The 72,089-nt window shown below is 42.7% G+C and overlaps 2 protein-coding genes and 1 pseudogene across 2 annotated transcripts; 1 reads left to right on the forward strand and 2 right to left on the reverse strand.

The window, feature by feature from the left end:
* Positions 1-21,769: 21,769 nt before the first annotated feature.
* Positions 21,770-22,835, reverse strand: LOC147452168 (uncharacterized; annotated as a pseudogene).
* A 1,347-nt stretch (positions 22,836-24,182) lies between these two features.
* LOC147452169 (protein LEAD-SENSITIVE 1-like) lies at positions 24,183-35,201 on the forward strand. The gene is made up of 3 exons (XM_086517960.1): positions 24,183-24,410; positions 34,156-34,798; positions 35,012-35,201. The coding sequence occupies exons 1-3, from the start codon at positions 24,317-24,319 to the stop codon at positions 35,142-35,144; spliced, it is 870 nt and encodes a 289-aa protein (XP_086374086.1). The 5' UTR covers positions 24,183-24,316; the 3' UTR covers positions 35,145-35,201.
* A 4,796-nt stretch (positions 35,202-39,997) lies between these two features.
* On the reverse strand, positions 39,998-46,116 carry LOC147452170 (rhamnogalacturonan I rhamnosyltransferase 1-like). The gene is made up of 8 exons (XM_086517962.1): positions 44,807-46,116; positions 44,549-44,616; positions 44,373-44,461; positions 42,070-42,235; positions 41,680-41,969; positions 41,330-41,534; positions 40,750-40,907; positions 39,998-40,659 (listed from the first exon to the last, which is right to left on the reverse strand). The coding sequence occupies exons 1-8, from the start codon at positions 45,216-45,218 to the stop codon at positions 40,440-40,442; spliced, it is 1,608 nt and encodes a 535-aa protein (XP_086374088.1). The 5' UTR covers positions 45,219-46,116; the 3' UTR covers positions 39,998-40,439.
* Between the last annotated feature and the right edge of the window lie 25,973 nt (positions 46,117-72,089).

Genomic DNA, 72,089 nt, shown 5'->3' on the forward strand with positions numbered 1-72,089 from the left:
ATATCAACTGGTAAGGCCAAATGGCAAGCTTCTTAGGAACATGGTGAATGGTGTGCGGCTCAAACTATATTTCGAGACGAGTCTAGTGCCTGAAGTGCAGCAAATTATAGTCAAGGGGGGTGGGCAACCCACCTAAAGCATGCGGTGTGCGAGAGAAAGAAGACGAAACTTTGTACATAGCCTGTACATACAGTTGTGGTTTTGTGAGTGCTTTTAATCATCAGTTTGGTGTGCCAGTTTTAAAGTTTGTACATATGCTTTTTGTCGAACATAAATTTTCGACGAGGAGGCTAGACAATGATGGTGTAGCTAAAGTTGGTCGAAGCTAAGAGGTGGTCTATGCTAGGCCAAGACAGCAATCGAGTGCAGTGCAGAAGGCTAGGGCAGATGCCAAGGCCCTTGGCAGCCAAAGGGTAGCGGGAATGCATGCTTAAAGCGGTTTTCTAGGCCAAAAGTGCAGCGTAGTAGTCCAGATGGGATGGCAGGTGAAAATGTCCAAAATGCCAAGTCAAAGCTCTAGAATGTAGAGTTCAGCGTGCTCTAGAAGCCGGTCCAGACGGCTCGTCAAACGGAGCCCTGGTGCTCAAGATATTGCAGCTTAAAGAAAGAGTGTGTAGCAGATCCCCGACGGACAGGGCAGTTGGGGACAGGTGGCCCGAGCTGATGTCAGTATACACATGTGTAGTGCTCGAGTTGTGGAGCATGCCTGTCTTCTCAGAATGCGAATTGGAGCTCTGGATAGCAAGATATGGTGAGTTGAAGATTTTCCGGGGGTCAGGTCTGAGCCCACTTGGCCGCATTGGAAGATGTGCCATCTGGCGTTCTTTGAGCCTCGCCAAGGTTCTCGGTGGGAGTGTTCACCATGTGGAGCTAGTCGAAATCAACTGCACATCAATCGGATGCTTAGTCGGCAAGTTATGGGCAGTGAACAGTTGCAGATGGTTTTTTTCCGTTTTGAAGGCTTTAGTTCGAGGGCGCCAAGGGATCTAAATGCAGAGAAGGCAAGGGTAGTCGGGGCCGGGAATGTGGAGCTTTAGAGAGTTTTTCCTGCTCGGTGATCGGGCCCGGGAGCAATGAATGGGGTCCTGCTTAAGTGGGTCACAAAAGGAACCATTGTTATGTAAAAGCTTCAATCCCCAAGGGGCAGCAGTCGAAGGAGCCAGCGCCACGTGGCATGGCAGTGGTCCCACATGCGAGGAGGAAGCCGAATATTGGGTCCTATAAGGGCTGGGGCGAGTAAGCCTCATTGGTATCACAAGGTGAAGGGGGAGCGTGAGCTCCTTGAGCTCGTAGCTATGGCGAGCGCGCTGGCGGCGTTGTTGTGGCCGAACACGGCGCTGCGTGGGCGGATTTTGGCGAAGCGGGGCGGCGCAGGTGGCGCGCCCGTGTTGAGGCAGTTGACGGTGATGTGGCAAGGGAGCCAGAGTTCCCGCGGCGGCCGAAATTTTGAGGAGGAGGAGGAGGAGGGCAATAGCGATGTCGCTATTGCCTCCCCCCCTCGTGTAAGGGGAAGGTCCCACATCAGAGTAGGCGAGCCAGAGGGAGAGAGAGATAAAGCTCGAGGGCAGCCAGACGGACAAAGCAAGGAGCAACGTAGGCCGGATAAGTTAAGTTGGGTACAAATCAAAGGTGGACAAAGTGCAAGGCCAAATAGCCGGACAAAGAAGGGCAAAGGGCATGGGCGTCCGGGCCAAGCAAATGCAAAGGTAAGAGGGACCAGATAAAGGGGAGAATCAAAGCTGAGCAAGGACAAAGTGGAAGCCAAGGTCAAAAGAGGAGTCGGATGGAGGAAAGGGAGAGTCAAAGTCAAAAATGGAGCAGTGTAAGGTTGAGGCCAATAGGGGTAAAAATGAAGAGATAAAAAACAAAAAAATAATAATTTAAAAAAAGCCTAGGGGGCAATAGCGACATCGCTAATGCCCCCCTCCCAAGTGCAAAGAGTGAAGAAGAGAAAGATAGAGCAAAGCGGTGCCCTCTTTCCCAAAAGATACCAATTCAAGGTGCCAGGTGGACCTATTAAATTGTAAATTCCCAAATTAAAGTCCCCCCCTATAAAAGTAAAAAATGAATCAAATTGAGGGCTTTTTTCTTGGCCTTTTGAGGTGCCGTTTGAAGCCTGCAAAGTGGAGCTCTCTAGCAAGCTAGCCCCTTTGTAACTTTTGCTTGAAAATGGCCATGGTGATGGCATTGCAAGCCGGTGTATGTGTTTTCTGAAGTGCAATCGAGCCACAGTTGCCTCCCGTGTCGTTCCCCTTCCCCCCTTCTCTTTCTCCTGATTTCATGTCCCTCCTCGGTGCCGGCTGTGTGGAAGTGTGTGCCCCCCCCCGGATCGATCGTGTTTTGAGTGAGAGAGTGAGATTGAGTGGTGGTGTGCGTGTGTAAGGGTGGAGACAGGCAGTGATAGTAGGTGTATCTTGTGTGGTGGTTTGTAGAGGGTGTGAGAAGTGGCAATTGAGCAGGCGGTGGTCTGCTATAGTTAAGTGTTTCTTTGAAGGTGTTTTCTGAGAGGATAGGGGTGTTGTGAATACCCTAAGCTATAGAGAGGCCCTTTTGTTTGTGCTGGGCGTGTTCCCACATTCCCCCTCTCCAATGCCATCGGGTTTTTGGAACGCATCGATCTCTCATGGTTTTGATAAGGATAATTGCAGGTGCAAGCAATCTGATTATAGCCGACAGAGAAGTGAAGTTGATTTTTGAACACGGTTTGGTAGATTTACAAGACACCACTGGCTCATAAGGCATGCAGCAAACTGCTCAATGATGGTGTTCAAATGCATGCAAGGCATGAGCGACAAATCAGGTAGAGTCTTTGATAAGGAAATCTAGATTATAGAAATATGCACAGCATTTTGCCCAGTATTTCAATACCAATAGAGTCTTCAGGTTCAAGAAAGGCATGTGGCATGCAAGTACATGCAAGGAATGTGGCATGTAAGGCAATGATGCTTTCCATGACCAACTAGTTGCTTTTGTTTTATGAAGCCGCAATGCTGCATTCAACGAATTTCTAAGGGTAATTGACAACGAGTACATGTACGCCTTGTTCATAAAGTTAAGATAGTTATTGCTTGTCAAAATTTTATGCTATCAATATGGTGTCCTACTCGACACGGTCGGGCAATGGCAAGCACAATTTTCTTTAAACTCTATCTCAACTGTGAGTCTGAACACAAGGAACATATGGGTGTATCGCCAATGAAGGATCATAAGATTGGAGCACGACTATGTACGACCAAGGTACATAGACCATGTTTTTCCTTTTGGAGTATGACTTTGTATGAGACTATCTACGAGCAAGGCTTGTGTAGACAACTGTTGTCTTAATGCTCTCAAAACATGTGAAGCTTGTGCCTCCAACCTAGTGTAGAAGAATGGACAAGCCATTCAATGCTATGGAAAAGCAAGGTTTTCAGGAGCATGACTATATACCTATGTATACGCATTGGGTGCATAGTCAGTCCAAAGCACTTACAACGCGAGAATGTGGGAAAAATACATACATGAAGCATATTGAAAGCACATTGGCATCCGCAACTACGCTACAACCTTTGGTGCCACGAACAGTTGAAACAGAACTTTCATGAGGAGCGGTTTTCTAGGTGCACATGCTCCCTCATAATTTATCTTTTCTGTATATTTATGCAAAGAAAAGGCTTCAATCTCGGGCATATGTCCATCATTGCTTGTCTTTGTCATTTATGCCATTAATTAGTGTCAAACTAGTACCTAGAAAATGTTGTTAGGGTTCAAGCAAACTGGTCTATTCTTCTCCCTCCACTGTGCACGCACCACAAACTCCACAACTAACTGCCCATTGATTGCACTACCCTACCTTATTCTTTTATATACAAAGAATAAGAAGATAGAGCTTGGTGCTCTATTAGATGTGATGGTAATGTAGTTAAGTTAAGGACTTTTCTTTGATTTGCACGAGGATAAGATTTTCTCTGGGTTATTTGTGTTACAAATGATGATTTCTTCTAGCTATAGCAAACATGCATGGCTTAGCTGGCAAGAAACTTGTTCATGAGATAACATGACTCTTTCGTATTCAATTTGGTGATTGATTATCATGTTCGCATGATTTTGTGCTAATTTTTCCTCACTTTATAAGGAAAATGGCCTCAAGGCAAATAATCTCTTGTTTCCATTATAGATCTATGAAATTGCAAACATATGTTCATTATTGTGTTATGCTTGCCAAGCATATGTCTTATGTATATGCAAGGCATATTTGGGGAAAACCTCATACGACTAATTTCTTTGGGATCTTGCTTTTCTTTTTTGCTTTAAATGGTATGATATGATTGTCTTAATGATCCAATTGTGAATAAGATTCCACCTTGAGAGGCATCATTGTTTACTCTATAAAATTGGTTGTGTCTATAAGAAGTGTATAGCTTATGTATGACCAAGCTTTTGAATGCCAATTCACTCATTAAGTGTTGATGGTCTATTACGGGTCCACTCTAGATATTATATACTCTTTAGTGGTCAACTCTCTTAAGATGATCACATGCCTACAAGGTCGAGATCATTCTTTGGCACATGTTGTCAGTCACATAGTGTACAACATGGTTTAGGAGCTCACAGAGTTTAGCTTAGCCAATGTGGAGTAAATTTTATGGTTTTCCCTCTCACTCCTATCACTGAGTGTTTCACATTACCTCCACGCACAAGTACTTCTCGTACTTGATGAATGTCACATTTAGTAGCATCACGATATGAGACATATTCCACATGTAGAGAATATGAGTCTCTAGTACTAATATTGGCGTCTTTTTCATCATTATGTGTCACAGAAAGGTCCTTATGTGATTGTCCAATTTGTTTATTAGACCATTTAAATCATGAGGTGTCAAGAACAATTTCAATGGCTAGAAATTGTTAAATATCTAGTGAGACTTGTTAATGTAACAAGTACTGCAAACAACATTCATGGATGGTTGTTTAAGATTTTTAGGTTGCAATCTTTCATATACAAACATGAAGAAGAAATGTTTGCCATCATTAACTTTGCCATGAGCCTACTAATTAAAGAGTCTTGCTTGGTGGGCCTTGCTATAGAATTTTTTTAATGTTGTTTGATATTGATGTATTGTTGCAAGTCAAAGATAATATGTTTACATATAGTAGATTGTAGTGTTGAGAAATCCAAAAAGTAATTGGAGTATTAACTTGGTAATTGAGTAGGTGCCTCATCCAAGTGTGCGAGACAAAAAAAAGTTTTTTTTTCAAGCTACAAGAAAACTATGCAACTTGTTAAGCTTTTTGTCATACAATGAGGAAATGACACAAACTATAGGATATATAGCGCACATCATACAAAAGTATGGTGCAGAGTCGGCATTGTCTCCCCAAAAATTATAAGGAACGAAAATCATGCCCTGCCCCCAAGTCTAGTTGTGTTGTCCAAGCAAACATATCCATATGAAGATTTGGATCCAAATAACAAACCTTTACAACTTGTTGACATAAAGTTTTTTCAACGCTCTCATTGTCAACTTGCAAATCTTGTCATGATAGCTTTGAGAGTTGGCCAAATGTAGGTGCTATAATGCATCCTTCTTCCCCTCCATCTTGTCATACGGAGAGAGTCATACGCCATGAATCTCTTGAGCAAGATATTTATCTCCTATTTCTAACATGGAATATTCCCAAGGACGATTGAAATCCTTTGAGATGGAATCAAACACGGTCCTTTGCTCTTGCTCTTGCTCTTGCAATTCTCTCCTCTCTTTGGCTAAAGTAAATTTTGTCAAAGTTGCAACCCTCTCAAGTAAACCATTTAGATTTCTTACGATTTTCATAGATGAAACATCAATGGAATATTATTTTTTTCCCTCTTAAGAGATTGGTTCATCCTCATTAAGCTAAATTTCAAGCTCCTTTTTTGCATCCTTTTCTTGATACAAGATTCCACATCCATCACCATCATAATTGGGGTAATGCTTGACATCCAACACCCTTGACACTATTAGTTGCTTAGCTTCCCATCTTCTAGGTGAACTCATTCTCTTTAGTGGTGGCCTGGAAGAGCCATTTTTATCCTCCTTTGTGATGGTAATCCTAGAAAGCCCTTTGCAACCTATAGAAGACTGATTCATACTAGAGAAATTATATTCCTTGTCCAAAGATATTTTTTTCCAGCAGTAGAAGATCTTGCCCTTTCTTTTGGTCCACATATCTCATGGAAAGGCTAATTGTGTTCCCCATCATGGAAACAACCTTAACCCATATCGCTTGATCTATATTCACAACACCTTTTGCACCAAAATCATACGTTGTTAGTTTGTGACACATGCACAATCCCTTCCTTTTCGATCACGAAAACACGCAAGGTGCACAAAGTAGCCATGATCCATGACACGTGAATTGCTATCTTTGTAAATATTGGATAACTCAAGCTCTTATGATTGATGCCCTTTTGAAGGGCTAGGATATCTATAATCTTGATCACTGTCATCGTATCCTTTGTATTGATTTTTGTGATCATCATGCTCTCTGTGAGTCCTTTGACACGATTGTCATGGTCAGTTCATCTTTCATACCTTGGTTATGTCTATCGGCAGTTCATGCTATGCATTGGACAAAGCTATACTTCTCATCAATATTTTCAATGCTGAGTTTTCAATCGTGTAATTTTTTTGAGCCATGAAACCTTAGCATAGTTAACCCAGGCAATCAAAAAATCATGGAGCACTTGCATCATCCACCTAATTGATGGCTACAAGTACACCAAGTGGAGGGAGTCCTCTAGTCTCATTTCAAGAAAATCTCTTAGGCCAACCAACTAAAGACTGACTCTCCATTTGGGGCTGCCATTTCCAATCACACATCTATTTTCTTGATTGCAAATCAAATTGAAATTGGTGTTGAATTGTGATTTTTCATTGTGACTTCCATCAAGGGAGCAGCAATGTACTACAGTATAGCTTCATCAACTTGGATAGTCACCTCAAGTTTGTAGTGCAACACGCACAGGCCAACCATGATGGCTGCCTCCTGAGGTTGCACCTCCATAGCTTCCTCATACAGTTGTGCCACCACCATGTTTATGAGTCCCTCCCTTGCTTGTCAGATTATGAGCCGGCCACAATTTTGTGATTAAGGCCAGAAAAGTCATAGTTTAAGTACACATGCACCACTGCTCATGGCTCATGCTAGATATTGCAGATTTTTAAGTCTAGCATGGAAAGAACTCACCAACATGAAACAAGAGAGCCATTGCCAGCGAAGAAAAAAGGTGGGGAGGTTGCACACAATACGGGACCCATGGCCAGCTGGAAAGTGAAGCCTTGCTGAGTATGGCTACTAATTGTTTCACCATAGGACCACCTTTGGTGAAAGCAAGTTCTGCCTCTTCTCGCCCTATTTGGCATTTTCAATTAGATTCAGATAAGAGTTTCCAACCTCCATCTCCTTCCCCCTTAAAGAATCAATCACATGGTTAACTCATGAGCACAAAATTTATTTTCTTAAAGAAATGTTAAATCAACAAAGATGTCACACACACACACATGCATGCAGAGAGCTCTCCTCTCTCTCTCTCTCTCTCTCTCTCTCTCTCTCTCTCTCTCTCTCTCTCTCTCTCTCTCTCTCACACACACACACACACACACACATGCACTAGCCGATCCAATGCAAAATGCAATACGTTGATCAAGCACATTCAATTATGAATCTTCAAATTCCAAGCCCTGGCATCTTCAATTTGTCATCTCTCCAATGGTTGCACATTCACAACGAGCAATCAAAGTACAATATTATGAAAGAAGATCAAATTCCATGGTCGTGTGTGAACGATTTTGTAGTCAGAGAAGCCAAATCTTAGGCATTTCCCACAACCTTCAAGACGAATACGCATCGTGGGCACCAACCGTCCCAACAAAAACACATAACCATTGACACTTGGATTCAACAAAAAGTGTAAGTATCACAGATATTTAGATTGATTTCTAATCACACTTTTATTGTGAGGGATGCATTGGATTAAGTATGTTCGTGTTGATCATTATAGTTTATGGTGTGCCTATGGTCCAAAGGCCGCATTGATAGAAGAGGGAGACCAACACTTGCCCTAGACATCCAATGCCCATAATATGTGTTTGGAAGAGGACAACAAAGCATCGTCAGTAGGCCACTTACATTAAAAAAATTAAAGAGGCAGACGCCTCTAACTGAAGGCATGCTCTTTAGAGGTTGTCAATGTTACTTTATTGTCAAAGCTTAGCTCAAGATCTAGATGTGGGTGTCATATCTTACATCCATCCCTTTCAAACCAATAAAGATGAAAAGGTATATCATGGTTTTACTCATCATGATGCATCTAGCAAATTCTCTCCTTAAATATCTCTACACAAAAAGGTGTGGGTTGCAAAAATGCTATATCATGGTTTCTCACCCTCACAAGTCATGGAAAAGTACATTCAAGCATTGTATGCCAAAAAGACCAAGAATCCTAACTATGCTATGGTGAGGGATGACTTCTTATGCATAAGAGATATTTTGAACATAGGGAGTAAACTCTACATGGACCAGTACTAAATGCATGATAATGATGTTGAAAGTGTGCACCGATGGTGCATGGAGAACAACCAAAACATTTTGTATACCAACATCAAGATGCAAAGAACTCTTTAAAATTTGTGTTGGGAATCCAAACTCCATGGCAAAGAGGGATTTGCCACGAACATGGAGACTGCAATCTCCTTGAAATGGACGCAACTTTTGGCACCAACAAATACAAAGTGTGTTTAATCTCTCTTGCATCTTGACTTCTCTATCATGATGATTAAATTTTTATGATAATTTGCATCTCAATGCAGTTCAACCTCTACACCATACCGTTCTTTGATAGCTATCGCAACAATGTCCCTATTGCATGGGTTCTAACATCCTTATCAACATTTGGAAGTGGTTGTCCCGGTTTAGAAACTCAATGCTTGACCACTACAAGTCTTGGGAGCCTGGAGCATTCATAGCTAATGTGGTGAAGAGAGAGATTGATGCGCTAAGGTGTGTCATTAATGAACTATTGCAACTCTTTTTAACATTGACACATTTTATAGTGCACTCACAAAAGTTTGGCTCTTCATAGAGATGTATTCCACCAGCGTGTTTTACTTTGTCTTTGGAACATCAAACGGTGTTGGCTAAAGCATCCTATTGAAAAGGTCATGGAGTGGCCTAAAAGAGTAGCCATGTTTCATGCTTTGGGGTTGATAATGAATATGCATGGCCATCGAACATCATTGGAGGAGGCAGCTAAAGACGAGGCCAAAATGTTGCTACAAAACTTCTACACAAAGTTCTCCGAGGAGGAAGAGTTCATAATATATTTTAATACATACTGGGAGATGAAGATTGGTAAGTACTCTTTTTCCATATTTGCTAATGTAGTCGTTCTCTCATGGTACTATTCCTATCAAATTATTTTCTTGGACTTTCTCATAGGCATGTGGGTACATGCAACTTGCAAATTTCCTCACACTAGATAGGACACAAATGGTGCAATTGAGGCATACAATGGCCAACTAAAGTAGAAATTTTTGGGCTCTACCAAATGGTTGATGGTTTGATCTGTAGGTTGGCTTCTACACAAGTTCAGAACAACTTTCCTTTCCTTCTATTGGTTTACCCAGCAGTTGAAAGATAATGGATTCAAACGGAACAATGCCATAGAGGTGATTGTTGCTAACTCCTTCCAATGCGTACTCCAAATATTTGATGAGCTTGTCACATTGTTGGAAACTTCCTTGGGGGTTGCTTTGGTCAAGAGTGTCTCATCTCCAAGCCATACATACACAATCTTCAATGCAAATTCTGTGTGGGCATGTTGCACATGCAAGTCGGTTGAACAAGGTAATTTATTCGATGTATGCAAACATCGAATAAAGGTGATGCTCATGAAAGGGGGTACCCAAGTCTCTCTTAGTCTATTATTTAATTTTTAAAATCATATTAGTGAATTTGGGAATTTCTCAATTCCCACTTTCAAAACAAACTTAAGATTTGACCACATGGCCAAATCTTAGCCAAAGCTTGGAGAGCATGGCTTGGAAGACTATTTCAAGTACTACCTTGTGAAAGGCTTTGATCCTAAAAAACAATTTGAGATTTGTCCATACGGCCAAATCTTAAAGACATTGGCAAAGTTGTTAAGTATGGAGCCTGATTTACCCTTGTAATTTTCTGTGGTAAAAGCGCACATTTGTAAGGCCCCCATTATGAGGAGAAGCTATCGTGCGTGAAGGAAAATCACTCACCAGAAACCAAAATTTTCACGAACAAGAATCAGGGGCAACTTTAAAGGCCTTGGGGGCGAAGGCTCCCAAGACTTTTTTTTCGTCGGAATATTATGGCCGGACGGCGGCCGGAAAGTGGTCGGAAAACAACCGGTCGGTTGGCCGGTGGCCGGTAGTCAATGGCCAATGGCCGGTGGTCGGAAGTCAATGGCCGGTGGTCGGAAGTCAATGGCCGGTGGCCGGTGGTCGGAAGTCAATGGCCGGTGGCCGAATTCAAAAGCGGACTTGTCTTCTCAAGGGCGGCCACACATGGGCGGATTGGAGGGTCCGATTTGGACTTATTCGCACAAGGGCGGCTACACATGGCTGTCTCTCATAAGAGAGGGCAGCCCTTTTGGCCTATAAAAGGAGGCCATTTCTACACACATTTCATAGTGTGAAGTTGATGCAACGAGTTGAGTGTGAGGTGGTGAGAGTGAAGCAAGGCGGGAGCTCCATTAAAGGTATAATCCCTTTGTAAACTACTTCTTGTTTTGAAGTACTAAAGCCATTGAGTGGCTGCTTTCCCGTGGACGTAGCCCACATTGGGTGAACCACGTATATCGTGTGTACTCTCTCTCTCTCTCTCTCTCTCTCTCTCTCTCTCTCTCTCTCTCTCTCTCTCTCTCTCTCTCTCTACTCTATAATCTCGTGTATATAAATCTGTCTCTCTCCATTAAGTAATCTACTCAATTATCAATTTAGCTATGTCTTATTTCCTAACAACTGGTATCAGAGCAAGGTTTGCTCGTAGCTAAATTATCTCAAGGAAAGGATTCCTTGAATTGAGTGGGAGTTATGGCGGAGGAAGGGAAGCTCAAGATTGAGAAGTTCAACGGCAAAAACTACCAACATTGGAAGATGCAGATTGAAGACTATCTCTACCAGAAGGACCTCTATGTGCCACTAGGCGGTCTTGCGAAGAAGCCCGCAACAATGGCAGATGAAGCATGGATTGTCCTTGATCGAAAGGCACTGGGAACAATCCGGTTAAGCTTGGCGTCAACGGTGGCCTTCAATGTTTCGGAGATGAAGACCACGGAGGACTTGATGAAGTCACTTGACGACTTCTACGAGAAACCATCGGCATCCAATAAGGTATTTCTTATGAAGCGTTTGTTCAATCTAAAGATGGCAGAGAATGGTTCAGTTGCAGAACACCTAAATGACTTTAACACAAACATAAGTCAACTTCGATCAGTGAAAATCAATTTCGATGACGAAGTGCGAGCTCTCCTTATACTATCATCTCTACCGGGATAGTTGGGACAGCCTTGTGATGGCTGTAAGTAATTCTATCTCTGGCACAAATACTCTTAAGTTTGATGATGTTGTGGGTGTTCTCCTAAGCGAGGAAATGCGAAGGAGAAGCACAGGAGAATCATCAAGTGCTGCACTATCAGTGGAAACAAGAGGAAGGCTTAAGGAGAGGTTCAAAAACCAAAAGGGTCGTGATCGCTCAAGGCGGAGCAAGTCACGCACAAAGTCAATTCTTGAATGTTGGAACTGCGGCAAGAAGGGCCACGTCAAGAAGGATTGTTGGTCCAAGAAGAAGAAGGAGACAGAGTCTCAAGACAACAAGCCAACATCGGAGGCCAATATGGCAGGTAAAGTAGAGCAAGATGCTCTAATTCTCTCATTAGACAATGTGTCTAATTCCTGGATAGTAGATTCTGGGGCTTCATTCCATGCGACACCACACAAGCAACATTTCCAAGACTACACAAAAGGTAATTTTGGGTATGTATACTTGGGAGATGATGAAGCTTGTGAGATTGTCGGCAAAGGTACAGTTTCTGTCAAAACTGCTAATGGAAATGAATGGAAGCTTAAAGATGTTAGGCATGTTCCTTCTCTTCGCAAAAAATTGATCTCTACAGGACAATTGGACGATGAAGGTCACAACATTGCATTCGGAAACAAACGGTGGAAGATCTCAAAGGGATCTTTGGTGGTTGCCAAGGGTGAAAAAGTCGGTACACTTTACTTGTGTACTGTTAGCACGCAACCTTCAGCTTGTGCAGCAACTACAGAAGTTGACAGTGCGGTGTGGCACTACCGACTTGGGCATATGAGTGCCAAAGGAATGCAAATCCTTCAAACAAAGAAGCTTCTACCAGGTTTGAAAGAAGTGGACTTAGAGTTCTGTGAAGATTGTGTTTATGGTAAACAAAAGAGGGTAAAATTTCAAAAATCAGGAAATGAAAGAAAAAATAAAAAACTTGAGTTGGTTCATTCTGATGTTTGGGGTCTGGCAAGTACACCATCACTTGGTGGCTCATTGTACTATGTAACATTCATAGACGATGCGACTAGAAAAACATGGGTTTATGTCATGAAGAATAAATCCAATGTATTTTCCATATTTCATAGGTGGAAAGCCTTTGTGGAGAATGAAACAGGTACCAAGGTTAAATGCCTCAGATCCGACAATGGAGGCGAATATTGCAGCCAAGCTTTTGAAAGCTTTTGTGCTAGCAATGGAATTCGGAGGCAAAGGACAACCCCAAGGACACCTCAACAAAATGGGATTTCGGAAAGGATGAACAGAACAATCATGGAACGAGCACGAAGCATGCGGCTACATGCAGGCCTACCGCTTGAGCTTTGGGCGGAAGCTGTAAGTACGTCTGTGTACTTAATCAATCGGTCACCCTCAACGGCATTGGATGGGGGAGTTCCAGAAGAGGCATGGACAGGTAAACCGGTGAATTATGCATTTCTCAAAGTGTTTGGGTGTGAGGCTTTCATGCACATAGATAGAAGCCTAAGATCAAAGCTAGATGCAAAGTCCAAAAAGTGTTTCTTCATTGGCTATGGAGAAGGAGACTTTGGGTATCGCCTATGGAATCCTGAAGATGGTAAAATCTTAAGGAGTAGGGATGTAATTTTTAACGAACAAAATATGTACAAAGATTACTTGGAAAGAAAACAAACAAAAGAAACAGGTGATGAGTACATGGAGCTTGAGGACGGTGAAGACTCAAGGACTGCAAACGGTGACAATGTGCAACAACGTCAACCAAATGAGGAGCCTCAACCTATTCCCGAAGATCTACAAGAGCAAGTAGACCTCTAGAAAGGTTTGTTCCTTCCTTCAACCATCTCTTGATCTCAGATTCTGGAGAGCCGGAATCATATGAAGAAGCTATGCAACATGAATCCAAAGAAGAATGGACGAAGAGCATGCAAGTGGAGATGGACTCACTACATCGCAACCAAACATGGGAGTTGTTTGAGTTGCCTAAAGGTAAGCGGGCACTTCAAAACAAATGGGTGTACAAGCTAAAGGAATAAGAAGGTGGGAAGAAAAGGTACAAGTCTAGGCTTGTGGTAAAAGGTTTTTCTCAAAAGAAAGGTATTGACTTCAATGAATAATTTTCTCCTGTTGTAAAAATGAACTCAATTAGGCTTGTCTTAAGCCTTGTGGCTGCTCATGATCTAAATCTCGAGCAAATGGATGTAAATACGGCATTCCCTCACGGTGACTTAGAAGAGGAAATCTACATGCTTCAACCAAAGGGGTATGAAGTAAAAGGTAAGGAGAAAATGGTTTGCAGATTAAAGAAGAGCTTGTATGGTTTAAAGCAAGCATCAAAACAATGGTACTTGAAGTTTGATCGATGGATGTTGGATCATGGATTCACAAGATGCAACTCGGATCACTGCGTCTACACGGAGAATTTGGGAGATAGGAAATTCATCATCCTAATGTTGTATGTTGATGACATGTTGATTGCAAGTGCTAACATGCAAGACATCAAAGACCTAAAAGAGGAGCTGTCCAAATCTTTTTCAATGAAAGATTTAGGTGCTGCAAAGAGGATACTTGGTATGAAAATATCAAGGGACAGGACGAAGAAGACAATAAAGCTATCTCAAGAAGATTACATCAAGAAGGTACTAGAAAGGTTTGCAATGCAAAATGCAAAACCAGTTTCTACACCTTTGGCTGGTCATTTTAAACTAACGAAGGATATGTGTCCAAAGACACAAGAGGAGATAGCCTATATGTCTAAAGTTCCATATGCTGCAGCGGTAGGTTCTCTAATGTATGCTATGGTCTGGACAAGGCCAGACATTGCACATGCAGTGGGAGTTGTGAGTAGGTTCATGGACAACCCAGGTAAAGAGCATTGACAAGCTGTGAAGTGGATACTTAAGTATCTAAAAGGGACAACAACAAATGCTTTGTATTTTGGAGGAACTGATATTTTTCTAGAAGGGTATGCTGATGCAGATATGGCAGGTGACAAAGATACTCGAAGGAGCACTACTGGCTATGTGTTCACGGTTGGAGGCACAGCAGTAATCCGGGCTTCAAAGCTGCAGAAAGTGGTTTCACTTTCTACCACGGAAGCAGAGTATGTAGCAATGACGGAGGCAAGCAAAGAAATTCTGTGGCTTCACAGATTCTTAGAAGAGCTTGGATTCAAACAAGACAATTATGTCTTGTACAGTGATAGCCAAAGCGCTATCCATCTTGCGAAGAACTCAGCCTTTCATTCAAGGACAAAGCACATTGAGGTGAGATATCACTTCATACGCACTCTTTTGGAAGAGGGACAGCTAAAGCTAGGAAAGGTGCATACAAGTGAAAATCCTGCAGACATGTTTACAAAGGTGGTCAACAAGGAGAAGTTGAGCTTTTACTCATCTTCAATCGGCATTCAAGGATAAAAAGCCAGAATGGAAAGGAGTCACAGGTTTGGTTTGGAGATCAGTCTCCAAGTGGAAGATTGTTAAGTATGGAGCCTGATTTATCCTTGTAATTTTCTGTGGTAAAAGCGCACATTTGTAAAGCTCCCATTGTGAGGAGAAGCCATCGTGCGTGAAGGAAAATCACTCACCGGAAACCAAAATTTTCACGGACAAGAATCAGGGGCAACTTTAAAGGCCTCGGGGGCGGAGGCCCACGAGACTTTTTTTCGCCGGAATATTATGGCCGAACGGCAGCCGGAAAGTGGTCGGAAAACAACCGGTCAGTTGGCCGGTGGCCGGTAGTCAATGGCCGATGGCCGGTGATCGGAAGTCAATGGCCGGTGGCCGGTGGCCGAATTCAAAAGCGGACTTGTCTTCTCAAGGGCGGCCACACATGGGCGGATTGGAGGGTCCGATTTGGACTTATTCGCACAAGGGCGGCTACACATGGCTGTCTCTCATAAGAGAGGGCAGCCCTTTTGGCCTATAAAAGGAGGCCATTTCTACACACATTTCATAGTGTGAAGTTGATGCAACAAGGTGAGTGTGAGGTGGTGAGAGTGAAGCAAGGCGGGAGCTCCATTAAGGGTATAATCCCTTTGTAAACTACTTCTTGTTTTGAAGTACTAAAGCCATTGAGTGGCTGCTTTCCCATGAACGTAGCCCGCATTGGGTGAACCACGTATATCGTGTGTACTCTCTCTCTCTCTCTCTCTCTCTCTCTCTACTCTACTCTATAATCTCGTGTATATAAATCTGTCTCTCTCCATTAAGTAATCTACTCAATTATCTATTTAGCTACGTTTTATTTCCTAACAAAAGTCTCAAACTCTCTAATATGGTCCTTGTGAAAAGCTTTGAGCGTAAAGAAAACAATTTGAGATTTGTCCATATGACCAAATCTTTAAGACATTGATGATTACCAAATTGGCTCTAAAGTCTCAAACTCTCTAATATGGTGTTTCTAATGAAGTAATGCATGCTTATGTATGAATCATGGGAGTCAAGTAAAATTGCAAAGGCAAAGAGGCAAGCTCCCATAAAAATGGATGTAATTTATGGAGAGTGACTCACTAGCATTGTGGAGGAAATGGAAGCAGAGGGGCAAGTGATAGTAGAGCCATTGACACCCCAAGCTAGCATTGAACCACTTTGTAACATGTTTAAAGATTTGTTGGCATTGGTGGGAGTAGATAGAAAGCTCATCAAAGAGGAAAGTAATGGATTAAGAAGAACATTAGCCCACGTAAACTATGTGAAGGCCCAACATGATTTGCATGATGGGAAAATCGAATTCTTTATAACAATAGAGGATGGATTTGGCAACACACTCAAAAGGGCTAAACCATTCTTTGAGACAAAGGAGGAAAATAAACATCAAGATCCCTCTATTGAGCCCTTTGCTAAGCTGGACAAGCAATGCAAGGTGTTTATGCAAGACAAGTTGGATAAAAATGCTAAGAATCAACTCACAAGCATGTGTAGCCCACCAATGTAAAAATTGATGTATTTTTTAACAAGTGTCGTTTGCTTTGTATTTGAGTATTTGCCTATGTGGAGAGAGCGAGAGAGAGAGAGAGAGAGAGAATGGTCTCAAGGCCTTCATTAATTAAAGTCCTGCACAGTCTTTTCTACTCTTCAAAAGAGAGAGAATGTCAAAACTACAAAACTAACAAAGATCATTACTTGGGTTCAGCCTTGCGGAATGCCTTTACACTACTTTTTCTTTTTTGTTCTTCATAAGAGAGAGAATTTCAAAACTACAAGAGCTAACTTGTCTTCAGGTTGCGGGTGTGTGTGTATGTGATGGGATGCCTCTCTCCCTACCTGTGAGGCTATTGTACATAAGGTGTGTGCTTGTGTTTCAAAGTTCTTGTACTCTCAAAAAAAAAAAAAAAAACTACAAGAGCTAACGAAGATCATCACTTGGGTTGAGCCTTGTGGAATGCCTTTGCACTACTTTGTGCCCTACCATAGCCCTCTTATGTGGCCTTGTGCCTTTTGAGGGCTCTGCCTTTTCCTCTTTTGTCACACCATCATTGACCTCCAATGGTTTTCGCGATCATGTCACCCATGGTTGCTTCCACCTTCAACACCCTTTCATTAAGCTTAATGCACTTATGAGGAATTAGCATATCAGTTGTGTTGTGTGGTTATACTTTTGATCTTTGAGTTCTTAACCCTCTTTTCCTTCTAGTCTTGTGAGATGGTTGGGTCGTAAGGGCGCAAAGCTTTCCTAGCTGCCTCAATGTCCATGTCCTCTTCAATGGGTGCGATTGTCTTGACATGGTGTTGATCAGGGAAGGACACCTCAATATTGTGTTCTTTCAAATGTATCCTCCCATGTTCAAAATAGCATGTAACCTAGTTGTTTAATGTATCCTCCCATGTTCAAAATAGCATGTAACTTGCAAAAATGTGCATAAACATGCTTTCGCCCACAAGACCTTGGTATTACGCGTGTCGACACGCTCTAACACATTTGTGAATGAGCAATCAAGAGGAAAAATGATCCTTTTGAATGAGCAATTTCAAGAATATCAAAAAAAAAAAAACACACACACACACACACACTCAAGCGTTGAATAATGTAGGCCATACACCTCAAGCGTTTCTCTCCCGATCACAAAATTCCCTTGTTTGCGAGAGCCGCCTCAATTAAAGCGTGCATGACACCCTTCATGCTTTTGGCTTACTTGATCCCACAAGATCCGGCCTCCACTTTGAGCTTCATGGGCACCATTCAGGCACTCGATGTTGCACATATTTGAAGAGACTTTCCATAGCTACAAGAGATCTCAATTTAAATGTATGTGGGAGGTGTAGCCATGAGCAAGTTGAGATGGAGAGAGGGGAAAGTAATTCCCTATCTGTTTTGTCTTGGGAGAGTCGAAAAGGGGAGAAAAGAGGAGAAGAGAGATTGGAAATTAGAATCACTAGAAAGGGGACCTCACTTGAAAGTTTAATGAGCCCTTTATTAGTATTAGTGTGGCCGGCGGCCTAAGGCCGCCTCTCTCTCTCTCTCTCTCTCTCTCTCTCTCTCCATGCGTACTGTCCTCATTGCAACCGGATAAAGCAAATTGCGACACGTGGCACTGGAAAACCAGTCTCCTTAATATATAGTATAGATTTCATGCTACCCCGCTAGCCATGGGCCCCTGCTGTGTGCAACCTGCCCACCTATTTCTCCACGCTAGAAACGGTTCTCTTGTTCCACACTGGCGAGTTCTTTCCACGTTGGACTATGAACGGCTACATAAGTGGTAAGATCGTGCAAGCTTGTAGTTGTAGATGGTGTGCGACAATCCAAAGGTCAAGGAGAAAGCGAGTGCACAATGCCAGAAGGTGTAAGAGGAATGGGCTTGAAAAATTTCATACCAACCAATGTTGGCTTCCACCTCTCTGCAAAGCTTTGAAATGAGGGACAAGTATTCTTCAACCCATCATCGAGTGGCCTTCTACTACATAAATTTAAAGCAAGTTGAGGCTTCTTGTCGTGGATTTGTGTTGAGGGCAATGGCCTAAAGCTCCCCCATAGACCTGCTAATAGCGTTTTCATAGGGCCCTCATTCTAAACAGTAGCATCCCCATACACTCAAACGCCTTTAGGACGAATTGATGCACATATGTTTTTGGGCGGATGCCTTGCTTTTTCTATGCAGGGCATTCCCTACATCTGAGAAGCACTTCTTAACTTGTTTCTTTTGCAATGCGCTTAGTGGAGGGGGGTAAGAAGGCCTTCCCATGATAGATTGATAACACACACACACACACATACTACACCAAGCATGATTCCCTTGAGCAATAGTGCGTGTGGGAAACTTTTGCAAAGATGCAAGGTTTAAAACACTTTGAGTAGTTTCTTAGCTTCTACACCTAGGTTTGGTGAGAAGGACAAGTTCATCATTATTTTCAAATGCCCGTTTCCTTTCCATGCAAGTTTAAGCATTCCTTTTCATGCATGGGAATGCGAAGAGGAATAGTTTCACCAAACTATGAAATTCATCGTGTGGAGCCCCCCCCCCCCCCCCCCCCACACCCAACCTCACGCACGCACTATTTGACAGAGGGTATTAAATGAAGTGTAAGTGATGGGATCGACAACGCTAAAGTGAAGCACATTTTTCGCAAAAGTTAAACATCGTCCAATTGTTCATGTTTACTTTTTTAACCCATGTTTACTTTTTTCGTTAGTGTTTACTTTTTGCTCTATCCAAGTTTGCTTTATGAGGGAGTGGTATGGCTTTGGGGACAAGAAATCTCGTGCGGACGCGTGGTTAGACCATTGGGCTGTTGAGTGAGGTCTTAGGTTCGGATTGCAAGCCCACATGGCGCGTGTCAACTTGTTGACTTTTTGCCAATTTTCGCTCTCCCTCGAGATCCACGCACAAACATTGTGCATGGTAGATAGTGTCGTGGTCCCCCCCCCCCCCCCCCCCCGGTTCGTGTGGAGGGGATCTTAGAGGGAGGTGGGTGAACCAACGATAGAGATAGACTGCGCACATGCTTCATGTCGGCCGTTTGAAGCACAGTAGAATCTTCACCGACCGAATTGGGGCTTTTGCGCACATGCACCGGCAGTTGAGGCTTCACCGGCCACCGTCGATCGCCAGTCTACGCACATGCAGCTGACCAGCCCAGAGTCAACGTCATTTTCGTCAACCCATTCCCACCCTCAGCAACAACAGTATGCAATTACACAGTACATGCAGTTACACAGTATGAACGCGCAGCAGCATGAATACCTCAAGTTACTAGTGATTTGCAATTTAGCAGAGCTTCGACATCTTCAAGTAAATAACCAGAGACCATAAGAGTGTTTACATGTTACATACCTTGTTTGCATCCATTAACACCTACTTAAAATCCATAAAATTGCCCAATGATTTGAACCAAGACGTTATTTGCATCCATTAACAGCTATTTAAAATCCAACAAATTGGCCAATGGTAGTTGTTTGTACTTGGAAAAGCAATGTGGAAGGGAGCATGATATCAATACATAAGGTTAAAAACACATTTGGTACAAAAACTACGATCTAGTTTTGTCCGCAATCTTCTGAGAAATACTGCATCCGCTTGGCCAAGAGCAACTTGAAAACAACCGGCACTCAGCACAACGAAAAAACTAACAAGTAAATGACCAAAAAAAAAAATCTATTGATGCAAGAAGGAAAAATTTATCGATGACCTACATAATTTTATTCGACTATCATGTCATTTTGTAGCATGTTCGCTTGCCGTCGTATGCTTTGCAAGGCATGGTTTCTAAATAAAGCTGCTCTGACACGCAAAGCTCTCTCTCTCGTGATTCTGAGTTGTAATGCTCACCGCACAGAGGCTCACCATCATTTGGATGAGGGTCAACCTGCTCATTCGGTTCGGCCTCCCCTCGTAGCTGCACAACGTTGTGCAAGAGGCAACAAGCGCCTATCACTGTGGGTGCTATTGCCAGATCGACATTCAACTCGCGAAGTATGCGCCATCTATTCTTCAATATACCAAACGCATTCTCCACTTTTACTCTGCCTTTTGAAAGATGCCTATCAAAGTGCTGCTTTTGAATTAAGTGTTGCCCACCTTTCGATCTAAAGGGCTTCACCAAAAAAGTTGTGGCTTTGTAAGCTGAGTCTGCGGGGATCAAGTAGGGTCGGATGCATTCGCCTTGCAGTTGGACTGTGGGACTGGCGATGGCTCGACCACTCTTCAACTTTTGGTAAAGACTGCATTCCTTAAAGTGCGTTGAGTCGTGCGTGCTGCCGAGGGCAACACATACAACACTCCAAAAAAGCTTACGGGAGTCTACGATCCCGGATTGAGAATGCTAGGGAACCCATGCCTGCAGATGTATTGGGCAGGAAAACTATCCTTTGATGGCTTCCTTTGCAGCCTAATATGTGTTCCATCTATGGCACCTGCTACTTGTGGAAGCCCTGTAATAGCTTCAAATCCATCCATTATGTTTTTCAGCCTATCATCCTCAAGGATGCAAATATGAAAGCGCTGCAACATGCTACGTTGGCTTAAAATGCGACATATAATCATAGTGTATTTCCGTATAGTGGACTCCCCGATAGGGTAAAGACAAGTCATTGATCTAGAAGAATGGCCATGTGCTAGTCTCCACAATACACATGCTAGTGCTAGATCACCAGCTATGGGAGTACATACAAATAAATCACCACTGCAAGGCAATAAAGGCTCCACTATGACGAAGAGTGCATTGAAAGACTCATAAGACATGCGATATGCAAATAAGTACTTGTGCCGGTTATTTAGATTGGCTTTTGACCATAGTCGGCAGTGAATAGAGGTCCAAAAAACCTCCTGCCGTGGAAACACCCACGATTGCCGAGCCCCGTAGCGCCAGGCATCAGGCTCCAATAAACTCAAGAAAACTCCCCACATCATGAAGTACATGAAGTACAACATGGACTTCAAGTGTATCTTGTGCTTCCCGTATGGCAGAGAACAGTGTTGCCAAAGTTGTTGATCTTGCATGCATATAGCGAAGGATTGTAGTAGCCAAAATATATGCAAACTTTCCATCCTACACCGACAAGACTACCAATATAATTTCCAGTCAAGTATTAAAGTCACTTTGAAACGAATTGAGTTAGTAGTGTTACCTTATGCAATCATAAATCCAGCTACTTTGTTGTTGCAGCCTGCTAAAAAATGCAGCTACTTCGTTGCAGCCTGCAAAACAGAAAGCATACACTCATGAGCTTCATTATAATTAAAAAGGATTGTAGCATTCCTATAGAATATTGCATTTACTTACTAATCCCGGACTTTGGCTAAAATTTTGGCAAGCTCCAATTGAGTGGAGAGGTAAATTTGTTTCCGTTTTGTGTCTTCCTCCTCGCGGATTCGAAGTAGACGCTCCTCTAGTGCATGCCTTGATGCCTCTAGCTCTCTCAATGCTGCATTGTGTTTATCTTCCACATCGCGAAGTGTATCGCATAACTTGTTCATGCCCTCACCCATTGTTCGATTCACTACTCCTAAGAGAGACCGCTTTGATTGCTTTGCCTTGCTACCCCTAACTCCCTCTATTTCTATGAAGTCCATGGAGCTTGTAGGATTTTGTGATGTACTGCCACTCACTCCAGAATTAGTCCCCACTTCCTGTTCAAGCTCACTTCAAGATGTCTTCATTTTCCTTTGCAGGCCCATCCCTGTCCAAAGCCCCCACCAAGCCAGTACATCTAGGTGTCTTGCACCACATGACATCCAGGATGTCAAAGAACGCCCACGTGCTTGGACTTGTGCCAGTGGAAGATGATTTCAACTTCTCCTTTTTGTACATCTTCTTGAGGGTATCAATCCGATTTTTTGTATTCTCAGTGTTGTAAGTGGTATCCATCTCAGCATTGAGATTCAAAACCACGGCCTCCCAGTCCTTAAAGCGGAAGTTGCCCTTGTTGATGTGATTCCATTGTTCGTCGTAAATTCTTATTAGAGCAAAGGTAGTGTCATCCTCCCATGTGACTGACATTTGCCTAGGCCGCTTAGTTTCCTTTTGAGACACATTGCCACTCGGTTGCTCTTGGCTAGTGCTCTTAATTGGTGGTTCAATATTAGTACCACTTGGTTGCTCTATCCCAATTGTCATGTCCACATCTCGTGTTTCAATCATGACCTTAACAACCTTAGCAGGATGTGGAGGAGGAGGAGCTATGGATCCTCCATCGGGCATATAGTCCATGGTATGGGGGGGGGCAAATGTGTTCATGAGGTTCACCTCTTGAGACAAAGGGACAAACTCCTCACAGTCATCATAAGATGGAGAGCACGTGTTGCCCGAAATGGGCCAAGGGGGCGGCACGGACAGTGTCCCATACATAGGAACAGGTCTGACAACTGTTCCTCCAATGGGAGGATCCTGATACCGAGTTTAGGAATGAGTAATTCGACCACAAATTATGGAAAGTAGTGATATGCAAGAAAACTGACTATGGAAGGATGCATTGATTGAATGCATCAATTTATCATCTACCTTAGGCAATTCCTATTGTGGCACTCCCACACCATAAGAAGCGATTGGGTTGGCCTTTGGTCGAGCAGGAGGACGCTGGCATGCGTAAGCATTCATACGGGCAACATCTGTAGCATGGTCGATTGCATTACCCATTGACAACCTAATTAGTATAGCGCACAGTAGCTTGCATTTCTTAAATTTTACTAAATAATGTAAAATAGACATGCAACAATTGACAGGTGCATTAAGATGAGTTTGAATGACAATATGTTACAGTTAAAAATTATCAATAGGAATACCTTGAGTTACAGCTGCGAGCACAGTTAAGGTCTGCTGCTCGTTTATGAATGTCCTGCGCTACTTGATTTTCTTCATGCTGGTTGCTTTAGGCCGCTTGAGGGATAATGCGCGTAGAGCTTCCGAATTAACGCAATCGGCATTGGCAGGAATCGTTTTCGCCTTAACTAAAAGAACTACTATATGCAACTTTACCTTAGCAACTCGGTTGCAGCTGATGTAGTATGAATATTGCAGTGCGGCCGCTAGGAGGTATTGCGTGCATGGCTGCAGAATTAGCGCAATCAGTAGAAGGCAGAAGTCGTTGAAGCTTTAACTACAGGAGCAACTACTGTAGGAAAGCTTACCTTAGCATCTCGGCAGCAGCTGATAAGGGCTTCAGTAATGCAGTGCAGCGCTGAGGGGTTGCTTGGCCTGTGGTCGCCGCTGCAGTACCTCAAGCAGATGCGCACTGCTCTGCAGGGGTCGCTTGGCCTGTGGTCGCCGCTGCAATACCTTACGCAGATGCGCAGTGCCGAGCACGACACCCTAAAGCCTGGGGTGGCTGTAGTTGCAGTGGTGGTTGCACTGAGGCAATGGAGCGTGCATTGCAGCCAGGCTCCTATGGCTATATATAGGCGCATGGCGAGCTTCGTACATATGCTTACGCATGCAAACATGCTAATTATAGGCGTTCACCGCGGTGGTGCCGTTTCAAACGGCTAGGGGAGAGGGGTGGTGTTCCGGTTCCTGCGGTGGAACAACGTTCAGCAGGCGGTGCACTAAACTCCAACTACGTGGTGGGCCATGTGAGAATCTTCACCGAACGGCGGCAGAAACTGAGCCCATGTGCGCACCCTAAGCGAGGTGGGTGACCGTTGGTTCACCCGTCACAGGCTTCAGACACGTGGACAAGTCGGAGTGGGATTAGAACTCGTGCGGCGTGCCGACGCACTTTGCGTACACGCTGTGCGTGGCGACCGATAACAGGTCCGCGGTTTGTGCTTACTGGCTTTGTGGGCGTGTGATCGCGCAACTTGCAAGCCTCCTTGCGCTCACACAGACAGGACATGGGACTATTTTCCAACAAAATCAGTCGCAACGATCTACACCATGGTGATCACATCTATTCTTGGAGAGCATACTACAGCTACGCTCATCACGGTACTCTCCCTCTTTGCATTCATGTGCTCTTACGCGCTGTGTGTGCCACACGCACACCCACGCATGCACACACTCAAACACGGGGCTTGGTACAGGAAACCCCATTTTGTTGGCTGTTCAAGGCAATCGGTTCATCATGATGCTCAAGTTTAAAATTTCAAAATGTGGCAAGGGCAAGCAGGTTCATCCAGTGTAGGAAGTTTTGGAATGGCCTTTGTGCTTATTCTTGAGCCTGCGTGCCTTTATATAGTGATATCTCATTCTGAGAGATCAAATGTAGTGCTGCGTTTTGAAACACTTCTCACATAAATACTTGGAGCCTTTGTCAACAACTTGGGCCACTGGATCACTCGAAAATTTCAAAGAGCGCGTTTTGTGAAGTAAAGGACTTTGAGCTTACTAGCAGCATCCTCATAGTGGCATGAAACAATGTCTCAGATGTTAAGAAGAAAAATTCTTCAATGTGGGTAATAAAGGCATAAACTTTCATTTACACAATGGTAGATGAGATGTCTCGAACGCTCTCTCAACAATAATTCAATTTGTGCCTGCATATGAAGGAAACAACAAGCAATTGGTGCTTTGTTAGGATTTTGTCTTACACCTAGGGCAAGGCACAGAAGCAGTTTAAGGCAAGGTAGAGTCGTGCGTACAGGTCAGTATGGTATTTCTGCACAGTACAGATCAGTATCGTACAAATAGAATCCGTACTCCCCCCCCTCTTGGGGTCCTTCAAGTGGTATTGTCCCTATGAGTTTTGTTAGGTGAGGCAAGGTTTTTTTCAATCCCTTTACTAGAGTATGAAACTGACTTTAGTATGAAGCATAAATTATAGTCAAGGAGTCCCTAGAGAGGACCGAACAGTGGTTCATGGTTTAGGTTGTAGTCTCGGCAATGAGCATTGATCAATTGTCACTTTGTGGTATTGTGATATGAGATTTTATCATCCCATAGGTCACAAATATTGTGTTTGACGTAGGTGTACATGGTAAAGGGTATTCTGCAATTGTTAGCGTACAAGTCGCAAGTGAAAAGTCACGTGATTGATATTTCGGGATTGTTTGGAAATTTGTTTGAAATGGATATTATTTATTTTGAACCTGTCTTGGTGTCGATTTGAGGATTGTTTGATTTTACTGGTTCAATGATTTGTGATTTACTCCCAAAAGGAGAACTGAAGAGCAAAATTGATGTTTGATAATGTCTGAAATCTTGGAACGACGCAGATAGGGTGTCTGGGGAGCGTTTTGTTGTATGCTAGAAACCTCAGAACGACGCAGGCGGGGTGTCTGGCGAGCATTTCGTTGTATGCTAGAAAAGCTCAGGACGACGTAGGCCGGGTGTCTAGGGAGCATCTAGTTGTATGCTTGAAATCTCTAAGCGACGGAAGTTGCGGTCTAGGGAGTGTTTGGTTGTATCAGTCCTCTAAGCTCATGGTCCGGACCTTTTTAGGCTATTTGCGGAGGGAGTAAGGAGGTAGTCGTTGAGTAGCTTCATGCCTAAGATTGTTTGTCTAGGAGGAGTGCTCAGGGTCGTTGTTCGTTGTGTTTTGTAACATGTATATGTGAGCATTTCTGTTGCATTGTGATGTGTCAACCAATGAATATTACTAATTGGGTGAGATGGTCTGGTGAAGTGCTCAACGTCGCTGTTCGTTGTGTTTTGTAACATGCATATGTGAGCATTTGTGTTGCATTGTGATGTGTCAACCAATGATTGGGTGAGATGGCCTAGGTATTTAATCTTATTGCATCGAGACACCTATTACTGATCAGCGCGGTCTAGGTGTGATGGCTAATTTTGCTACGCCAAAATATCGAGAGCTCCGATATAGAATGAGAAATCTGATTGTTCCCAAGAATGACCCTCAACATGATTCTGGGATATTTTTTTGAGTTAACTTGAGTTGTTTTGTAGATAACATGTAATCATGGACGACTATTCTTCTGTCAAGAAGGGGGGATGTCACACACTACTGACATGTTGAGTCATTGAAGATCCGATCGGTTAGGGCTCCCCGAGCCTAACCCTAGCCAACCTACAGATTCTAGGTGAGGGGCCTAAACCCTAGGAGTAACAGAAGAAGAAGAGGTTCTTACCAACTTACAGTTCCGAGTGGAGAGGTCCAATTATCAAAAGTCCCACCAACTTATGGGACCCCATCTGATGGGGCCCGAGTTCATTAAGTAGCCAACACCCACACACTAAAACCTTGCGTAAAAACTTGATAACATTGCAGCAATACGGATTCACATTGCTGACGTGGCAGGCTGTGCAGAGTCCAGACTTCCACGAATTGCATTGGCAGGTGATGATGTGGCAGATTGTACTAGCAGCCCTTTTAGCGCTAGCTTTTGGGAGGTCAAATGCTTTTAGATTGTATGCTTTTCATATATTGCTTTTGGACGGACCCAAGGCCTTCAAATACGAAGGGCTGGCTCTCTCTCTCTCTCTCTCTCTCTCTCTCTCTCTCTCTCTCTCTCTCTCTCTCTCTCGCATCCTTGTGGGAGCAATAGAGCTACCGCCATTGTACTGAGTTAAAGCAATATAAAGAAATACCGAAAGGAAGCCATCAGTTGGGGCTAGTGCTCTCTTGGGGTGAAACTCCGCCACTCCGCGTCTCGTTTGTCGTGCATCTCTTTCAGTTTAGTTGTTATTGAAGTGCTTAAAAGTTTGTTTCCGTCTGTTCTTTTCCCTTGGCATGTGGTGCCCTTCCATTACAGTTGTGCAGTTCTTTGGTCCTGACAGTTGATTTCTTAGTAGCCTCATTTGTCTGCATTCTTTGGACTTTGCGTAACAGCTTGAGATTCTAGCATGTAGTATGTGGCCAGAGGTGCAGTGTGATATGTGGCTGGAGGTGCAAGTTTTTGACTCTTTCCTCGAGGCTAGAGCACTTGAGAGTTGGGAAATGATCCGTAGTTATGCCTTTACCCACAATTTTGATGCTTTTTCTAGGAGCAGTCAGCAGCAGGACCTTGTGCAAATGCTAGTTGTGCAACTTGTGAGTCGGTTGAGATGAGGAGATTCTTGTTGGAGTTGGTTTCTTCTCCAACGGACAGCATTTCACTTATCAAAAGTCTTTCAAGGGTAGTGGTTGGATATACTACGGTCGGTATTGTTAGACCTCGGAGTCTTGTTACAGATCTCCTCGTCCACAAAACCCTCTCTTTACAGATGCAAATAGCTCACTCCAGTTTCTTGGTCCGTTTTCTTTTCCAGGAGCTGAGAGGGGTGTTAGGGTCATGGCATCTCTTTTGGATTCATCGCAATCAGTCCCAATTTCTCCGAGGAACGGGTGACAAGGAGAGAGGGTTGTTTTGTGGCTGTGCCCGGACAGAGTGTGGTAATTTTGTCATGTGAGGATTTTCAAGCCATGTTTAGCTCGGGGGTTTTGCTTGGTTTCATGGCAATATAGGCACCTGCAGGCTGGAAGTATTTTTTCTTAGCCTTGGCACATTTTTTCCCTAAGCCCCATGGGCAGTTGTTGCCCTTTCTCCCCCCTTTTCCTCATTTTGCCCCTATATTTAGTGTCGTATGCTCGAGGGCTGGGTCGGGCAGATTTGGTATTTCCCTTTATAGGGAGCAGGGGGTACCTCTTTTGTACACAGCGTTTTTGGCTCAGCCCTCTTGCATTTTTCAGATCAGCCCAAATGTTTTTGCTGGACAGTAGTAGTAGAGTGTAGAGACCCTCTTACAGTGCAGTTCCCTCCTTAGGGCAGCCTTACATAGGCTTTGTGATCATGCACTTGCGGAGTTTCTCAACCAAGATCCAAATCTAATCTCGCCAAGAGGAGATGCACGGTGGTAGCCATCGGGAGGCCATGTCAGTGGTCTCGCATGCAGGAGTAGATGGCAATAGCAATAGCACTTGTGTACCTTGGGTCTATCCATTGAGGCATGTTAGATCTATGTCGGACCACCCTTGGTCAGATATATGAGCAGTTTGTTATTAGCATGGAGAGCCTTTCCCAGCTCTCTCTCTCTCTCTCTCTCTCTCTCTCTCTCTCTCTCTCTCTCTTCCAGTGTCCTGCCTCTTTCTACCTCAATGATGTCTCTTCTCCAAGTTGCCTTGTTCATGTATGTGACATTATATGTAACAGGCTTGGACACTCCCAAGCAAGAATGAATAGCAACGCTCGAACAGAAACTTCAAAATCACTGATCCTTAGTAGAGAGAGAGAGAGAGAGAGAGAGAGAGAGAGAGAGAGAGAGAGAGAGTCGACTCGGCCCCACGGAGTTCCGTGCCCAGAGGTATTGGGCCCAAAGTCTGGCGCCCCTTTCGGTATTTCTTTATCATTAATCATTGCAAAGTACAACTATCGAGGGACCTCTGCTCTCAGACTCTGTGTCCAGATGCTCTGTAGAGTGAGACGCCAGGGGATCTTTTAAACAGTACAAGGGATGCCAAAAGCAATTAGTTTAAAAGCTTCAAGTTCCAAAAGCATCTGGTCCAAAAACTGGCACCAAAATCTGCCAACCAAATCGCGGAATTCTGTACAGTGCCATGTCAGCAGCCAGTGCGTTTTGCGGATGTCCGTACAGCCTGCCATGTCAGCACTTTCTACGCAAAATTTCTCTCTGAAATTTGCCTTGTGTCCCTTGGGCCCCATCAAAAAGGACCCATAAGTTGGAACAACTTATAAAATCATTTTTATCTGCTTGTCCAGGTGGTCATGCCATGTCATCGCTTTGTGACATTACAGGTGTCATAGGATCTTACTAGAATCGAGCCAGATCAGAGTGAGGTGTTCATTGGAGGCGAGTTCTTGTCTTCATTGCATCTCCTACTGCCTATTCTCACAGTGCCTTGGGTTTCTTTTTGGCCTATTAATGCTGTTGGAGTTTTGGCGTCTCAAGTGAACTGCCCAATGTGATTCCATGATTTCTTTTGGCATTTAGGTATTGAGTTTACTTATTTGTCGAAGTCTGGGTAGGGAAATTTATTGAGGTTGCTATATAAGCAACCCCTTGCCTCCATTGTATACACATTCAGTTAACTGCCCAATGCGGTCCCATGATTTCTTTTGGCTTTTAGGTATTTAGTTTACTCATTTGTCAAAGTCTAGGTAGGGCAATTTATTGAGGTTGCTATATAAGCAACCCGTGATCCCTTGCCTTCATCGTATACACATTCAGTTATTCATTGCCAAGGTTGATTGGTTCAGGAGACTCTCTCTCTCTCTCTCTCTCTCTCTCTCTCTCTCTCTCTCTCTCTCTCTCTCTCTCTCAAACCGCTGACGTGTCAAAGCCCTGAAGAATGGAGCTAGCTTGCAGATCCCAGCCGAGGGGCCTAAACCCTAAGAAGAACAAGTAATAGAAGAAGAAGTCCTACCAACTTATGGGGACCTCGTCTGATGGGGCCCCAAGTGACACAAAGAATTAAAATAAAGCAAGACCCGCAGTTGATGACATGGCAGTTTTCGGAAATCACGATGACAGTGTTGACGTGGCAGGCCGTACGGATTTCCGCATTTTGCGCTTGCAGTTGTACGGAATTCCGTGATTTACGCTGGTAGCTTTTTGGCATTGCTTTTGGACCAGAAGCTTTTGAGTTTGAAGGCTTTTCATGTGAACTGCTTTTCATAGGCCAAGGACCTTTAAATATGTGCTAAGGGCTCATTCTCTGGCATGCTTCCTAGAGAAGGTGCAGAGTATGGAGTACCGGCTTGTACTGTGTCGATGCAATATAAAGAAATACCAAAAGGGGCGCCAAGGTTTGGGGCCAATACTCTGTGGGATGGAATTCCGCCACTTCGTGTCGCGTGTCATCTCTCTCTTTCAATTCAGTTGTTATTGAAGTGCTAAAAGTCTGTTCAGTCTGTTCTTTTCTATTGGCACGTGGTGCCCGTCTTGTGACAGTGGTATCAGAGCATCAGGCGTGTGCTTTTCTGAAAGCATACTTGTCCTACCAAAGAGCAGACAGAGCAAACCGGCGCTTCCAAAAGTCTACTAGAATTTCATGTGAAGTATCTTCGTGTCCCGATCCCGGACTTATTAGCCACTCCCACCCTTCATACATCATGCATCGGGCGCGCTCCCGTCTTCATCGCGCTGTCTTACAGGGCATAAGCCACAAAGAACCCAAGACGTGGAATTCATGGATTCAGCAGAATATTTGCAGTTTCTGCTCAACGAGCTTTATGACATTCTTTCACGGAATCCTCAACAGAATCTTCCGATGCTGCAAAGTTTCAACAATTTTTGAACTATATGTTACCCCCTCTAATGGCCAAGGTGGTACCTCCTCCGGCACCAGAAAGTACTAGAGCTTCCAACCGGCAACCTTCTCAGTCGTCTGTTCCGATCGGGAGAGTCTTCAGGAACATGGTGCAGCCATTTGACCCTGATCCAGTGCAGCCGCCTTTGCCACCGCCATTGCCCCCACCTCCACCACCACCGCCACAAGGCTACAACGGTTGGAGCCCATATGGATACCCTTATTATCCATACCCGGGATATGCGCCTAACCAACCCAAAGATTTCAAAGATGGTGGCACGACAGTCAAATTTTTCACTTTTTCCGGGGTGAAAGATCGTAAGAAAGCATTGCAGTTCCTACAGCAATTCGACAACGCCGCCAAAAAAAACATTGTCTGTCCAAGAGCTGATGGACCATGCTGTGCTCGGCTACGACCTTATGGAATGAACCTAACCTTAACTTTTGGTGCAGGTTTCAAGATGGAAAGTCGGTCGACTTTTCAAGCTCGACTGATGTCGAGATTGCTTTTTAAGTTTGAAATCTGTCTGAGCACTTGTTTGGTGATCCTATTTGGGGCCAATACTCTTTGGGGTGGAATTCCGCCACTCCGTGTCGCGTGTCGTCTCTCTCTTTCAGTTCAGTTGTTATTGAAGTGCTAAAAGTCTGTTCAGTCTGTTCTTTTCTATTGGCACGTGGTGCCCGGCTTGTGACACCTCTGCTGACTTTGTTTTGAAACGCCAATCCGGTAGTAGTGGGCAGATCCCCTCTTGGCAGCGCTTGCGAGTTCCTCCAATACACCTACGTTTCAAAACGCAGCTGGCTACAGTTGTCCCCTTTTTTTCCAGCATTAAGCCCAGTGTTTTAAAACATTGGGGGCCGTGGAGGGCACCTAAGTTTCAAAACGCAGCTGGCGACAATTGTCCCCTTTTTTTCCAGCATTAAGCCCAGTGTTTTAAAACATTGGGGGGCCGTGGAGGGCATCTTTCAAGGTAAAGATGGGGAGAGGTTTGGTATTGCCTGAGTGGCTTGTATGAAGGAGTAAAGGAGCAGCTTGGACGAGAAGGCGAGCAACTTTGGAGTTGCAGAGTGGGATTGCAGAGAGTGCGGAGCAATTTGGCATAAGCCGTGGAGTGGAAAAACTGCTTGGAAGAGGCAAGGAGATAGGAGATCTTGCTGCTTGGGATTGGTTGCGGCCACCCTTGGAGTGCGAGAAGGTATGAGATTACCAGATTTTTGCAACTTAAACATGGCCACCCCTTGCTCGAGCGCCCGCGACGACAACGACCAAAATCAACAAGTGGCTATGAATAGCAAATCCACCATCTAGTTAGCGGCCTATGCATTGGCACAGTTCTCAAGGAACCCGGCAAATTGTTTGGCTCGAGATTGTGAAGTCAAAGCAAATGGACCAATTTTCTAGAGGACAGCGGCAAAGGCAAGTTGGACAAGGATGGCAGTACCCCAGTACTCAATTAGTTGCCTTGGCACCCACGAGGTACGACCACAATTGTTATGAATGTGACTCGACGCTTTGTTTGGCTCGGGAGTTTGAAGCCAAAGACAAAAGTTGGAACTCGCAGATAGACAAGGATAAAGGCAAGCTGGACAAAGATTATGGTAATAAAGATTTGACAAAGGAGATCGGCATGGCACACGTGGCGGCGGCCATGGTGGCCTTGACATCAGATTTCTAGTCAAAGTGCAAGTGTCACCACTAGCTTGAGTCAGAGAGAGGCTTGTGAGTGGCAGAGAGGGGTAAGCAGTGGACCCTTGTGTTGGAGTTCAAGTTATTGGTGTTTGGACCCGTAGGTCAGAGTTCAATGCACATGCATCTGGCAGGGAACCAATTAGACGTCTAAAACACTATGGATGGGCGCGCCAATTCATTGTTGTTGGTCGGATAATGGACAGGACAGTTCATTATCTTGGCGTTTTATATTTTGGACTTGATGTGTTCATAGTTCACGAATGGGGATTAGTGGACGTAGTATGGTCTACAGTTCAAAGTTTCTAAAAAGGCAACCAATGCTCAAGATGGCATTATTATCAGGTACAAAGTTGAGGGTAGCAAAACCGAGGTGTATCGAGTATCCCGGCCGGTGCTGGAGTGTCCATGGTAGCTTCTACATCGACTTGGTCTCACTATTGATGTCCACTATGAGCTGCAAAGAGGGTGTTGGAGTTTTGGCATCTCAAGTGAACTTCCCAGTGTGATCCCATTATTTCGTTTGGCTTTTAGGTATTTAGTTTACTTATTTGTCAAAGTTTGGGTAGGGCAATTTACTGAGGTTGCTAGAAGCAACCCCTTGCCTCCACTGTATACACATTCAGATATTCATTGATTGGTTCAGGAGACTCTCTCTCTCTCTCTCTCTCTCTCTCTCTCTCTCTCTCTCTCCCCTTGATCTCTACACTTCCGCATCGTCAACTTTGACAAGTGCATGGTGCATAGTTACTCGAAACAGGAATCCGGAAGGCGGAACGGGGAACGGCAACGGGCTTGAAATGCCATTCCCTGTTACGAATACTCACGTCCAAAACACGGAATGAGGATTCGGAACGGGAAGCTGGAACGGGAACGGGAACGGAGACTTGAAAATGGCCATTCCCTGTAACTATGGCATGGTGGCATGATTGCAAAGAGAGACTCCCCGGCAGTTGTACTATGTGACTGACGAAAGGGGCGCCTTACTTAGGGGTCCACTTCGTGTTTTCTGTTTACTGTGTGATGTTCTCTCTTCCAGTTCCAATTATTGCTGTTCAGTTTGGTTATTGTTTTAGGGATTCTACTAGAGATATGGTCCAAATCAAGTTGTTACATTTGGAAAGTAATTATCTACTTGGTGGGTTTTTTTGAAGTGAAGAACAAAGATTGTGTGCACTTCACACTTTGAGGTTGACTAATGCCATTTCCTAGTTGAGTGTGATTTGTGGGCCTTTAATATTTTCCTCACTCGAATTCCAGCACATTTCATTGTTATTTGGTTTCTCCCACCGATCATGATCTTGATGGATAGAAATGTCTTGTTTGTAGACTCAAATTGACAAGGTAAGATGTGAACAAACTTGTAGTAGGTCACAAACTAAATGCTTAGTTGTTCCTCATTTGCATCTCTCTCAATGTCCAATTTTCGTAGTCACACCTGTCAATGTCCAATTTTCTTAGTCACACATGTAATGCAAAATGGTTACGGGATCAGGGAACAGGAATCGGCACGGATTGCCAGTCCGTGTGACGGCAGACAACTGTCAAATGGAGCTCAGAAATAGGAACAGGCACCCAAAAATGGCCATTCCCTGTGGCTATGCCAGTTGTCAGATAGTTGTAGCAAGTACTGATATTAACAGTTAATTAATTACTTGAATCTTACAGTCAAATTGCAACTAGTTGAATTTTATGGTCAGTTGTGTGTGTGAGCCGCAAGTTAAAGGGTCCCCCAAAAACGCATCACAAATGCATGTTAGGTTTGGTTTAAATGCTTTTGGTGGTAGCTACTTACTTGCTTTGATGGTGAAGGGCACTGCTTTTTAAACTTTCCTTGTTAGGTATCTACATTGGTGATGGTAAAGTCATACATTTCACTCGTGGGGAGGGCCAGGAGGTGGGAACGGGGACTATCTTGGATAACTTTTTTGCAAGTCGGGCCCCACCACGGTCTTCTCGCTTTTGTGACGTATGCAGACAGAGCAGAGAAAACAGCAATGGAGTTGTGGTCTCTTGTGTTGACTGCTTTTTGAATGGATGGCCGCTGTATAAGTTTGAGTATGGGGTGGACGCAGCCAGATTCTTTGTAAAAGCTAGAGGTGGAACTTGCACACTTGCTAGATCGGATCCACCGGAAGAAGTTCTGCATCGTGCATTGTACCTTCTAGACAATGGGTTTGGAGGGTATCATCTCTTTCGAAACAATTGTGAAGACTTTGCAATGTATTGTAAAACCGGACTTCTTCTACTGGATGAAAACTTGCCAGGCAGGAGTGGGCAAACAGCTACCATGATGCTGGGCATTCCCGCAGCAGCCGTTCTACTCTACCCAGCAAGCTTAGTAGTGGGTGCTGGAGTTTATTGCCTCAGCAGATATGCGATTGATTTGGGCATTCGACAAGATGTGGTAAAAGTTCCAGTCGAGGATTTGGCAGCGAATTTGGGCTGGTCGCCGCCAGTACTATCAAGCAAGGCTGCAATCGAGTAGGTCTTACCAATCCTCTAGAGAAAAGTGTGTAAGATAGTTGTTGCTGTTTCCAAGGTTATGTTTTTATCTTCTCGAACCGAAAAGCAAAAACGCGGTCGACGCTTGTTTTGAAAGACTGAAGCATTTTGTGCAAGTCATGCTCATGACGGATTCTATACCTCTTCAGCACTCGTTTGGTTTCTTTACATAGCTTCCTGTTGATTTTACAGATGGGCTGCTGGGAAGCTCTTGAGCATCAGAGCCTATCTTATTAACGCATATTGTCATCCTCACGACAGGCTTCTTCAGCATTCCCTAGTAATCCATTTGTTTGCAGTCTCTACATGTGTAAAGCTTGTTTGAAAATAATGTGTTTTATGTAACTTGCGCAATGTTCATCTTGACATGGTTTTTGCACTCTGAAGATGGCGTTACCTATAGGTGAAGCTTGAATTCAAGAAGCCATGCTTTCTTCAGCATTCCCTAGTAATCCATTTGTTTGCAGTCTCTACCATGTGTAAAGCTTGTTTGAAAATAATGTGTTTTATGTAACTTGCGCAATGTTCATCTTGACATGGTTTTTGCACTCTGAAGATGGCGTTACCTATAGGTGAAGCTTGAATTCAAGAAGCCATGCTATTAACAGTTTTGGTTACACTAGGTTGAGACTCTGAGAAGAAGAAAGAAATTTTTAACGTCATAGGAACAATCCCAAGAGACCTCAAAGATGTATCCGACAAGTGTTGAACTCAAGACCTATTATGTGAGAGAGAGAGAGAGAGAGAGAGAGAGAGAGTACTAGCATCGTAGGAACAATCATAGGAGGAGACCTCATGGATACATCTGTGACAACGCGTGAACTCAAAAGACTTGTTGAGAGGGTAAGCTATCTAACACACACACACACACACACACACAGCAGTATTAAGCTCATGGTGGTTACTTGTGAATGTGTGCCCTAGCACATGTGTATACACTTCAGCAGAGAGGAATTTATAATTTTTTCAGGGGAGAAATCTAAAGGCTCTATATTTATTTACATATGGAATAGAAAATAGTGCATTCTATTCATAAAAGAAACTACACTAAAAAGGTTCTATTTATAGGCTTTGGACTCGGTGAGTTTACATATATTGAGCATCAGAAAATTAAAAGTAACATAGTGGAGTTGTAGCTTGATGGCATGGATGCTTGTGAATCATTCATTGGTTCTATGTAGCGATAGCCTTCTCGTCTCTTTCAAGCTTTGTCCCTCTTCTTACCTTTATTTTTACACGCTCCTCCTCATGGTATTCAGAAGCAACCCCCCTCAGCTAAATTTGAAAGTATTTTTTTCATTTTATTTTGGGCCAAGCTTCAATAACATACCTTGTTTTTTAAAAGGATTTTGGCTTTTGGTAAGAAAAAGCACAAGAATGGTATTGTAAGAAGATATGTGAAGCAAGCTCTCTCTCTCTCTCTCTCTCTCTCTCTCTCTCTCTCTCTCAAAATGATAAGTTATCTTTGAAATTGACAACCCCCTTGGATTGAGCCCATGTTTAAGGAAATAGTGATCGTACTTGCTTTTTTTTTAAAAAAATTGCAGCACCCAACACATGATACAACCACTACTAAAACACATCCAAGTTTTGGTTCAAGATCATTTACAAACAGAATGAGTGTTACCTTGATATTATATTGTTGCATCATGATAATAGACTTGGCAACACTCAAACCATCTATGCTTGGTGCTTTGTGAGCACAAGTTATGTGCCAAAGAGAATACTTGTGACTTTCTTAAGACAAATAATTGTTATCTTAAGCATATCATTTCCTTTCAAGGAATTTAAATGGATAATTCCAAGGGGGACGCTATCTTTAAGTGGCCTAATTTGAAAGAGCTTCGGATTTTGGTAAGATTGGCAAGTTTTTACTAAGAATTTGTTAAGGACTATGCTCACATTGTTGTTTCAATCATGGACTAAATAAAAGCTCAAGAAAGGCTTTCACTTGGGGATAAGGTCAACATCCAAGTTTTGAAAGGCTCAAGATAGCCGTAAGTCACCACATGTATTTTAGCCATTAAAGCCATTTGTGCTGGAGACCAATGCTCTAGCTATCAAAGCGGTTCTACTATAAAATGTAAGACTAATTGCTTTGGAGAGTCAGAAACTCAATACAACATAGGCGAATTATCTTTTTTTGCAATAAAAGTGGGGAGTTGACCCTTTGCATTACATACCATAAGGAGAATTATTCTACCCATGAGAGCTCTATGCAATTGTGTACATTTTATGTAAAAGAAGACACTATTATATGAAACTCAGTTTGAGATTGTGTTCCACCACAAAAGCATTAAGTGGGTCACACAACAAAACGATTTTATAGGAGACGCTCTCAATCGTATGTCGGAGATCGATTCTTTCTTGATCACAAAATTGAAGAGTGCATTCTTAGTATCTGTTAAAAGTGAATATGAGCATGCTTCGGTGTGGAGCCATGTAGAAATAAGGGATCTTCCTCACTCCAATGAGGGATTTGTTAAGCGTGAATGAGCATGATTTGGTGTGGAGCCATGTAGATATGAGGGATCTTTCTCACTCCAATGCTAATAGCTCTTTAATTTTCTCCCCACGGTTCTTTTAAGTGATGAATTGACTCGATGAAAAAAATACCATTGAGATGGGTACCTACTACACAAGGGGAGAGAGTGTACCAACAACATAGACAATTAGTGCCAACTTCTCCATAAGCGTAATGAGTCACCCAAAAATATGGAAGACCTCAGCTCTCATACGAGAATACTAGCCAAAATTACATCAACATATTCAAGAGTCTTAACATTTTCTCTCACGTGGTAAATGGAAAATCGTATCTACGTATTTTATAGTTGATCTTCCTACTACTATACAAGGACATGACTCAGTATGGATGATTGCGGACCAGTTGATCAATATGTGTACGTTCATACCTACCAAGTTAACAATTAGGACTCAAATTAGCACACATATTTGTAGATGATATATACAAGCTTTATGGTAACATAGTAAGTGAGCGTGATCCAAAAGTTAATAATCATTTTGAAGTGTTGTTTTTAAGAGATTCAAGACGCAACTCAATCTAAGTGCATCTAATCATCCAAAGGTGAATGGTCTGACCAAACAAGTCGACGAAGTGCTTGAGGATATGCTAAGAGCATACATGATAGCAAGAACCAATGGGATTAGGAAGATTATCTACCACTTCTAGAATTTGCTTATAATAGTGCAAAGCATGTGACTACAAAGTTAAGCCCATTCAAATTGATGTCCAATATTTAACCTATGTCACAAGGTACAGTGGGTTAGTGGGATTGCCAAGTGAGAGGCTTCAACAAGTCGAGGATTTCATAGAAGAGCATGTGGATCGGTTGAAGTTAGCTCACCAGAATATTTGATGAGTACAAGAAAGATACAAGATGTATCCTGACAAGAAACGTTGTCATGTCAATTTTAAGGAAGGTGATGAGGATTTTATCAAGGTTCTAGAACATACAAATAGTATGAAGACTAAACCAACTCCCAAGGTGTCACCAAGGTGGTATTGTAGTCTGTTCAAACTACTCAAGAGATTAGAAAACATTGCCTACAATTTGTAGATTTCATCTTATTCATGTGTCCATCCAAAATTCTCCAAGTTGTTTACGAAAACCCTTTTATGAATCACATAGACGGCATCATGTTGATTCTTCCCGGAAACTAAACTTTTCTATCGCAAAATTCTTTTTAGCAATTTTCAAGTAGAAAGACAAACACAACATGTTTAGTCCTCAAGCACTCGTCAAGTGGAAAGATATACCTCAAGAAGTTGCCACTTGAAGAAGAGAGTTTTAACGTCGTAGGAAACTATCCCAAGAGACCTCAAAGATCTAGCCGACGAGGAGTTGAACTCAAGACCTGTTATTCAAGAGGGAGATGGCATAACCAATCTACCACACTTGGGTGATAGAAAGGTTATACCATTTTCCTCTTTTTATTAGCACTCACACACACCCAAGAATACTTTAGTGTTCTTCATAAGTACTCCACATTTGTTTTCAAGGATGTTAAGGAGGTAGTACAGTCAGGACAAGGGTCCTAGTGACTAGGAGTCACATGATGGTATCCAAGGGGGATATATTTAGAAAGGCTATAATATGTTTATTTGGAAGGACCCTCGAGTTTCTCACAAGTTCTTGACTTCATTTAATCGACAGGGACTCCATCGGTTCACCAGCTAGTCGCCAAAAAGGACACTCAACGACCTTTCCTAACCGTTGAGAGTTTGGGGGCGGGGTGGCAATTTACAGAGCTTGATGGCTGCTGGGGGGGCGAGGGGTTTCCAAAAGATTGAGTTCCTCTGTGCCAGTGATCCCCTCGGCAGGATCCTTGCCCATGTTTCACCCTTGATGTGAGTGTCCTGACTCCTCTCGTGAAAGTTGGGAGCCGGGAGCTGCTGGTCAATGCCCTCGGATGAGCTGGCCTTCCAGGCTGGCATCAGCTGTTGAAGCTGCCCGATGGCAGCCACATCAGCACATGTCATGAAATACCAACGCCAACTCCGACACATCAGCAGTTGTAATGTGGGCAGGAGCCAACATCTCGGCAGCCAGGCACAGGTGGCACTTAAATGGGCGACCCATCAGCATACGGAAGAAAATCCTGCACCGCACACACTACTAGTTACATCGACAATGTGGCCCTAGAAGCATGCACTAGCTTCCAATTTACCCTATCAAAGGGGTATTCTGCATCAATCTACATCTTAACCCTTGTTCTAATCAAAGCACGAGAGGCGGGAAACAAGCCAAAGCACAAAACAGGGCACCAAACATGACAGCTTGGTCCTAGGCCAGGGATAGTAAATCGCCGCTCAACTTTACCCATTCTCGTCCGCCAGTCATATATTCAATGTCAGTATAACCAAGACAGCACGCAAACACAAGATCACCGGATAAATTGGAGTTTCTTCTCTACAGAGATGGTCTACCAATGTTTGTACCATTGCAGTTCGATTTACAATCAACGCTCTCAACTCCATCGGCGATTTACCAAAAAGCCTCTTTGAGTCTTTATAGCCTTACAGCTATGCACACATGTTAATCCCATTTTCAGGAAAGAGTAACTGAAAAGTACTCCAGCATTGACATTGCAATGTAGCCCAATTTTGGTCGGACTTTGTTTCCAACACATACACAAACAACAGCCAGACCTACAGCATTTGTAACAGAAATTATGATCGGTTTTATTCATGTGTAATAAAGAGAAAGAATGAGAGATCAGCTTCACAAATAATGTGACCAATGATGTACAGAAAGTGAGATCCAGCTGACCATTACATAGAGATTTCGGCGATATCGCATCACCTAGAGAGTACATGGCATCCCCTCTCTTGCTCGGTATTGGACATGTAAAGCGATGAAGCATGGGCTAAAAAACCATGCAGGCATAGCTAGCCCAAAGGGTCGGGGCAACTTACATAAGCCACCACCATCAATTCTTGCGACGCACTCACTTCTCTTGCATTCCCTTCTCAGGTGGCATGGCATAGCAGATCAATGCTGCAGCAACTGGCCAAAGAGCATACCCAAGCCCTCCGCAATGGTATGCCTTGATATAACCATCCGTTTCGATGAATCTTCCAAGTTGCGAGGCAGGACGCTTATGCTAGACATTCCTCCGGATTGGAATAAAAGTAGTCCTCTTCCTTTGGTCGGTCAGGAATCACTAGCCTCTTCCTAGGAGCACCCATTTGCTGGCTGTGATGTTCCCTTATTGCCAAAGAGAAATCATCCCATTTCAAATCACCACTTTGGAAATCATCTACTAGCTGCACAATCTTTTGTCGATCCAAGAGTATTGTTTGCTTGTAGCCCAAAAATCTGTAGACAATAGAAAATCCTTTGATCTATAGAGATCTCCCATAGGCTGCTATTGATTAAAAGTAAGCATGTAGGATGTAGGACAAGTACCTGCGATGACCCTCCACAACTTTTGCCATGTTGCCATCGTAGGTGGGCACAAATACATTGCTCTCAAGCGCTACCAAGTAATCCAGTGCAGCCATTTGAGAAGAATGGTTTTGAAAGGGCTTCAGCTCTTCTGGACTCAAAATAGTCTCTTTCCTGACCTGCAAATATGCTGGGAATTAACAAGCACTGCATATTCTGTTCACACAAGATACTTAAACCAACCATCATGGATTCAGGCCTTTCATGACCACGGTATATAAAAGGCATAATGTTAAGGAACTTAAGTCACTGAGAATGATACTACTACGTCTAGTATACTTAAGTATGACAAATCACAAAGACATACGTGAGTTTATGTGTGAGTGTGCATCAGAGAGAGAGAGAGAGAGAGAGAGAGAGAGAGAGAGAGAGAGAGAGAGAGTTTTTGCCAGGGCGGGGGGAGGGGAAGACATCCTTTCTACTTCTAGTGAATGCTGTGTGCACGTATCGAACATGTGAGTGTATGAGTGAATGTACATGTGAACTCGCTTGCGTGCACATGCATGTGCACACATTCCGTCTGTACTTCGAGAAGACATACAGTATTGGGATAAGAAGCATATAGAGGAGCCATCCTCCTTTCACTTCCGTAAATCTCCCCAGCTGCTATATATATCTGTATGTCCTTGTCAAACCCCAACGCTTTCACAATAAGTGTCGTTTCTTCTGGGGTTAACGGACAAAAACCATCTAATCTCTTTTGTTCAGAATCAATGACTTTCTCCTTCCACCAGGGATATGCATACCTGTCAAAAAAACAGGTCCTGATATAACAATTTTGCTGTCCATCTCACACTTTTAACAAGCTTCTACACATAATGTGAGAAAGTCCTTGCATACGCCAGTGCCCATTGGGATAGCGTCACAATAAAAACAAAAGCATTTGCAGACCTCATCTTCGTCAACTCTTCAGTCTCTGCATCTGTACAACCATGGGTGCATCCAGAGAAGGCAAGCATGTCCATTTCATAACGCAAGTGCAGCACCAAAAAAGGTCCCTTGGACTGAAGGTATTTGACTAGCTTACGCCCCAGTTCTTCAATACGTGGGGTAAATTTGAGAGCTTCAAAATTCACTTTACACCGAAGCTGTTGCATCTCCAGAGGAAGTCCACTGTTGGCTAAGCGTGCATCTGTCTTGCTAAAATGGAGCACTTTATGTTTCCTCACCAATGGGAGTATCTGTAGGAATGCCCATTTTCACTACCGCAAATGGAGGGAATCAAGCAGCACAAGATATTGAAACTTATTAAGTATGTCCATGAAGGCATGTTCATCTTACCTGATTAAGATAATAAGACTCATTGGACCAGCTAACAGGAGGCATTGACATAATGGCACCCGCAGCAACTTTCCCATTGAATTTGGAGGGAAGCTGTTTTATTATCTTCACTTCATCTCTTAGGGATTCGATAAAATGAGTAACATCAAAAATGTCTCCAAACTCACTGTACATAGGTGTAAAACAGAAAGCATCATTTACCTTATCCAAAGCAAAACCAAAACTGCCATAAACACAAGCATCCTGTGGAACAAATTTGGATTTTTCTCTTTGAAAGATTGACTGTACTGAGTCTGTAGCACAACCTTTCTATCTTAAAAGAATAGAGGGATGCACACATACAAGAGCACACGTGCAGACACGCTTGGATCCACGCACACAAAACATTTGACAAGCTGAAGTAGACATTGCAAAATTCTTACAAAAACAAGCCATCATACTTACTGGCCTTATGGCCTTGCAGCTAGCACTCCACATTGACACTAAAACTTGGCCCAGAACATCAGTTTAGTCTCTTCCACAAGAACGCGATAAGGTACAAGATAACGCAAAAATTTAACAAAAAAATCCAAATCCACCACAAAGGTTTGCGTTAATTTTTCATCCAAGCTTGATCCGAAGTTACGAGAACTCAAGAGACACCAAGGCTCAAGCCTCCTTTTTTTGTCAGGAAAGTCATATTTTGTTGACGACTTGCACCCCAGCTTCTCATGCAGGCTCACAACTGTCGCTGACATTTATGTATGGCAATGAGCACACACTGAGAAAGTCTTGACAAGCATTGAGTTGCCCTCAAGAATGTCCTAAACCTGTCCTAGAGAAGATGGGTAATGTTGAAGATTTCAATGCTGGTGGAAGTGATACAGACATCTATGTTTCACTGCACTGGTTGCAATATGTAAGGTAGATAACCTTATGCAATGTGTACCTAAGAACCCACAATGCCCCATCCTGCAACATGCGTCATGCAGGTCAATCAAAACGCAGCAACTCAAGATCATGGTCCACATGGATATTGCAAAACTTTAAAAAACCGTTGCTTGTGAGTTGCATCACCCTTGCTGAAATAAAGACGTTATTGACGGATGCCCTTTAGATAAATTGCTCCTGCATCCATCATGAGAATTCACAGCGAACCATGAAGACTTGAGCAGAGACCATCTGCAGAAGTCTTGAGAAAGAAAATTTAAGCAAAGCTAAAGCTAACATGCAGAGTCCTTACTAAAAGGAGAACCTCATTGCATATATTAGCCTATTTGACAAATGCAGTGCAACTCCATGTGCAATACACTAGTCAAACAATCTGTTGGGCTGATTTAATGATCTAGCTGTTAATGACCAAGTAGCCAGCAGGTGCAAAATTGCATTCAAGAGCCAACAGTTCACTGACAAGGATAGAGTTAGTTTGGCCGCATAAGCAGCCGACAAAACATAGAGTAAGTTTGGCCGAATAAGCAGCTAGAACTTTTACATACTAGGCACCCAAAGTGCTGCTGGGCGAGCATCTGCCAGTCAATGGCTTTAAAAACACCGATTAATTAAAACAAGCAGAAAAGGTCTGTTGGTAATTTAGCAGATAGGTGATTCCCAACCGGCAGGACCACAATGCATTGAAGAAGCAACTACTTGCTAACAACATGACGTTAAATTGGTTGGCTAAAGCAGCAGCTAGAGCTTTCACTGACTAGATACCCCACAGCAACCCAAAGTGCTGCTAGGTGAGCAACTGCAGCTTGAAAAGCACTTTCTCTCGGAGCTCACTGGATCGATCAAATTTCTGCAGCTGGTTGATCAAAGGGTATATCCATTTATAAGACGTGTAACCCATTGAGCAGAAGGCTAATTTCCAACAAATTTCTCTCCAGCAAAGCACCACATAAAAAAGGCATGTCTATGTTCTCTAAAGCCGTCGAACACCAAGCCTACAACAATCAATACCTGTTTTGTAAGAAGTGTACAAATGAACGTTCCTACAGATGCATCCTAGTCCATCCTTGTTTTATAGAAACACAGACTATAAGTGACCATCTCTTACAAAATCCATCACTGGCAAACATTAACACAGAAAACCTGGCTTCAGACTTCCACAGCCTGACCCTTTTTGGTGATCCTTTGAAGCTACATAAGAAATATATTTGACAACGTGTTTGAAAATGAGTTTAAGTCCGGGATACAGGTACCTCTCCTCCTCTCTGACACAACTCGTTAAAGGAAATACCCATGAGCATTACAATGAATTCAGCACAGGTAACTACGCTTACAAATGACTTAATGCAAAAATTAAGGGCATACAAAGAGCACACCTTTGATCTGCCCAGAAGGATGTTTTATCAAGCTCTGGTACCACGAGTGTGAGGTTGAGATGTTTAGCAATGGCAACCATGTCGCATATCTGTAGAATGCAGTTTAAACAGATACATATGTATGCAGAACGGGTGAAAATGATGTTTACAGACGACTAACAGAAAAGGTAGCTTACAGCAGAACGCATCTGATTAAGTCCTCCATTGCAAGATAAGAGCAGGTAGCCATTGTTCTTGTAGATTCCTGGAAGGCGATCAGATTATTAAGAAGAAAGCAGTTAAGAAAGCGCAGTGTGAAAACGCAATGAAAACCTATAAGAAGGATCATGCAAGGATGCAGAAGAGAAATGCAGCTTCATCGACAGACATACTAAATGCAGAAAAGGAACGTTACCGCGGCGGGGGGGGGGGGGGGGAGAGAGATTTTCGCTTACTAGGAAGCCGGAAAGGAGCGTGATGAGAGGCGAGGATGGAGGGGGGCGTGGAAGGTAAAGGATCAAAAGCAGAAGCGAAAGTGGAGGAACTAGAAGAAGAAGGGAGAGGATCCGGATCCTTCCGATTGCTGATGTGCAGATCGCGGCTATCTAGGCAAGGAGGCCATAAAAGATGAGGGTGCCATAGCTGCGCAAGGGCCATAAGCTGAATAAGGCAGGTCCATAGAAGAATGCTGGTGCTGAGGCGGATAAGCCACACATGCAGGCGCGAGCGTGGGGGCCTTCCTCCTACCCTTGTGCCTCCAGCGCCGTTGAGCTGGCCCTCCAGCGCTTGGAGATCTACCTCCTGCAGCCATTCCCATGGTGACGGCTTTCCATTGTGATGCTGAGTGAGAGCATGCTTCGCCTGCATGTTCGTCAAGCTATGGCGATAAGGCCTAGCTTGATGCAGACGAAGAGGAACAGGTGCGTAGCTATGGCTGGCTCGCTTTCACTTTCCCTTTCTATCTTCTCTTCGTCGGACCGGTAGCTTACTCGGACGTAGAAGGAAGACACCCTGACAGAAGCTCTCTCATGCCTGCCTGCCTAACGCAGCAATGTGGGTTCATCCAACGACAAGGAAGCCCTTTCTCTTGTCTCCTGTGGGTTCGACGGAACGGTCGACGGATCGGTTACTAGTCGAAATGGATGCCAACAAACACAACAATCAGTTATTAGGAGCGCCAACGAACTTCCACAGATTCACAATCGAGGTTCTCTCTCTCTCTCTTCTCACTTGCTGGGCGTGAGAGAAGCGGATCCTCCACCCGCGCAATTCTTTGCCTTGTCCGTTCTTTCTTGGCGAGATCTGCTCTCTTCCTCTCCTCTCGCTCTCCTAGTGCCCAGAACGTGAAGGAAGCTCTCTCTCTTTCTCTCTCTGTGTCAAACTGTCAACGCGCCTCGCTGCCCCCGGTCAAAAATGCAGAATCGCCCACGAGCACGCAGAAGAGAAGCGTAGAGAGAAAGAGGAGACGAAGCACTCGACGGCAATGCCGATGGGCGTCCACACGACGAACAGCAACGTCAATTTCTCACTCTCTCCCTCACCCCTCTTTTCCTCCTCCCTCTCCCTCTCCCTCTCTGCTCTCCCTAGGGAATTTTCCCGTTTATTTACTTCACCTCCTCCAAAGCCAACCTCTCGCCATTCTTTCTTTCTGCAACAAGCCTTCGTGTTCACAACGCCAACGTCTGATGATTAAGAGAACCTCGCTGGCCCCTGCTGTACTTCATGTCTTTACCTATCTCTCTCTCTCTCTCTCTCCATCTACGGGCGCGGGCGCTCTCTCTCTCTCTCTGGGTCTCCTCTCTCTTTCACCTCTGTCTGAATCTCTATCCTGGCCTTTTCTGTATTTTACTCGTTTTTTTTATCCCCTTGCTCCAATCCCCACCTACCACTTGGGCCTTCCTAAACCCCATGCCCCATCTTCCAACGTTTCATTTAGTAATTTCGTTGGACCCATGTATGAAAACATTATGATGCAAAATATATATTTGCCTCACATTCCCATTCAAATCAAACGTGCATGATGCACGGGCCCATGCACATGAGAAAGAAGGGCCCCTGAGAAACCATAAGCCCTTCAAGAACAGCTTCAGGCTGGTTCAGACAGCCCCGTGGAAGAAGTTCCGTAAGGAGCATCTTGCCTACATAGCGTGGCTCAATTGGCACAAATTTTTTGCAAGCTTTTCCAGACCGACACCAGAATTGGCGACCCCTCATCCTTTTTGGAAGACATTTGTTGTCGCTTGGAATAGGTAATTTTGAGCATCCAGCTAGGATTGAATCCAGGTGTAGCCAATAAAAGGCCAAACTTTTCAAGCGAACCACGTGCCCAAAGCTCCTTTCTTGCAAATTACTCCGTCTATTGTGAACACTAGCTCTCACGACCCGCCTACCAACGGGTCTCGCTCACTCTTACTATGACACACACACAATCAACACTATCACCAATAATCTACGTATACTTTTTTATCCATTGTTCAAATGCAAGTTTTTGTTTCACTCTGTCTTTGGTCCCTTAAGACTACTCCTGCTACATTTAACCCTTCTGCATCTTTCTCTTCTCCTGCCCCCTTTTGCACACACACACACAGAGAGAGAGAGAGAGAGAGATTACATAAAAGAACATCACTAAAGAGACATTTCAAACAATAAATTTTTTTGTTTACATTATTGCCAAAAAGGCTCAGGAATATATCTGCATAACACTCTTAATCGTGCTATTTCAACAGGATCAAGATATTGAGCTGGAGCTCTACACACTTCTCTTAAATCTATTTTTTGAACCCAACTTAAGTAAATCTTGTAATGACAAATCAACCCAAGCTCTTCCTTTAAGAGCATGAGCCTAAGATTGGGAAAGAAATAAGGATCAAGCAACCTGATGTAAATCGTGTCCAACTCTTCATCTACATAAGACCCCCATGCAGTGTAGTTTTTCTCAATAACTTCCCATGCCCATTGCCATCCCCATTCAGCAGGTAACAAACCCTCTTCAAAGGCATCAACAATAAGATTTTTTACACTTGGAAAAATATTCACAATTTCGTGGGCCATTTGTTTGGCTACAAGAAAAGAGGATAACATTAGTACTCAAAGCTTAAAATTATGGGGAGAGAGAGAGAGAGAGAGAGAGATGATCAACATTGCCACTTTTTAAACGTGCACTTCAAACGCTTTTAAAAAGTATAAGCACAATACAAACACTTCAATTACTCAAAGTCATACCAAAATAAAGCTGCATTGCAGAAAAGTGTCGAGAGATCCATTAGGTTTGTCAAAAAGTGTCAAGTATCAAAACCTCATTGGTTTTGTTTACAACGACTTGTATTCTATTCTATAGTTAGACGGCTGAGGATCACTCCAATATATCCCATTGATAAACTTCACGATTAATTTCAAAACTTCAAACTCTTCATCTGAAATATAAGATTTACGATTGTGATATATCTTTTGCAACTGAATATCACAACCACAAACATTGACATAATAAATATCAACCATATGTAGTTCTTGTAGAACTCTCATTAATTTTATCTCGCTCAATACTTGAGACACTTTACATAGTGAAATGCTTAAGCGTCCACAATTTTCATACCACCTATCTGCATATGAATACACCCAATGATGCCACCAACACCATGTACCATTTCTTTGACAAATGTACGCATCCTTCACTTTCAAATAAATAACCATCTTTATATGTATTGGTGGGAGAACACCCAATACATCATGACCCATGTTAACCTACATTAGCAATTGGCAAAGTTCTCTCTCTCTCTCTCTCTCTCTCTCTCTCTCACACACACACACACACACACACACATTAACCCATGTAGTAGATAAGACCCACTTCAATAAACCAGCAGGGATACTAAATAGTTGCAATGTAAGTTAAAAAAATATGGTTCTTAGAATGCATAGACAATGGATCAGAGTCTTCGATCATCTAGAGAAGTTGAGCCTACGACACACTCTACTTGGAACTCTCAAGATCCAAGGTCCAACACGTCGAACACTGCGATTGATGCATCGAGGTGAGTCACCCAAAGAATAGATTCTAAACATCCATTCATTCACTCCATAGGGACCGTATGAAAAGTTGCAATTGAGAGGCCGATGCATACCTAATTCTCGTACAGTGACTCGCATATCATCTATATCAAACTCTATGTGATAATAGCCTACAACACTTCTAAAATATCGGGCTTCATATAGTGCCAAAACAAAATGTTTGCAATAATACTGTAGCCTGCAATGAAGATAACAACCAGCCATCAGACATAAAAAGTAACAACTTATTTAGCGTCATATGGATTCAAGTTCAAGCTATACGCACCGAAGGATTTCAAAATCCTCGATAAAATGAACAATATCCTCAGTATGTGCAGGACCCCTCCACAATGGAGGAGCTAAAAAAAATGTCACAAGTAAATACACAAAATAAAGACAATACTTTCTTCAGTCATGGTAAAAGTAAATATCAAAGATAAGTTTTCTCATACCTCTAATATATGAAGGTACATCATTGAGGGTGTACGAAATCATGATGTATCGTGCCATCTTTGATCTGCTCTAACAAACTGAGAATATCTCTTACCCTCCTGTAAAGGTAACTTGTTGATGTTTCTTAATCAGCATGCTTTTTATACCGATCTTGTGCTTGTCGAAGAATTTGACAAGCCAGCCTCAAAATTTCCATGTGGTCGTGGAGAATATCCTCAACTTGTTGAAATTTCTCAGTTTCCAGCCCCACCGTAACTGGTGACGTAGGTTCAGAACCATACATAAGCATGAAAGGATTAAACCCAATCATCACATGCTTAGCCCTATTACAAGGAAACTCAAGAATAGGGAGATAATCTTCCCAATCTAATTTCTTTTTGCTAGTGTATGCTCTTACCATATCCTCTATCACTTGATTAACACGTTCAATCTAACCATCCGTTTTAGGATGATCTGTAGTACTGATGTTGAGTTGTGTATCCAATCATTCAAATACAACCCTCCAAAAATGACTGTCAAACTTGAAATCACGATCACTCAAAATATTGTTGGGCAACCCATACAACCTGTATAGATTGCCAACAAATAACTTAGCATTTGTACGGGCTAAATTTGAAGATTTTGTAGAGAGAGATTAATTAGGGGCAAGGGCACCTTTACTACAAAGAGAAAGAGAGGCTTTTGAAGTAGAAAGAGGACTCCAGGAAGATTTCAAGGAGTCCAAGCAACCCAACCCAAGAAATTTTTGAACAAAAAATCCAATGCTTCAACATGCAGACGACCTACTAGCGGGGTTGGAATATCTCTATGGTCTAGAAGAGGGGATGAGAGCTCAGAAAACTGCTTAGGATGATGAACAAACTATACAAACAGAAGTAGACGCTACCAACCCTACCCCACAAGAGCATGGTACCACATCTACATCAACAGAGTCGCCAAAAGAAGACACCTCTTCCTCTACCAATGTGGAACAAATGGGCCATCACAAAACTCTATCACCTATACAAGAAGAACCATTAGAGAGTGGCATGCATATAGACAACACACCAAGACAAAGTCAACAACTAGAGGAAAGAGAAGAACCAAAGGAAGAAAGTCCAGAAATGAGGATTCAAAACAAAGATAAAGAGACAAAAGATGACAGAATAGAGCATGTGTGAGCAAGGGAGGAAGCCAATGCGTCTACCGTCAAGCATATGCCCCCCTGTAAGACACAAAGGATTGTGTAGATCGCATCCACTCCATTGTGGAATTTTTGAAAACTAAAATAAGTACTCAACAACAATGGGTTCAAAGCCTAAAGAACAAGGAACACTACTGGGTTTCAAGAGTCAAAATAACAAATGCATTTCTTGATGAGTACAACACATGCATGATTAGTCTCAAGCATTGATGTACAACACATGCATGATTGGTCTCAAGCACTGATTAAGGATTTGCAAGACAAAGATCATAAACACTCATAAGAACTACGAGCAATAGCCACAATCATAGACTAGCTTTCTACGACTATGGAAAAGCAAGAAAAGAAGTTACAAGAGACCAATAAAACTCATCTAGATACTCTACGTTCTTTCCAAGCTATCTAAATATCTAGACATATTTTCATGTTTTACTCTTTCATAATCGTCAAGTAAAAAAAAATCCAATTAAAAAGGGCCTCATTGATACCATGACATTTTTGCTAAGAGACTAACAAAAACATCTTGTCAATTGGACAAGGGGAAATTCTACTGAATAATTCTTTACATTGGTCACATTTGAGAGAGAGAGAGAGAGAGAGGGTGTCTTTGAAATACTTGAGTTACTGTGACAAAGGAGAAGGCTTTTGCAATAGATAGTGTCTTGATCTCCTTCAAGCATACACCACACTTAACATCACAAGCTTGCATGTCTGTCGCACGTGTCAATGCAAGGGACTTGCCGATACACTGTGTGCGAGCCACAAATGGCTCTAAGCATGCAACTAGCCTAAACTAGTAAGCTCAAAGATGACGATGGTGTGTCATTCACGGCTCTACGCTTATTGTCGTGGAGGATTCCTCGCCGCGAAGAAGAGGGAGATGCCGTTACGTCGCGCTCAACCACCTCGCCGTCGTCGTGCCGCTGTCGCAATGCTCAATCACACTCTCTCTCTCTCTCTCTCTCTCTCTCACGCGCACACACACACACACACACAAGGAGATGAAGAAGAAGAAGATGGAGATGGAGCAAGAGCACTTTTTAATTGCACAAATGAAAGAATGAGTGAATTTTATGTTTAGTTGAATTTTGTATGAGCTCGCCCCATTCACACTTGGGCGTCCATACTTAGCCAACTAACCCTTGAATGTTCCTGTTAGAGTGCGCCTCTCATCGGTGATCACTCTTACCCTTTTCCTATTGGATCGACAAGCCCGGTCCCTGACTCTACCAAATAAACAATAAGACGTCTGTTGTAGGTGACAGGAATGTGCGTGAAGGTTAACATGCCCCCCTTCTTGATGTAAATTCCGTCCTCGAAAGCTATTGAGTTGAAGCTCGTTCGTCGAGGTGAAAGAGCATTTGAGATGAATGTCCTTAGCCTTGTTCAGTCACTGCAAAATCAAACAACAGTGGCACAATAATTGCATTCTCATATACAATTAAAAAGCATATGCAGTTGTAGTCAGACAAATTGATTGGTAACCGAATTTTAAACCATTTCTCAGCAACAAACATTAAATTGCAATATAATCAAATGCATAAACAGTTGTAAAGATAAAAAATTAAACAAGTCTGGGGTCACTAATTTAATGGTCGAAAGGTACTAAAGATCGACTATTAATACCATGGACAAGCTTCTCAATTTTCTCTGATCAATTAAGTTGTTTAATCGCGAGAGCCAAGTATTCCATGTCCGAGGACTGACTAGAGGCTATATCTAGAAGACCTTGTAGTTAAGCTACGATAAAAGAAATTGCTCATGAAATCATCACCTGACTTATTTCCTTTTCTTTGAACCCCCAAAGTCTTTTCACATTGTTTCAATTTTGATGTGTACTGTGCTTATTTTGTATGCCTTGGGTTTTTTGCTTTTCAAAGAAAAGCGCCTACACTAGGAACCTCTAGGGCTCTAATACCATAGGCGATACATGTGAGTGAAGTATCAAATCAAGCTAAGATTTCTCTTCCAGCTTAAGATTTTACATTGTGGCACTTTGATTTTTTTGTTTTGTTCGTTTTCTCATTTTAATTTTGTAACTTTGGGGGGTCATATAACACTGTTACCCTTCCTAGGCTCATCACATTAGTAAACTCCCTTTATAATACTTAAGCTCAAGGTCAATAGGGACTAAGCCCACTAGAAATCCCTAGTACATATTCACACAATGCTGCCTAAATCGGATTAAGAACCTAAGTAACCATTGATTATTAGGAAGACATTCCCCATGGTATTAAGAGAAGATCTCTAACGCCTAGCTTGGTCAAACTAGCTTAGTCGGACTGCTTGATTTTTAAACCTAGACAAGTGATTATGACAAAAAATTACATTGAATTTAACGTTCTATACTAAGGAAATGTGTTGGATATTATGCTAGCAATCACAATTAAAGCAGACAAACATAGATGCAAAAAAGATAAGGGGCCCTGCTAATGGACAAGAAACACATGTTTGTGTTGATGATCGCGCTTGCTTTGAAAAGTGGATGAGAGAAAGATTCCATGAAGGTCCAAATCCTAACCACAACAACATATTCTTGTACACACGAGAAAACACAAAGAATACCTCTAGGAGGCACATCAATGGGAAGAAAGAACTTTGCTAATCACTAAACTCTAAAACAGAAACACTCCTATCGTACTAATTCTACCTACCCTCCATCACTTGAGTGATGAGGATCAAAGGTGTTTTATGACATAGGTTTCTGTTTCAGTGTACTGGATGTGAATGTGTAGGTTTGGGTCAATGTTTTGACTTTTCTTGTGCATACTCGTTTGCTAATTGCTCTTGCTCTTTATTTTTTATTTTTTTTGTGAGTATAAGGCTTTATATATACATTCCCTAAGATTGGGAGATTGAGAGGTCAGGGAGGAAGGTTGAGAGGGGAGTGAGTGAAGGATGACTATCAGCAAACACTCCCCCTTCCTCGGGTAGATCATACCGTTTGAAATGTGCTCGTCACCCTTTGAAACCAATTGTTCTAGTTGGTAATAGGTGAGGATTTTTGCCAGTAGTTTTCTATTACCTTAGGTGCCTCGTCGAGTTGCGAGGGTGGTAAGGTACTCTCCCAGGATCAAACTTGAAGTGGTTAATCATGTGATTCTTGAAAACTGGGAGGTGTGGATTCCTTTGTAGCTTTATGGAGGTCCACTCTTGTAGGTGGAGGCTGTGGAGAAGCTTTTACCTCTATGGATGCATTACATGAAGAGCTAGAAGCTTCATGGGACTCCCCCCTTCCTGAGCTAAGTGGAACAAATCGTTCTTTCTTCGGTACCCACCAGAGCGGTTGTGTAGGATTCTGTGATTTTTTTCTTTCCACGATCGTCGATTCGTTTTGGAGCTACGGGATTGGGTTCACATGGGTCAGGTGACAGGTAAGAACGCAATCTACGTTTTGGCACCCAGATTTGATCATTTCCTTGATAGTAGCCTTGGGCTTCCAATAGTTGTTTAGGAATCCACCGCCACGTTTCCTTATATTTCTTGGGCGAGTGGGACGTTTCTTACAAGGCTTCTGTTTTTTAGCACTAGCTATGGTTGCTAAAGAATATTTAGGGACCCACTTGTATGTTTTCTTTGTTATATGAGGATGAGTCTTGTTAGAAGCTATATGTAGTGCTTCTAGCATATTTAAGGGTACGAGTGGTGGCATTTCATCCCCCTCAGGTGTTACCCAAGTCTTCCCCCTATTTCCCCAAGTGTCTATGGTTGCTGCTAGGCGGACCTAATCCACATTGTCCGACTCAGTCATCCTAGGTAGTACATCCATATAAGGAGAATCTTTCCCAGCATCAGTGTTCGCTTTACACGTGTAACAATACTGCAATGGGACCGAGTGAATTGTGGTGTCAGATCTATGATCAGTTATAAACCTATTTCCTAGGGGATATGCTCGACCAGTTACAAGATCCACTCGAATGACAGACTCTTGGAACTGCAGGTTGTAAGACCTAGGGTAATTGAACATAGAATCCTCCTCCCTACCGCCCCTTTTATAGGCCTAGCTCCTAGCTCTTGCCCTAAGTGGATCCCCAGTCCGCATTGGTCCAGTCCAGGCCCTTGGCCTAGGTCCCTGACCCCCTAGGTTGGGCCTTGCCCCGTAGGACCCTTGTCCTGACATTACTCCCCCCTTAAGAAAGAGTTTTTGTCCTCGAAAACACAAGTAGTAATATCTTCTTAAGAATACTGATGTTTTCTTTATTGACGTCCCATAAGTGAGCCAGTTGTCTGTATGATTGATAGTTGTTGCAGTGAGGAGGTTCAATGAAAGCAAGAGCAACATCTTGATTATCAACATTGTTGTCCGTTTGCAACCACTTGGGTCTAAATGGTAACTCCATTTATAACTCACTTGAGTACTGTAAAGGAGTAACTACAACTAAGAGTTGTCCAAAGGCATAACCAGTTTTCAAATATTCTGAAGGTACTGGAATAATGCAAGGAAACCTTAACGTAACTTTCCATGCAGTTGTGAGCCAGATTTCCTACTCGCCTGAGTTAGGGAGTGTCCTCGTGTTAAAATTCTGAATAGTTTGGAACGCAAAGAACTACATGTTCATCCGTAATGAAGGTTACTTGCCAACATACTTTGTCAGTACACCTGGTAAGTCCTTGACGTATGAAAGTATTGACACAATCTCCAACCCCACCACAACAGGTGTTCAAAGTCGAAAATCGTACTTAAGCAAATTCTAGAATAGGGAGAAAATCATTTATTCAGAAATGCGTTGTGCTAACGTATGCTCTTAGCAGATCCTTTAGCACAAGATTACTCTTTGTAATCTGCCTATCCCCTTGGATAACTGACAGTACTGAGGTGTGTTTTCCTCACGGTTTACAGACAGTCGTCCCAGATGACTGGTAAACGGGGAATCACAGTAGTGTATAACATCGGTGAGGAATCAACAATGTCTGAAATAACCATCGTGGTTAACTTGAAAAAATCCACAAATGCCCAAACCGAGCCATGACCTCTATTGGTGATTAGTACACGCAAAAGTAATCTCATAGAGATAGTACACATAGAGTGCAAAATGCTTCATAAGCAACAACCTGAGGAATATGCATGCCGTTCCAAATCAGCCTTTGCTAAACACTAGGGTCCATAACACCTAGTGTGCATGCATTTAGCAAAAACTAACCCGAACCTGTATATCCATAATGATCCTTGCCAGTACTTGTGGCAAATGTGATGCGCCTAGCACGCATTAAAAGGAATGTAAATAGTTCTGAAAAGAAACTAAATACTTTTAGTTGCAATCTTTTGGAAGCCTTGCTGAAACGTCTAAATGATAGTAGAAGGTGAAACATTAATCACTTCTAGGTACAGACAATGAAACTTTTTCATTAACAACTTATAGCTTTGCTATATTTATAAACAACCATCTGTAATGTTGTTTAGCAGTACTTGTATCTTAACAAGTCATTCTAAGTATCTGACAATTTTTGGCCACGAAATTTCTCCTGATACATCGTGCTAAAAATGGTCTAGAAAACAGATGTGACTAGCACCTAGGGACTTTGTCATGACACATAATTGAAATAATGGCGCCAATGTCAGTCCAGAGACTCGGTCCAGAGACTCATATTCTCCACATGTGGAATATGTCTCATGTAAGGAAGTGTAAAAAAGAACATCCTTCAAGTACAAGATGTACTTGTGTGTGGAGGTAACTGCAAACACTCTACGACGGGAGTGAGAGGGATCCTCATTAGCTTTGTTCCACACTGGCTAAACCGAACTCCTTGAGTTTCTAGACCATGTTGTATCCCATGTGACAACATGTGCCAAATTGAACCCTACAAGTAGGTTCGTAACAACATAAGACAGAAAGATAGATTGGACACTTGGCCCAAAATACTTTGTGCCGACATGCCCTTGGCATGGCTCTGTAACATTCAAGCGTACTTAGACGTCTTGAGAAACCAAGCAAAGCATACTAAAAATGGAATAACACCAAATCAATAGATGTGTACCTGGAGATTTGAACGTAATGTACACTTACCTGTATTCAAATTGAGAGGAGCACGTCCCCTTACCTGAAAAAACAAACAGCATTGCATTGGGAACCTTGGTTGTTGCCTTTGGAATCCAAGCCCTTGGATTAGAATCTACGTAGTCAAACCCCTTGGTAAGACTCTTTGTAGAAGCTGCTCAACTAGTAGATAACGGTAACCAACATAGTCAACCGTGTACAGAATGATTGGAAGCAACTTGAAAAAGTATGTCCGTCCGCTACCGCTTTTGGTAGATTGCAAAATTCTTTCCTTGAAAGTATAACTGGGAGAGATTAATTGTGATCCTCAATGCAATCAAACTGTGATCCTTAATGCCTATGGGTTGATGTAGCAATCACCCGCCGGATCTTACCCCAAAATAGTATGTCCATAGACACTCCGTAGTGCTATAGAGAGAGCAGGAGACCCACACAATTGAACTGCCGAGCTCTTATGGATAGCCATGCTGTCGCAACTGATTGCTGCATCTATACTTTCTTGTAGAGATCAGCTGTTGTGAGTGTATCTTGAAAACAATCACCCAAAGAATGCCAATAGTTGGCCTTGCCCTTGGCCTAACAACGACTCTTAGCCTGTTTGGCTCATATCCCTTATGCAAAATAGTGTTCAATCGACGAACCGATGTAGACTAATTTGATTAGCATCTTAGCCACGTGCTAGCTGTGAGTTAGAGCACCGTGGCTCAAGCTGACTCACGAGCAGAATATGTATCAAAAGCTTATGCTGGGCTGAGGAACTGTCCGTAAATTTCTAGTGTGTGTGTGCCCAAAATGTGTGCTCTTAAACATCTTATGCCTGACTGGCAGCTTATCCTATAAGCATGCAACAATCGGCCTGTATAATGGTGTCATCGAGAGAGGAAAAAGAAAAAAACAAGCCACAGCTTGCCCCACTTACCATGTATGGGGTCGTGACTTTACAAAAATGACTTGATATGGCACTTTGCCGGTGAAATAGGTCCTAGATTTAGGTTCCATTGAGTGGTAGTGTGCCTTGATAGCAACCATAAATTTAAACCATGCAGAACTTAGTTTGTCTGACAGTGGCTGATAGCGGAAGCGTAATCTCAAGCGGTGGAATTCATGCCACCTGGCTAGCATGCCGTGCATACAGATTGTTAAGCCCTTGGTGAGAGTGATGGCCTCGAACGTGAGAGCCAAAACCATTAGTGCCTGAAACTGATAGGGATTTAGTGAGGTGGTTTTCCCTATTTTGCGAGTTTGTCAATCTTGTGTGCCACTACTCGTGATTTGTAGGGTTTGGATAAGTTTCTATCTTCTTCTTGGATCATGGCCATTGTGGCTCATGAAAATCTTTCTTGTTGGTTTCTATCTTAGTGGTCATTTTGGTCTCCATGGTTTCATCTGAATCAGAATCCTCTTCAGCGTCGTTCATATATACGGGGTCTTCACCAGTCCCTATGTTTGTCTTTGAACTGGGGTCTGACTTCGCTGCCTTTTGTGATCTCTTCCTTCGTGTTTTCTTCTTTTTCTAAGATTGGGCAATTGATGCCGTGTCTCTTTCCTCAAGAATATAATTTTGTTTTTGGAGCATTGATCATGTGAGTACGTTTACTGGTACCACAGGTGTACTTTGTGATGGCTCCTTGGTAACCTCAATCAATTTTAATGGCGTGATCTTCGGTGCATTTGGATTATTTGGACATTGGGCAATCAAATGATCTATGCCATATCGATTACACATGAGTATCGGCATTGTAGACGTGCTTGCTTGATTGGTTTGCATTAGTGTGGCGTTCTTTTGTACGCCCCATTCACACTTGGGCACCCATACTTAGCCAACTAACCCTTGAATGTTTCTGTTAGAGTGCGCCTCTCATCAGCGATCACTCTTACCCTTTTCCTATTGGACCGACAAGCCTGGTCCCTGACTCTACCAAATAAACAATACGGCGTCTGTCATAGGTGACAAGAATGTGCGTGAGGGTTAACACAAGCTCAATTACAGAATATTTCCTCTTTGTAAAATTCGACTTCACTCAACCAACAGATTGAATTGGCCTCATCTATCGAGAATGCTTCATCTATTGCAAATCATAGCACCAATAACCACTTCACTTATTGAGGAATTACATAAACTTTGTTATTCCAACCAAGAGCTTGCATAGTATTTAAGGCACCCAACTCATCTTTGATTTTCTCCAAAACCTCCTCACATTTAAAAAACCAGCTTAGAGGATCATTCTTAGTTGCTTCTTGATAAATGTGGACAAACATTCAACCTTTTAAACGATTCTAGCTAATTTATATCTTGTAGGGATGGCAAAGGCAACAAATATTTAACCTTTTGAAATCTACTTCCATCCCATTCTCTAAAACCACATCGAATCTTGATTGAGCTAAATAGGATTTCTTTGGATTTGATTACAAACCATAATCATTGTTGGAAGATTTCAACGACACTGAAGACCAAGTGTGTACCAACCAAGTGTGAAATCTCATTGTAATTGTAATCCTAATTTATTGTGATATTTTTTCCAAAACCTGTATCTATTGTCATGATGTAATTTGGAAACCCGAGATTAATTTTTGATGCTATTGTGGCAAAATCCAGCTTGTGTACCATGAAACTTGGAGTCGGGATTTAAAAGGCAACCTTGTAAAGTTTTGCGATGAATCATTATTATGAATGAATGAGCCGTTAAGATTGTTCTATACGTCGTGTGTCTTCTACTCTCTACTATGAATTTCAACTCCTTGCATGGCACCACACGATTTTTGTATCGAAATTTCGAGGGCACCATTGTGTTCATCTCATTGAGCTCAGTTTGTGAATACCTATTTTGTAAGCACTTTGTGAGAACCGAGCAAGAAGCGAGCATCAACTTTATGGCTTTTCGGGTGACATATCTCACTATCCAAGTGTTGTATAGCAATTCCGTCAATTGCATGATTTTTCCAAAACTTAGGAGAACCTAGTAGGCAAGTCCGAATCTGAAAAATTAACCTGCATCTGGCTTGCAAAAGAAAATTGCATTTTTCTCCCAGGGTTTGAGTGTGAGTCTGATGGTTCAATTCTTTTTGTAAAGTCTTAGGAAGTTGCCTATTAAGTTTAGAGTCAATCAAAGTTGATTTTCTCGAAGAATTGCATGTGGTTGTGTGAGAGGAGTAGATGATAGAATCCAAGGTTTCATTAGTTAGAACGCACATTGAGTGTCAAAGTGGAGTGTATTGTGTTCATACAAGAGATTGACAACCTCTTGGTATGCCTCCATGCCCTAGTCGAGTCACTTACTTCTCAACATTGACATTTTGGTCTTGGTTCTATCTCTTTCAAAGATGTGCTAGGTGTTGATCCTTATGCCCCCCCTAGACATTGTCGATGTTGTCGGGGACTTGTGTACCTAGACTAGTGTGAACACAGGCGAGTCGGATAGATTTGCCTTAAGTAGACCAGTATCTTAGATAGGTTAGAAAAGAATATCAGGGTATCCATGGTCTTTGTTTTGTGTGACTGTGGTGAGTTTCTCACTTGCAAAAGTGTTAATCAGCTAGGATAAGTATTTTAGACAGGTTTGGAGCTTAGTGCAAGACTTGATCAATTGATAGAGTGGTAAAGCTTGCATTAGGCCAATAAAACGCAAGAAAATGGAAAAAATATTTAGGGTTTAGTTAGGGAGTTGTTTGTTGAGCATAGTGAATCTATTTTAAGTTTATTTCTTTTGTTTAAGAAGTAGGGTAAGTAGACAAGTATAAGAAGTTCTCTCATCATCATTCTGGATCTACATATCACTGAAAGAATTATTTGCCAAAAGTAGTGAAAGCTTAAGAAAAGATAGTGCATCTAGGAAAGTAGGTGATTTGAGGGCATGAAATGCATGTACAAGAGTGTGTAAATGCACAACCATAGTCAAAATTCTCAAAAAATCAGTCATCAACATCTATGAGAGAAAATCGCGATTTTCTCCTACAAGTGAAGCCTAGAGACAAATTTGTGCACAATACTTCATCAGTGTGTTTAACTAGTGTGTTTAAGCACATGATGAAGTTTGGATGCAATTTGACCATCAAAAGTTAAGACAAAGCCAGTGAGGAGAGTGCCAAGAGGATTAACCACTTGTTTACTCCAACCTACAAGGCCAAAACAAGCTATAGGCTGGTACTAGAGACTAAAAGAGGGTTTCAAAGACCTTAGATCATAAAAGAAGGATAAAATTACATTTTGGGAATAATTCACGATTTTCTTCCTTTTTTCAGACTTGGAGCTTAGAAGTCTGCAAGGCTGAGGTCAGCCAACCACCTTGACTTGGAGCTTAGAAGTCTGCAAGGCTGAGATCAGCCAACCACCTTGACTTAAGAAGGCCATCCATCAAGTCCAAAGTGAATTTGGGCATCATAAGTGAGTATAGAGCCTAAATTTGGCCTTTAAATTAAAAAAAGTGTTGGAATTGTGCTTGTGGTCATCTCACTTGCTTGATTGGGGTGAAAATTGGCACATGCACCCTTGAAGAGGGATAGAACACTCTAGAATTGACCAAAGTTTGAAAAAGTGGCCAAAGGCAGGACTACAAGGAAAAATCGTGATTTTTTCCTCAAATTTTTCTAGAAGTATTTTTTTTTGCTAAGTTTCATACCCAGAGCTTATCTTAAGGTAAAAATCACATCCATTGTGTTGAAAGTGAATTTGGGCAATTTTTTCATATAGGGCAGGAGAAAAAATAACAAATTTCTCCTTAGGCCTTAGCTATCCCAAGTTTTTTGAGCCAACATTTATACCAAAGGAAGCCCTCTAAGTAAGGAACAAACTCAAAGAGCCAAATTTAGATTTAAGTCCCTGTGCATGAGGCTAGTCCAATTTCCACCTGAAAAGTGGGCTAAAAGTGGGTACCAAGCTTGCCTTGTGTGAGGGTGTGTGTTCTCTTTCTAGCCCCTACAATGAGGGCTCGCTCCCGCTTGTGTACGGATATGCATTGACTTTGTGGGACACCTTATCCCCTCAAGCACCTTAGTCATGGAGAACCTTAGCACCTTAGTCATTAAGCACCTCAAACACCTTAGTCAACAAGCACGACAAGCACCTCAAGCACCTTAGTCAGCAAGCACGACAAGCACCTCAAGCTTGGACCGGTTTCCCACCTCAAGTACAGTCCTAGCTTACCTAAGGTTAAAGGACTTTTAACAATAACCTTTGGAGGTCTTTAATGAAGCTAACCCTAAGGTCTTTAAGCTCCATTAGCTAGCCTTTCTCTTTGACATACCATCTCTCATTTGGACATCTTTACCATTGGCTCCGTGTTGAGATAGATCTATAAGAACATGTCTATATTCTAACCCTTGTTATTATTTATTCTCCCACATTAAATGATCAATTTGATATGAAATTATTTGGGTTGGTTAGATATTAGATTTTATGACATTACCTCTCTCTTGAAATCCTAATCGTTCTCGACTATGAGGTAAAAGAGATAAAGCCTTAGTCATTAGTCAATATTTCTTAGTGGGCAGAGGATCCCTTTTTACCCTACGACATCATTCCAAGATGGATGAATAATCCATTTGGTGCTTGGGAGACGTAGCTGCTGCAAGCATGTCTGCTCTTTAGTCCATTTCATCCTCCCAAAGTAGAGTGACAAATTCTACTTGGTGTTTGAGAGACGTCGTCATCATAAACATGATTGTAAGTATGCATACTATTTAAATTTGTGCACAATAAAAAGAGAATTAGTCTTACAAGACAAAAACATTGATCATTAAAAAGAAACATGTACATTTTCTTACTCTAAAGTAGCATTGTAAGCATTGACAAGGTTCATACTATCCTTATGCTGTGTTCCTTGCATCCATCTAGCATCTTCAAAAGGATAACTTTTGAACTTAATAAGATACCGTTGGATAATCTTACCATATTGTAGTACCTTGTCTTCATGCCGAAGGATAGCTTCAGGTTGTAGCACCTCTTCTTGGTCTTCGATTTCGGGAGGGTCTTCAATAATTGGTTCACTTGGTGGCTCTCCTTTCTAGGGCTTAAGTAGGCTCACATGAAAAACATTGTATATGAGCCAATGGCTGGGCAGCTTGAGTTGATAAGCCATCTCATTGATTGGCTTCAGGATTTGAAAAGGACCATAGTATCTTTTTGCTAGTTTAGCATAATACTTTTGATGGCCTGTAGGATTTTTTCCCGTCGTTTGCCTCAATCGAGCCTTGGGAAACTTAAGTAAGACCCAATTATTTTATTTAAACGTTAAGGCCCCTCTGTGCTTGTCAACATCAGCTTTTTGCCTTTGTTGAGAGATGGATATAGCCTCCTTAATCTTTTGGAAAGATTCTTGTAGGTCACAGCTATACTCATCGGCAACAAAGATCCTCCCATGTACTTTAAGCAGCAAGGGACTTTTAGGTCTTCCTTTTATGATTTCAAAAGGTGCTTTTTTTAAAGAAGTATGGACAGTATTATTGTACGCATACCCTACAAGAGGTAAGTACTTTTCCGATTGTGAGAGTTGATCTACTTTTGTAGCATAAATCTTTAATAGATCAAGTATCGTAAGATTGGCTATCTCACTTTTGCCATCCGTTTGTGGGTGATATGCCAAAGAGAAATTCAATCTTGTACCTAGATTTTCAAAGAGACCTTTCCAAAAATTACTGGTCATTCTAGGATCTCTATTTGACATGATGGATGTTGGCAATCCATGGTGTTTGAAAATCTGATATATGAAGAGAGTTGCCATTTGCTGTGCCTTAATAGTCTTTTTGACAAGAATAAAGTGTGCTTGCTTGCTAAACCTATCAACTATTGTCCATATTCTCGTATTTCCATGGATAGACTTGGGTAATCCAAAGATAAAATCCATGGATATACTCTCCCATTGTGAATTAGGAATTGGCAATGGCTGGAGTAATCCAGGTGGCTTCCCTTGATCATACTTAGTCCTTTGGAATACCACACATTTTGAAACATACTCTTGTATGTCCACTTTCATGGTAGGCCAATAGAAGTATGTCTCTACTCCTTGAAGAGTAGGTTGAATGCCTCTATGCCCCGCATAGCGAGGAGCATGAGATTCATACATAACTTTCTCACGAAGGGAGTGGGTAACACATAACCTATTGCCATGGAGAAGATAACCATCCTGCAAGGTGAATGGTTCCTCTTTCTTCCCCAAAGCAAGGGCTGACATTATGTCTTTAAAGTTAAGGGCAGTAACATACTCATCTATCATAGAAGATAGATTATTGTGAGTTGCTATAGACACCTCATTAACTTTTGGTCCTCATCGTAAAAGTGCAATAGCCACTTGATTGTGCTTACCAGCAATGTGAGCAATATGAAAATAAAATTGCGATTTTCCCCCCCACCTCATTTGTTTGTCAGAAAGCTTGGTTTGTGTCATGAAGTATTTGAGACTTTGGTGGTCGGTTCACAAAATAAATGGAGTCCCTAGTAGATAGTGCTTCCATGTCTCTAGGGCATGCAGAACAGCTAAAATCTCTTTCTCATAAATGCCCAAGACCTGTTCATCTGTATTGAGCCTTCGGCTCTCATATGCTATAGCATGCTCTTCTTGAAGCAAGACTACTCCAAGGTGTTAGGTTTAATGGCCATGTGGCCGATCGTCCATCACTAACTGCTACTAACGCTAAGTGTACAGATATACACTTGTGCGAGCCACTAATGCTAAGTAAAATGTGTATTGTGCCTTAGTGCATAAGATAGAGAAGAAAGAAAGGGGGCACACTGTACGTGATGGCTCTCCCCCTCCAACATGTGTGTGTGTGGCTATGGTGGTGTGTGTGTGTGTGTGTGTGCGCATTCTTCTTCCGATTTCGCTGTGCTCCCGGCTCCTCCCTTCATTTGGTATCAGAGACATCTCATTCCCGAAATCATTTCCGCACGTGCGTGCACTTTCAAGAGTGCAAACAGGACTCCAATTTCGGCATCGACAAATTCAGATTTTCGAGAGCATTTCCTCAGTTGTCCCTCCAGTTTTACCCCCCTTTCGGAGCTATTCAAGCCATCGGAAACCCCATTCGAGCTACAGTTTAGGAGCTGAAATTTTCAGCCCTCTTTTGGTAGTTTGTGTTGCAGATCTTCCATAGCCATTACAGGTATCATTGTTGCAGTCTCTTCCATCTACGAGAGCCCACAGCTCATTGGGGAGTGTGTAGCCTCTTTCGGAGTGGCCTCATACACACACATAGAGTGGGAGTTTGATGACATTGTCTTCTTTGACTATACAGGTACAGATACATGTACAGGTACATAGAGTGGCTTGGTTAGCTTTCTCTATGCTTCTCAGCCTTGATCTCGGCTTTGGTTACGGTGTGAGCGGGATGAAAACACACGGAACGCCTCTATAATGACCCAACACACACTCTTGGAAGGATACACACACACACACACACACACACACACACACACACACACACACACACACACACACACACACTATGGAGCACCACTCAACTTACACAACACACCTGGCCGAGATAGGGAACACACCTATGGAGTGAGAGGAGAGAGACTATCCACTTGCCCACTCCACACAGAGACACACACACACACACATACACAAAAAACTCAGCTCAAAAGAGGAGAACTTCTGATATTTAGATACAAATGAGCTTGGGCCAACACCAATGGGGCAAACAGCTCACACAATATGGGTAAAATATGCCAGATACAATCACAAATAGGAGTAGAAACTTCGCTCATAGGAGAAACTTACATAGCAAAAACAACAGAAAAAGAGTGAGGAATTTGGTAAAATGGACAGCGCCATCGCGTTCGGAACGGCCCAAAACCCCAGTCTACAATGTCAAAGTGCTCAAATCCGACCTCGGATGAACAGTTTACGGCCAAAACAGGCTCCAAAAACCCCAAAAACACACCTGCGGCTGGTCCTCCTCTCTTCTCCACGTTTTTTCTGGTCCTCTCTCAGTTTTTTCAGTTCCCACACTTAGCTTTATTACTTGGGCACCCTTGGCCTTTTAGTTGACCTCAAACGGACCCCGAACAGGCCAAAAACTGACCTCGCAGTGCATAGTTATCACCCTGCTGCATCCATGCGCACACTTGACACTCAAATTTTTCCAATAATGCATCCCGCCACCACGTGAAGTGGCCCCAAAATATGGTCTTCATGATGACCTTTCTGCATAATTACCACAAGAAAACATCCACGTTGTATCCATACTTATTTACGTGCAAGTATTGACCCCATTCGGCCTCCTGACGCCACTAGATGCCATTTGACGCACCTGCTTACCTCATGTCGTTGACCCGCGGATAGATTCCTCGAGAATTTTTACGCGCTACCAACTCCTCCTTATTGTAGAAAAAACACACTGGTACTGCTAACAGTGAAAATCGATGCACTATGTACATGCTGTCCTACCTGTACACATGTGGGCCCCACATAACCACCTGGCTCTGGAAAATGGGCAATCCTTTATTCCATGCACCATGCATGTGTATGTACATATGCACAATCCCTTGCTCCAAAAAACTCCTGACATAATTTGCCCACCCCCTAGCCTGCTAGAGCATTCATGCTCAGCAGCAGCACTAGTAGATGCTCATTCCACCTGGATCAAAAGGCCAAAGGCATATTGCCTGATTCACAAGAAGCATCATAACACCACACCTACATTTGTCAACAATCAACCAAAATGCACCATAGGCATATCCAACTAACACATCCGCCCTGTCTGGAGTTCCAAAAGCATAATTATTGCATGCCACATTCAACCCAACCGATAGAGACAACTGAAGTGACTCATCACCTGGCATCTTGGCTTCACTAGCCATAGCAACAACCTGCAAATCATGCATCCAAGTAGCTAAAAGCATTGTGTGAAGGTAAAGTTGTTGATATCCAAAGCACAAAAGTATCCCCGCAGCACACATATCCCTAGCATAGGCATCCACATAGCTGAGATTGGACTCATATATGCCAAACCCCTTCTCATCATCATAAGCATACTCATCATCACACATCACTTTATCCACATCATAATCATGGCTAGCACCACTATCCATAGCTTCTAGCATGGGTTCATCAGTCTCCAAGAATACAGATCCCTGCTCTAAACCACAATCATGCTCACAAATCGGTTCAATCACTGCACATACATCAAAATATGGCTTCAAAACAGGCTCCACATCCAACAAATCCACAAAATGGCTCTCAACCTTGCCCTCTTCCCTAATTTCCAAGGAACTAGTATCCAAAGATACATGCTCATTATCAATAACCTCAACCTTACACTCACACCCAGAATCACAAGGTACACAAGTAGCCAATGCATCCTCTTCAAGACTTTTCAATCCTGTATCCAAAGCATTACTCACCTCTTTAGGCTCTTCTAGAAACCTGTCAACCTGCAAGACCTCTTTACGCTTCACAATAGACCTTGGGAAGAAACGAGAAACATCATAGGATAGGCTACTTTTCACCTGCTTAGGCTTAACTTCATCTTCCATGTGAAATCCATCTTGCACATGCATACCTGTACTAATACCATGTTCCTCAAGACGCTTAAACTTCCATTCCTTGTGCTTTGCAATGCATACCGCATCTTCAAAAGACTCGGGCGTCTTCAACTTAACCTCGAACCGCAACCAAGGTGACAAACCATCAACAAAAGAACTTTTTTTCAATGAACAAGGGGGGGTCTCATCCTTAAGAGCAACACACCAACGAGTCCATAAATCTGTAAAAACTTGTATATAGGCATTAAAACCTTGACAAGAACCTTGCTTAAGAGCATTGAGCTCATTCCATAGTGCATTTGTATCTTCAAAAACCTGGAAACGCTCTAAAAAAGCTTCTATAAACTTGCCAAGACTCAAACCATAAGAAGAAGCTTCTTTAGCTTCCAAATCCATGAACCAAACATGGGCCTCATCTTTCAAAAGCAATCCAAATAGCCTCAAAATCTTCTCCTCATCACACATATTGTTGCTTATGCATGCCACCTCGACTTGCTCCAGAAAGTCTTCCGCATCTTCACCACTTTTTCCATGAAATTCCGGATAAGAGAAAGCCATGGCTACCCAAGCTACTATGATTTGAGAACCCCTTCGAACACGCATGCAAGAACCCAAAACTTTTGACTGACTCAATTCCCAGAAACTTCAATGGAGCTCAACTTTAGATAAGGACAAACACGTGCACATCAAATGAGTTTTCATAGTTAATCATCAGAATTACAACAGGCAAAGGACATTCCAGTATCTCTCGTAATCTTCTTGGCCCGAACATAAAGACTATACGCTGCTGGAAAAAAATCTTCCTGAACACGTGAACATTTATCTGGATTCTTTGAGTTAAATGAAAAGGCATGAATTGAGGTCCATTTTGATCATCCATTAAAGCCAACCATGAAGCTCCCAAGGAAGCACACCTGTCTTATCCTCTGATTTGTCAAAATTTCAGCATCATAACATCGTAAATGGCTCAAAAGACCAAAAAACCAGACATCACAACTCGAAAAAATTTTGGCAGAGTTTCCCCAGAAGTAGAGCAGTGACAACCCAAAATATAGACTGTATATGTATGCATAAACTGTCAACAATAGAACCCGAGCATCAATTAGGAATCACTAGTACATAGCCTATGGCGAGGTTACGAAAAGGGTGCTCCAGCTACCTGTATCACCGAAAGGATCTCCACATTTGAGAATCCCCCAGCTCAATAAAACCTCATGCTATCGACCCTCACACGAAGGCTAATGCAAATCGTGTATAGTCAAGTCTCAGAAATGACTATCTTCCAGACCAAGTCTCAGAAATGGCTGGGACTGCCAAATACAACCAAGTATGGATCCACAACTGCGTACAATGGCAGTTTCCACAAGTAACGTATAATCCAGCAGACAATGCGCTCAAATAGGCGCCAAGTGATGCATACCCACAACAACTGCAAGTGACATCACTGCTAGTATATCACTATACTCCAACTACCTGTACCTGTGTGAATCACCTGTACCTATACCTGTCCCTATAAGATGTAACCTGTAGCCCTGAATCTCGAATCTTGAAGCTCGAAGCAGAAGGTACTCGAAGAAGATCCTCCGTGGGGGCACCAAAAGAATGTGAGCGGGATGAAAACACACGGAACGCCTCTATAATGACCCGACACACACTCTTGGAAGGATACACACACACACACACACACACACACACACACACTATGAGGCACCACTCGGCTTACACAACACACCTGGCCGAGATAGGGAACACACCTATGGAGTGAGAGGAGAGAGACTATCCACTTGCCCACTCCACACAGAGACACACACACACACACACACATACACAAAAAACTCAGCTCAAAAGAGGAGAACTTCTGATATTTAGATACAAATGAGCTTGGGCCAACACCAATGGGGCAAACAGCTCACACAATATGGGTAAAATATGTCAGATACAATCACAAATAGGAGTAGAAACTTCGCTCATAGAAGAAACTTACATAGCAAAAACAGCAAAAAAAGAGTGAGGAATTTGGTAAAATGGACAGCGCCATCGCGTCCGGAACGGCCCAAAACCCCAGTCTACAATGTCAAAGTGCTCAAATCCGACCTCGGATGAGCAGTTTACGGCCAAAACAGGCTCCAAAAATCCCAAAAACACACCTGCGGCTGGTCCTTCTCTCTTCTCCACGTTTTTACTGGTCCTCTCTCAGTTTTTTCAATTCCCACACTTAGCTTTATTACTTGGGCACCCTTGGCCTTTTTGTTGACCTCAAACGGACCCCGAACAGGCCAAAAACTGACCTCGCAGTGCATAGTTGTCACCCTGCTGCATCCATGCGCACACTTGACACTCAAATTTTTCCAATAATGCATCCCGCCACCACGTGAAGTGGCCCCAAAATATGGTCTTCATGATGACCTTTCTGCATAATTACCACAAGAAAACATCCACGTTGTATCCATACTTATTTACGTGCAAGTATTGACCCCATTCGGCCTCCTGACGCCACTAGATGCCATTTGACGCACCTGCTTACCTCATGTCGTTGACCCGCAGATAGCTTCCTCGAGAATTTTTACGCGCTACCAACTCCTCCTTATCATAGAAAAAACACAATGGTACTAGTAACAGTGAAAATCGATGCACTATGTACATGCTGTCCTACCTGTACACATGTGGGCCCCACATAACCACCTGGCTCTGGAAAATGGGCAATCCTTTATTCCATGCACCATGCATGTGTATGTACATATGCACAATCCCTTGCTCCAAAAAACTTCTGACAACGGCATTGGCATCAGTTCACAAGCTACATATTTCAGTGCTCGCGATATTTTGGTTCCAGTGGGAGTAGTTGTTTATACATACATGTATATGTTGACACTTTTGACAATGTTTTTTTTTACTCCCCGCCCGTAGGGATGTTTATTTGCATGCACATGCTTTTGATGCTTGTTTGAGCGTCGTGAAAGACTTGTACGTCTTTGTGGATACTACCATTGTACGCTTTTGTGGAGCCATCTTTTGGCTAGTATGGTAGTCCCGGCCATTTTTGAGACTTGGTCCAGAAGATAGCCATTTTTGAGACTTGGCTATACGTTTTTCTACATAACCTATGTTGTTGAGGGTCGATAGCATGAGGTTTCCATTGAGCTGGGGTATTCTCAAATGTGGAGATACCTACGGTGATACAGGTAGCTGGAGCATCCCTTACGAGGCCTTGCCATAGGACATGTATAGAGTGGTATAGGCTATTGACGCCGAGTTGGTGATCTATGGTCAGTTTGAGAGTTTATGCGCCTTAGTTGGTCTCTATACAGTGTGGTTTTGAGAGGCATTGCCCTCTTTTATGCTTTGAGAGCGACATACTTGGTTATTTTGTCTCGTATTTTGGTTGACATAGTCCCAAATACAAAGGAGACTTTGCCAAAATTTTCTTAGAATCTTTTGGTAGTTTTGCCACCATGTCTACTAGCAAAGACTGTGACATAGATAAAGAAGTTTGACGGCACTAACCGCTTTGGAAGAATCAAATGCATGATGTGCTTGTCCAAAAGAAGCAAAAGTTGCCTATTGCCTATGCAGCTAGGACTGAAGATATGCACATGACTCAGTTTCAATGGGAGGAGCTTGATGAGCTATTTAGGTCTACGATTAGACTGCACCTTGGTGAGTTGGTGTACTTTTTAGTGTTATAATGTGAGACTGCTCATGCTTTATGGCAAAAATTATGCGACACTTACGAAAAGGATACGGCTAGCAATAAGGTTTTCCTGATGCGAAATTTTCAACTTTCGTATGAAGGAGTCAGCTAGTGTTGCCAGCCATATTAATGATTTTGATTATCTTTTTCTCCAAATTCGTGCACAACGCATGACCATTGATGATGAGATGAAAGCAATCTTTTTGCTTTTCTTGTTGCCACCCTCTTAAGATATCTTTTGCACAGTTGTTATAGTAACTCCGCTCCTAATGGTACACTAAAGTACGATGATGTTACTAGTGCACTTTTGTCAGAGGAGATGCATCGAAAGACCATGACTAGCTCGCATTATTCCATGAAGCTCATTATGTGCAAAGGGATGATAAGCAACATAAGGGCCGTTCTTCGCAATGTGAGTCCAAGAAAGAGGGCAACAGAGATGCATCAAATGTTAGATCAAAGTCTCTTGGTCGCCGCAATGTTCAACACCATTATTGTGATAATTTTGGTCACATAAAGAAGGATTGTTATGCTTAGAAGTGGGATAAAGAGAAGGGCAAAGGTAAAGGCAAAGATCATGATGATAAAGAGGAAAAACCAAAGAGTTTGGTTAAGATTGAAGAGTTGAACATAGTTCAGGATGACAGTGATGCACAAGACATTAATATGTTTACTGAAAATAATGATGTCTTTTATGATGCACATGAAACTCTATCTTTGCAAAGTTCTATGCCAGGTGAACTCCTTGCTAGTGGTGAAGTATCCCATACATGGATTCTTGATTCGGGTGCTTCGTTGCATGTCACACCTCATAGGCATTGGTTTACTACATACGAGGAAACCATTGGCTCTGTTACACTTGGTGACAATTATTCTTGTGACATTGTTGGCGTAGGTGATATTTCCATGGTTATGGAAAATGGGGTGAAGTTTATCATCCATAATGTGCGTCATGTTCCAGCCTTGACACGCAATCTGATTTTGGATGGACGTCTTGATGACTTGGGTTACAAAGTCACTTTTCATCATTAGTCTTGGCATGTTACAAAGGGTAATCTTATTAACAACTTATTATGCTTATCCTTTATGCAGATGACATGCTTATTGCTGGTCATTCCAAGAAGGACATTGATGACTTGAAAACCAAGCTGAAAAGTCAATTTGACATGAAAGATTTGGGTGAATCCAATCACATTTTGGGTATGTGCATTACTTGTTACCGTAAGAAGAGGTTGTTGTACCTTTCTCAAAAAGAGTATGTGCACAAGGTTCTTGATCGTTTCAACATGCAGAACAGGAAGGCTTTGAGTACTCCATTGCCTGCATATTTATAACTTAGCAAGAAAGACTGTCCCAAATCTGCTGAGGAAAAAGTTGCAATGGCTAAGGTTCCTTATGCTTCATCTTGTGGTAGTCTCATGTATGCCATGGTGGCTACAAGACCTGACATTGCACATACAGTGGGAGTTGTCAACAGATATATGTCTAGCCCTGGTAAAAAGCATTGGGATGCTATCAAGTCAATTCTCAGATACTTGAGTGGCATTGCAGATAGACAGTTATGCTATGGTCGTGGAGAGTCATCCTTTCAAGGATTTGTCGACAGTGATTATGCAAGCTGTATTGATAGTCGTAAATCAACAACAGGTTGGATTTACACATTTGCTGGTTTTGCTATTTTTTGGAGATCAGTTCTTCAAGACTGTACATCCGTTTCTACCACAGAGGTAGAGTATGTTGCATTGAGTGAGGCATGCAAAGAAGCTACTTGGCTTGCTCTCCTAGTGAACGATCTTGGATTAAAGCAGTGTACACCAGTTCTTCATTGTGACAGTCAGAGTGCTATTGCCTTGGCTAACAGTCCAACGTTTCACTCCATAACGAAACA

The sequence above is a fragment of the Adiantum capillus-veneris genome, chromosome 8 (genome assembly GCF_014529385.1).
Source record: "Adiantum capillus-veneris isolate H3 chromosome 8, ASM1452938v2, whole genome shotgun sequence".
NCBI classification, from domain to species: Eukaryota; Viridiplantae; Streptophyta; class Polypodiopsida; order Polypodiales; family Pteridaceae; genus Adiantum; species Adiantum capillus-veneris.

What these genes read in the sequence shown, in the direction of transcription:
- LOC147452169 (XM_086517960.1), top strand. Translation starts at nt 24,317, where the DNA reads ATGGGACTATTTTCCAACAAAATCAGTCGCAACGATCTACACCATGGT. An exon ending in CTACAGCTACGCTCATCACG is followed by an intron (nt 24,411 to 34,155) that starts GTACTCTCCCTC and finishes TTTCCTTGTTAG; the next exon opens with GTATCTACATTGGTGATGGT. An exon ending in TCAAGCAAGGCTGCAATCGA is followed by an intron (nt 34,799 to 35,011) that starts GTAGGTCTTACC and finishes TTGATTTTACAG; the next exon opens with ATGGGCTGCTGGGAAGCTCT.
- LOC147452170 (XM_086517962.1), bottom strand. Translation starts at nt 45,218, where the DNA reads ATGCAGGCGAAGCATGCTCTCACTCAGCATCACAATGGAAAGCCGTCA. An exon ending in TTAATCAGATGCGTTCTGCT is followed by an intron (nt 44,462 to 44,548) that starts GTAAGCTACCTT and finishes TGCATTCTACAG; the next exon opens with ATATGCGACATGGTTGCCAT. An exon ending in AGTCTTATTATCTTAATCAG is followed by an intron (nt 41,970 to 42,069) that starts GTAAGATGAACA and finishes GCATTCCTACAG; the next exon opens with ATACTCCCATTGGTGAGGAA.